Source organism: Spinacia oleracea, chromosome 3 (assembly GCF_020520425.1).
Source record: "Spinacia oleracea cultivar Varoflay chromosome 3, BTI_SOV_V1, whole genome shotgun sequence".
Lineage (NCBI taxonomy): Eukaryota > Viridiplantae > Streptophyta > Magnoliopsida > Caryophyllales > Amaranthaceae > Spinacia > Spinacia oleracea.
Window position 1 is genome coordinate 97,888,608 of NC_079489.1, and position 72,089 is coordinate 97,960,696.

The 72,089-nt window shown below is 38.1% G+C and overlaps 3 protein-coding genes across 3 annotated transcripts; all 3 read left to right on the top strand.

Annotated features, from left to right (window-relative positions):
* Window positions 1-14,314: 14,314 nt before the first annotated feature.
* On the top strand, window positions 14,315-19,175 carry LOC110798726 (uncharacterized). Its single transcript, XM_056839430.1, has 4 exons — window positions 14,315-14,345; window positions 16,178-16,300; window positions 16,537-16,595; window positions 17,713-19,175. Exons 1-4 carry the CDS (start codon window positions 14,315-14,317, stop codon window positions 17,929-17,931), a joined length of 432 nt encoding a protein of 143 aa, XP_056695408.1. The 3' UTR covers window positions 17,932-19,175.
* Window positions 19,176-20,553: 1,378 nt separating this feature from the next.
* Window positions 20,554-22,470, top strand: LOC110798725 (zinc finger protein CONSTANS-LIKE 16). Its single transcript, XM_022003910.2, has 2 exons — window positions 20,554-21,867; window positions 21,962-22,470. The coding sequence occupies exons 1-2, from the start codon at window positions 20,824-20,826 to the stop codon at window positions 22,208-22,210; spliced, it is 1,293 nt and encodes a 430-aa protein (XP_021859602.1). The 5' UTR covers window positions 20,554-20,823; the 3' UTR covers window positions 22,211-22,470.
* Window positions 22,471-61,297: 38,827 nt separating this feature from the next.
* Window positions 61,298-68,126, top strand: LOC110783450 (protein FLX-like 3). Its single transcript, XM_021987790.2, has 4 exons — window positions 61,298-61,550; window positions 64,612-65,136; window positions 66,392-66,537; window positions 67,699-68,126. Exons 2-4 carry the CDS (start codon window positions 64,613-64,615, stop codon window positions 67,818-67,820), a joined length of 792 nt encoding a protein of 263 aa, XP_021843482.1. The 5' UTR covers window positions 61,298-61,550; window position 64,612; the 3' UTR covers window positions 67,821-68,126.
* The last annotated feature ends 3,963 nt before the right edge of the window (window positions 68,127-72,089 follow it).

Consider the following 72,089-nt stretch of genomic DNA (forward strand, 5'->3'; position numbering starts at 1 on the left):
GTTCGTTTGTTGGTAGTTGGCATCAAAAATGCCATTTTTTTGCCATAAATGATCTATATCGACCCAAATGACCCATATGCGTGCATAACGAACTTGAAATGAGTCTTATAATCATATAACTAATCATAAGAATCATGAAAAAGGCTTAGAATGTGGATATACGTTCGTTTGTTGGTAGTTGAGATCGAAAATGCTATTTTTGGCCATAAATGACCTATATCAACCCAAATGAATTTGTAGGCTTCTGGCTTTCGGACTAGTAGCTAAGTTGCTATAAACGATCTGAAGATCTAACCTGCTATTTATACCATATAAAGTATTATTGAGAGGAAAACATATTGTCCTGTTTTACGGTTTCTGGGCACATGTCTCTATTTACATTACAATGTAGATATCATACACTTTATAGCTTTCCAACGTCATATAGATTTCTATCTGTATAATATAACTCGTATATAACATAACTCTACCACACATAATATTATATTCTTTTAGATAACTACATTATCATTAATAGCTTAACATCATTCTTTAGTTGTAAAGTTCTATATGTGAAAAATGATCGAACAAAAGGTCTTGCGTGCACAAGTTGTACAATAAATTTATTGTGCACCAACATAACTTTAATCCAGTTTTCTCTAACTTTTACTCAGTTTTCTCTAACTTTTATACTTTAAAAAAAAAATTAATAGATAAATATTTTAAAGTGTTAAATGATTAATTTTATACATTATTAGTGATTTTGAATAAATATTTTTCATTAAAATGAAAAATTTTATTACTAAAAAGTAGATAACTTTTACATATATAATGGTGACTTTTAAGCATTTTACGTCAACTTTAACTTCGATGTACAATATTTATCGTACACCTCATGTAAATAAGAATTTGTGATGACCGAATATCTTAATTGGTAATAATAAAAAAAGACATGCATGAATAAGAAAAAATAATTAAATTAATGAAAACCAAAAGTAGCAAGTGAGAATGGCGAGTCCACGTAAACAAATTCATCGATCGACAACTTGACTTTTAACATTTGGTAGTTGATAAACATGAAGTTGGACATTGACCCGGTTAATTGGCTACATCCGTAACTCGTCTTTTCTGAATCAGATCCTTAAAGATTTATTTTTAATCAACTTACGGTCCTATGCGTCTACAAGGACAATTATGTCTTAATGTCTTATGGAAAAGAAAAACAAAAATTTTTGTATGCCCCCGATCTACGGTATTTTACTGTACATTCAAATATAAAAGTGAACCAGATCAAAGATATAAGTGACCTTATTCGAGGACTAAAGTTACCTGACTCAAGGATAAATGTGACCCTAACCATTGAAAAATGCGACCCTAACAATAAACAATGAAGTGACCATGATAAAAAGTGATATACTTGTTACAAGTTATAATTATGCCCAATACAACACCAACAATGGAAATATACATCAATACACAAGTGTAATATAGCTAGTAGGTTACGTGGAGCTTGACCCCACACCGTGTACAATATTGTACATTGCTCTACCATTTGAGCTAATAGCCTTGAAAATAAGATAACTTATAACTACAATAAAGAAAACTTATAACATCAATAAGGGTAACTAAAAGAATAGAATATGTGCCGATAACCTTCCTCTTTTAGGCCGCTACACAATATATTATCGTAGATCGATCTTTCTGAAAAGTTTGTGAAAGAAAAATATAGAAGCACGGTTATACTCCATTTGTTTGACAATCATATTTTAATTCAGAATTATTACACAATTAAAAGTTGAAGATAATATTATAAATTACTTCCAATATAAAGGAAAACACATATTCTTATTTACACGGGGGTGTACGATAAATATTGTACACCGAATTTAAACTTGGCGTAAAATGTTTAAAGTTATCTTTATATATGTGAAAGTTATCTACTCCCCCCGTCCCTTAATACTCGCATCGCTTTCCTTTTCGGGCCGTCTCTTAATACTTGCACCGCTTCTATAAATGGATATTTTATCAATATTATAATATTTCTCACACTTACCTATTACCCCACCTACACCCCTATTCTTTACAAAATATTATTTAAAAATTCACATCATCCACTCACCACTCCCCACCTCTTACACATTTCCCACTAACAATATTAAAAAATACCCCCTATCAACTAACACCATTAAATTAATAAGTCAATTCAAATGTCTTAAACTCCGCACCGGTCAAACCGGTGCGAGTATTAAGGGACGGAGGGAGTACTTTTTAGTGATAAATTTTTTTATTTTAATAAAAAATATTTCTTCAAAATCACTAATAATGTACAAAATTAATCACTTAACACTTTAATATGTTTATCTATCAACTTTTTTTTAATAATATAAAAGTTAGAGAAAAGTGGGTAAAATTTATGTTGGTGCATGTACAATACATTTATTGTACACCTTGTTGCAAGACCTTTTGAAAAGAAAAACTAATTCATGTGGGTTTTGTTTTATTCGTCTCAAAAAGCTTTTTAACAATATCAAAATTTTGTAATTTATACTAATGCATAATTCAAGATAGTAATGATACAAAATTTGCATTGAAAAACATGGGACATAGAAATTGGAACATTGTTATGGAACATAGGAAGTATGATAGTACAATTTAAAAAAAAACTTGAAGTGAAATGGGAATTTACGAAGAAATTAAACAAAAGCATATACCTTATCAGTGCTTTGTTCTTAAGAAAATATATCTATTATATTAGCAGTCTAAGTTGCACGGATACGGGTACGGGGACGGATACGGGGACGGGTACGAGAACGGAAAACGGCAAAATCAAAAATGTAAAAAACGGGTACGGCATGGATTCGGCAAAAAAAAAACAAAAAAACAAAAAATTAGCTAAATTAAACATCCATACAAAAATAGTTATTAATTATAAAAATAAAAACGTCCAAAAAAAAAAAGAATAATAATAATCAAACAAATAAACAAAACAAATAGAGAAACAAAAACAAAAATCAGTCATTCATTCTCATTCAATTATTCAAACACAAAACAGAGAAACAAAAAGGAAAAAAGAAAAGAAAAAGAGAAGTGTCTCATCGAGTCACCGGCGGCGAGGGAGACAAGGAGAGACGGCGGCGGTGGATGGTCCCTCGTCGTCGTCGCTGTTCGAATTCGCAGTGTTCGAGTGCTCAAGTGTTCGAAGCAGCTGCAAGAAGAAGACTCGCAGCTTCGCAGTTCGCACCACTGCACCAGCACTCCAGCAGGAAGCAGTGGCCGGCGCCGCCTGGCCGGTGGGAAGGAAGAACACCGGCGGCGAGGGAAAGACTCGAAGATTCGAAGAAGAGTCGAAGACTCAAACAGGTGAGAGAGAAATTAGGGATTTGGAAAAAAAAACCCTAAAATTCGAATTTGGGTATTAATGGTTGATGGGTACTTGGGTTTTGTCAAAATACGTACCCACCCGCGTACCCACCCCGTACCCACCCGTACCCATTTTCAGCCCACGTACCCAGATCCAGGATTCGTTTTGGGGACGTATCCGGGGCGTACCCGTCCCGTACCCGTACCCGGTACGGGAAACGGGTGTACCCAGCCGTCCCCTTGCTTCATAGTTAGAAGTAACCATCATACACTACACACAATTTAAATATTAAAAAACATAAAATTAAAGTTCATCCCAAAAATCATAAATATTTATATCACAATCAAATACCTACAAAATTATTAGCACAATAAATCTCTACAAATTTTCATTTTTTGATATCGATCTATAAAATCACATCCGAATTGGACTAAATTAAATACAAATTTACATCCACATATACTGAACAGTAAGACTCAAAGGGGAAGCATCAAATTTTCTTTCTTGTATGTTATATAGAGAAGGAGAGATGAGTGGGAAAGCTTGATAATTTACCATTAAACGTAATGAGTATATATACAGCCTATTATGAGTAGTTGCTAAGTATACAACAACTGAAAGGATAAGTACGTAGGTTGTTAACAAAAGATAACTATGCTAAGAGATAATGCACATAATAATATACAAGATAAATATTGTTAACTACTCTTGACTGAGTCTTCTCCAACATGTCCCCGCAAGACGGACGACCGTTGGGAAAGTCCGATCTTGGTAATTAGCATGTGGAGGCGCGTACGAGCCAATGGCTTAGTGAGAGAGTCGGCCAGTTGGTCATCATTGGCCACGGTAGTGACTCGCAAAACTCCAGCTTGAACTTTTTCACGAATAAAGTGGTAGTCAACTCCAAGATGTTTCATCCGTGATTGAAAGACTGGATTAACACTAAGTCGAGTTGCTCCAATATTGTCACAGTAGATAACTGGTTTATCACAATGGGACACACCAAGTTCATGCATGAGGTGACTTACGTAGGTTATTTCTGCTGCAGTTTGAGCAATGGAGCGATACTCGGCTTCGGTAGAGGATCTTGCTACTGATTTTTGCTTCTTGGAGCTCCAGGAGATTGGATTGCGACCCAAAAAGACAATGTAAGCTCCAGTTGAAACAAAGTCATCACGATCACCCGCCCAATCCACGTCGGAAAATGCATGGAGGTTGAGAGGGGAATCACGATAGAGGTTTAAACCAAGGTCAATTGTACCCTTTAGATACTTGAGGAGTCGTTTTAGAGCTTGCCAATGGACGGTGGTTGGATGATGCATAAATTGTGAGAGCTTATTAACAGCAAATGCAATGTCCAGACGAGTGAGAGACAGATATTGCAAGCCTCCGACTAGTGTACGGTAATCTGTAGGGTTATGAAGAGTCGTTCCAGCTCCCAAGGTGAGCTTGACATTGAGATCTAAGGGGAAGTTTACTGGTTTGCAGTCAGTCATAGATGCTCGTTCAAGTAAGTCAGTTATATACTTGGTTTGACTAAGAAACAAGCCTTGGGAGGAGGGTTGTACTTCGACACCCAAAAAATAATCCAACTCACCAAGGTCCTTAAGGGAGAACCTGTTGGCAAGGTGGGTGATAAACCTTGAAACGGTAGTTGGGCATGGTCCTGTAATAATAATGTCATCAACATATACAAGGACATAAATAGGGGCATGATTACCTTTAGTGAAGAAGAGAGAGGTGTCCATGACTGAGTTTGTAAAACCAGAGGCAAGTAAATAATTATGGAGTTCGGTATACCATGCACGGGGGGCTTGCTTGAGGCCATAAATGGCTTTACGCAGGCGACATACATGGTGTGGAAAATTCTGATCAACAAAGCCATGAGGTTGGGCCATGTAAACGTCTTCAGTAAGAGTACCTTGAAGGAATGCATCATTTATGTCTAATTGTCGGAGGTTCCACCCATTAGTGACAGCAAGGCTGAGAATAAGGCGCACCGTTGAGGGCTTAATGACCGGACTAAAAGTTTCAGTATAGTCAAGTCCGGGTCTTTGATGAAACCCTTTAGCTACCAAGCGTGCCTTAAGCCGTTCAATTGTACGATTTTTCTTGTACTTGATTCGAAACACCCACTTACACCCAACCAAATTTTGAGAGGGAGATGGAGGTACAAGTTCCCAAGTACCGTTATCAATGAGAGACTTGTATTGAGTTTCCATGGCTTGATGCCAATTTGGGTCAGCAAGTGCTTGCTTCACAGTAGTGGGTACAGTTGTGGTAAGTTGGGCAGAAAGGTTTTGTTGAGTAATATAGTGTTTTGATGATTATGAACAAATGATGATTATCTAACTAATGTGTGTATTGTTTAGATGTGCATGAACAAGTAATGAAGGTTAATAAAGATCATTTAGTTGGAAATTTCTGAAGATATATACAAGAAGAAGTGAAGTTCCTGAAAGGAACTCAAGAAGTGAAGGGAACTTCAGAAGAGAAGTCTAATTATATAAGTATACCATTAGACTTAGAGTTTGTGTCCTTAACTACTGCATACTTGTTTATTAGTTTGGTTTTCTTCATCTTGCTTGTATTGGTTGTCATCACTGACTTTATGGTTTTGATGACAACTAGCAAACGACTAACCTATGTTTGAGTTTCAATATGTATACGAAACAAATATAGGTTTGATGAAGAAACAAACATGAAGAGTTCAAGTCAATAAATCAAGTATCCAAGCTGCAACAAAGTTCTTCAAAGGAACACAAACAGATCAGTTCCTCAGCAGATCCTACGAGGAACAACGAGTATAAAGTTCCTGAGTAGGAACAAGCATGGAGAAGTTCCAGAGGCGGAACTATCAACATGAGGCTCTTGAGTTGGAGCATCATGAAGCATGAAGAAGAAAATAAGAGTTTATTTTCTAGGATTCATGTAAGTATGTAGAAACTTGAATAATTGAGGAACACGGTGCCAAAAGGAACTTGTCGGAACTTATGAGAAATAACGTCAGTTTATCTTCCTAGAATACTCCTAGTTTTAAGGTAATTTTAAGTGTCAATAACGTGGCTTTTAACACTCCTAGTTGTTAGGGATTTACCTTTGACTTTGAGTATTTATCTCCTAGTAAAACTCTATTTATTTATGTTTTTAAAATAAAAGATAATTTTTATAAAATCTTATTTTAGTTAGGATTCTGATTTTTATATCATATATTTATTTATTTATTATTTAAAATTCGTTTTTAATAATGTCCTATTCATTCTAGGATTTGTTTTGAATATCTTTTGTAGTTTAATGTGTTTAAAATTTTATTTTTAATAAATAAAAAATAATTAATCTTTTTGTAAAATAAAATCTGATTGTTAGTTATTTTATTTTAATAAAATTTATTTTTCTATTTTATTAAAATCAGATTTAAAAGGTTTTGTTTTAGAAAATTAAAATCATTGTTTTACGTTGTTTTGGAAAAACTACATTAGTGGAGAAATAATAGGAGATCATGGAAAACCTGATTATGCTTAGCCCTAACTCCATGATTTTCTCTACTGACTAAAGTCATGGGATCATGCCTAAATTGAAGGGCTTAGTGGTTGTTAGTGGAGAAGATTATGGAGAAAGTGGTTGAGGTTTCTTCCTCTATAAAAGGAGAGCTTTCTCATTCATTCAAGAGTGTCTGACTTCTCGGTCATTCCACAGAGTCTGGTTTACGTGGAAGGTAATTAAAGAAGATATATTTGTTCCACGTTTTTTAGTCAGTTCCTGCAGTTCCGAGTTCCTTTACAGTTATTCACTCTCTACATATTAGAGTTTAATCAATTATCAAATGTCTATATTTTAAGAGTTGTTCAAGGGTTGAGTGAGCTCTTGTAATGGGTAATTTGTCAAGGGTTTGAGTGAATTCTTGTATAAGTTTTGGGCAGGAACTTGAGTGAGTTCCTGATGTGTATGGGGTAGGAACTTGAGTGAGTTCCTGTTGTATTTGGGGAGGCTTTGAGTGAAGTCTATGAGAGAGAAGCTGATAGGCTTTGAGTGAAGCAAAAGAGTCAAGAGAGACTTCTAGGGAAGTCAGTGAGAGCGTAGTTGTTTGAGGAACAACTATTGGAACTTGAGTTCGTAGAGGAACTCAAGTAATGCCCGAGTTCCTTATAGGTTTGTAACTGAGTTGTTGCCCTATAGTGAAAAGAGTTTAAGTTGAAATCCCTAGTGGGTCGAGGTTTTCTTTCTAGTTGGGCGTAGAAAGTTTCCTCGTAAAATCTCTCTTGCATTGTTTCTCTACTTGCTTAAAGTTTCTTTATAATTCCGCAAAATTGGCTAGAAAGTTCCATACTACAATTCACCCCCCCTCTTGTAGTGTTCCATCCGAATAACAGGTTTAGTTCATTTATGGGTTTGAATATGTTATTCTTGGCTCATGTAGTGAAGGAGTGAGATGGGGCAGGTGGGGGAGGAGGGGGAGATGGTGGCGTCTGGATTATGGTGGGGGACAATGGTGGTGGTGTAGTGAGTTAAGGTTGCATTGTATCTGGTTGGTCCAATTGAGGAATATGAGGAGAGGGTATAGTAACAGGTAGAGAAAGTGAGCACCATTTATCAAGGATAGTTTGGGGCGTAGGGGCGGAAGCGTTGGGATAGTTAGAAAATGGATAAGTGTCTTCAACAAACCTTACATGTCGAGAAGAGTAAAGTCGATTGGATGCGGGATCAAGACATAAGTAGGCATGTTGAGTGGGTGAGTAACCAACAAATACACAAGCAAGAGAGCGAGGAGCTAGTTTGTGTTTAGCATATGGTCGTAGCCAAGGATAACAGAGACAACCAAAGTTATGGAGATTGTCGTACTTAGGTGTGTCACCAAAGAGTTTGTGAAATGGAGTTTGATTGTTGAGTGTAGAAGTTGGCATACGGTTTATGAGATAAACCGCTGTGAGAACAGCATGAGGCCAATAAGTGAGAGGCATTGAAGCATGGGTGAGTAAGGCTAGACTTGTTTCGACAATATGCTTATGCCGACGCTCCGCATACCCGTTATGTTCGGGTGTGTGGGGCGGCGAAGTGAAGTGAGCAATGCCAGATTGGGCAAGGAATGGGTCTAGTTTCTCATACTCACCCCCATTATCTGAATAAAGAGTAAGGATAGGTCGTTTAAAGTGTTTTTCCACAAGAGCTTTGAAACGAGGGAAGATTGTGGCTGTGTCAGACTTATTTTTGATTGGATAAAGCCAAATATATTTTGTATAATGATCCACAAATACTACATAATATTTGAAGTTATTATAAGAATACACAGGGGAGGACCACACATCACTATAAATAACTTCAAGGGGAGAATAAGTAGTAAGCGTAGATAATCCAAATGGGAGTTTATGGCTTTTATTAACTAAACAAGAGTTACAGTGAGAATCATGAGAATGAGAAACTGCTAAACTAGATAATAATTGCTTCAAAATAGTGGTGGAAGGATGTCCTAAACGGTGATGCCAATCAACCTTCTTGGCAGTGGTGAATACTCTAGGTGGAAGAGAAGAAAACTTGGGCCATTCATAAACTCCGTCCTTAGTTGGTCCTTTGAGAAGGGTTTTCCCCGAGCTAAGATCCTTGACATAGAAAGAAGATGATGAGAATTCAATTGTTACGTCATTGTCAAGACAAAATTGATGGATAGAAATAATATTTTTATGCATAGAAGGAACACACAAGACATTTGATAATTTAAAGGATTTATGAGAGGAGGAAGAGAGTAGAGTAGAACCAGTATGGGAAATAGGCAGCCCAGTTCCATCACCAATGACTATCTCGTCGGTACCGTCATACGGTGAATGGAAAGATAAGTTCTCAAGATCAGAGGTCACATGGTGGCTAGCCCCACTATCTAGGAGCCAAGCAGGGGTGCGAGGTTGAGCGGTGGCTTGAGCAGTAAGAGCTTGTGGTGTAGCATCGGTGCGGTTGTTACGAGATGGGATGCGAATAGAAGGGTGAAGTTCCCTAAAGGTTGGGCAATATGATATCACATGACCTTGAACATTACACCACTGACATTTACCTTGAAAAGGTTTGAAATGCTTTGGGGGAGTAAGGGAGGGAGACTGAGAGTCAGTATGCTTGGGATTATTGTAGGTACGGTTATTTGATTTATAGTAACGGGTGTTGGTAGGGTGAGCGGTAGCCGGAAATGATAAAGTGGTGGTGACAGTGGTTTCTTGGGTTTGGTTTTGCAACTCCTTATTTATGAGCTTTTCATGAAGTTCCTCAAATGAGATTGGAGTGTCACGAGCATGTACGCCATCAATGACGGATTGATAGGTTGAGTCAAGTCCTTCAAGAATTCTATCAGTCACATCTTCATGGTTTTGAGGTTCACCCAAGAGAGCCAATTCATCAACAATTCTTTTGACTTTCTGCATAAATTCAGAAATAGAGAGGTTGCCCTTAGAGACATACCGAAGTTGGGCTTTGAGTTGCTTGACATGACCACGAGACGGTGATGCATAAGTCTTAGAAAGAATGTCCCATGCCATCTTAGAGGTTGTTGCACGGGTGATAAGAGGGCCAAGATTTGGTGAAAGAGTTCCGGCAAGAGCTCCAAAGAGTAATTTGTCTTGACGGATCCAAGTGGTGTACTCCGGGTTTGGTACAAGTTTGTCCTCCTTGGTAATGGTAGGAGGTGGAGGAGGGTGAGTTCCGTCAATATATTGGTACAGGTCATACCCAATGAGTAGAGCTTCAACTTGACATTTCCATGTGAGATAGTTTGAGGGGGTGAGTTGTTGGACAGAATGAACATTTACCACAATGAGTGGCTTGGTTGGTTCATTGGAGTTGGGGATGGTGCTACTGCCTGCATGAGACATGGTAGGGGAGTTTGGAAGAGATTGAGTTTTAAAAAAAAAATTCGTGGCTCAGATACCATATAGAGAAGGAGAGATGAGTGGGAAAGCTTGATAATTTACCATTAAACATAATGAGTATATATACAGCCTATTATGAGTAGTTGCTAAGTATACAACAACTGAAAGGATAAGTACGTAGGTTGTTAACAAAAGATAACTATGCTAAGAGATAATACACATAATAATATACAAGATAAATATTGTTAACTACTCTTGACTGAGTCTTCTCCAACATGTTAATCTTACATCCAAATTCACAAACGTTTGTGCATTTTAGATGATTGACGTACTTTTTTTTGACGGGAAGACAATATTTGATTCTTGTATAATCCGACAAATTGAAACAACTGGACTGCATATTTTTTGCCAACTAAATTAGTTATTCATTGACACTACTTTCTATTTTCTAATCTTACAATGTGTATTCATTCTCAAACAACAATTTATATTTGTAAGCTAAAAATAACAATAATACTAATAATCATTTAATTGATGGTTACAATTTTTATTAAATTGTTAACTAGTACTCCCTCCATTTCTTTTTTATCTTCCTGTTTCTATAAATGTCGTTCCTATTTGATCTTCCTGTTTCTATTTTTGGACATGACTTTTTACCATAAATTTCCCCACCATCCCTTATTTAATTCATTCACATTTCCCCATTCACCCATTCACCCACTCAACCCCACTTTTATGATTTTTTATTACCTTAATAAAAATATCATCTATCTCTTTCATTTCTTTATTACTTTTCTTCATTTATTTATTATTTTCTCTTACACCCAATCATTACTCTTACACCCAATCATTACAAGATTCCATTTTCTTATTTTCCACCCCAAACACCAAATAGGAAGATCATTTAGGAATGGAGGGAGTAGTACAACTATATTTTTATTTAAGTTACTACGACAATGTATATGTTAAAACATACACGTATGATTTAACTTATTGAAAATACGAATAAATGATAAAGGTCGCAATATGAGATATTTAAGTCGTGTCACAACGATTAAATGACATGTTTATGTGTCATTATTTAAATTGGAAACTAATTTATTTAACTTATATAACATATTATACATGTTACAAAAACCTCAAGTCTTATATGAGACCAGACACACCAGCAACTTGATGGTGTGACATGTTCACACTTATAAATAAACGTACCCAACGCGTTTAAAGACAAAAAACAAAGTAACATCGGCATAGAAAATAAAGTAACATGATAGAAAATAAAGTAACATCAACATAGAAAATAAAATAACATCAATATATACAAAGAAACTCTAACATGAAATTGAAAAAAACGCAATAAAACAAAAAAAAAGTAACCGCGAATACAAGGTATAAGTAACATCATCATAGAAATTCAAGTAACACCAATTTATACAAAAAACCTCTAACATGAAATTGAAGAAAATGCAATAACTAAAAGTAACATCAGCATAAAAGGTCAAGTAACACCAGTCTATACAAGGAACCTCGAACATGAAATTCAAGAAAATGTAGTAAACACAAGAAAATAACAGCGAATACAACGTACAAGTAACATCATCATAGAAACTCAAGTAACACCGGCCTATACAAGGAACCTCTTACATGAAACTGCAATAAAACAAAAAAAGTAACCGTGAATACAAGGTATAACATCAGCATAGTAATTCAAATAACACTAGTTTATAAGGAACCTCTAACATGAAATTGAAGAAAATGCAATAACTAAAAAGTAACATCGGCATAAAAGATCAAGTAACATCAGTCTATACAAGGAACCTCGAACGTGAAATTCAAGAAAATGTAGTAAATACAAGAAAATAACAGCGAATACAACGTACAAGTAACATCATCATAGAAAGTCAAGTAACACTAGTCTATACAAGGAACCTCTTACATGAAACTGCAATAAAATAAGAAAAATAACGACGAATACAATGTATAAGTAACACCAACATAGAGTATCAAGTAACACACGTCTATACAAGCAACCTCTAACATGAAATTCAAGAAACTGCAGTAAAACAAAAAAAAGTAACGGCGAATACAATGTATAAGTAACATCAGCATAAAAGTCAAGTAACACTCGTCTATAACTTTCTCCATATTAGTTGCGCGCGTCACACCATCAAGTTGATGGTGTGACTGGTCACACGTGAGACGCACTGTTACAAAAAAAGTAGAAAATTCTTAATATTCTAATTTGTTTCTTTTTTCATATCGACTACCTTATTTACATATTTTCATAGTAAAAATATTACATTGATGGTAAAAATATTCTAATGACGCATAACTTACGCGACGCCTATATATACCAACTAAACACTGACAAGTAAGATTGCAACAAATAAATGTTGTGGCAACTTGTGACCTTTATCATCACCTTAAAAATAATCACACTCATGTAACAAATTGCAATACGTTATTATATTCAGAATAGGAATTTTTTTAAAATTACCTATCTTGCAATATGTGAACGGAATTAATACACAATTTAAGAGACTAAGGCCCTGTTTAGTTCACCTTATTTCAGGACCTTATTACTTATTTCAGATCTAATCAGATCAGATCAGACCAGACCAGATCAGATCATATCAGAAAAAATAAGATCAGATCAGATCAAATCAGAAAAAATAAGTTCAGATCAGATCAGATCAGACTTTTATTATTATTATTATTATTATTATTATTATTATTATTATTATTATTATTATTGGTATATGTTTATATAATCGTTATTATATTTAATATTTTATTACTATTATTGCTTTAATAAAAAATAATTTTGTTGTCGGTGCAATTAAAATCTATTATTTAAGGCATAAAAAAACATTAACAAAACATTTAAATTAATCATGTCCAAATTAAAATCATTAAATCCAGATCAGAAACGATATGATTAGGTCATGTCCATATCAGAACTCATTTTTATTAGACCAGAACCATTATATATCCAGACTAGAACTGATAGTATCAGATAATATCCAGATCATTACTGATCTGTACAGATCATGTCCAGATCATGTTCAAATCTGCAAAGATCTTGTCTACATCAGAACCGATCCTTACAGAACCAATATGTTCTGATCAAAACCGATTTGTACAGATCATGTCCAGATCATAATCGATATGTCCAAATTATAACTGGTCTATATATCGACTCTGTACAGATTATGTTCAGATCAGAATTGATCTGCAAAGATCATGTCCAGATCAGAACTGGTATGTACAGATCATGACCAGATCAGAACTGATCTGTATAGATCATGTCTAGATCAGAACTGATCTATACAGATCATGTCCAGATCATGTCTAGATCAGAACTGAACTTTACGTATCATGTCCAGATCAGAACTGATCTGTACAGATCATGTCCAGATCATAACTGATCTGTACAGATCATGTCCAGATCATAACTGATATGTACAGATCATGTTCAGATCATGTCTAGATCAGAACTGAACTGTACATATCATGTCCAAATCAAAACTGATATGCACAGATCATGTCCAGATCAAATCTGATATGTACAGATCATGTCCAGATCATGTCTAGATCATAACTGAACTGTACATATCATGTCCAGATTAGAACTAATCTGTACAGATCATGTCCAGATTAGAACCGATCATGTCCCGATCATAATTGATCTGTACAAATCATGTCTAGATTAAAACCGATCTGTACATATCATATCCAAATCAGAACTTATATGTCTAGATCATAACCGATCTATCTAGATCATGTGTAGGTATATCTAATATAAGGGATAGTTAAATCATGATTAATGAGCAAAGTCAAATAAATAATAACAATATTATAAATTTGTGTCACGTTTATTTTACACGTAAGTCGTTTAATATTAATAAATGTAGATTTTTGTTTAAACTTAATTCTGAAGAATCAAATCAGATCAGACCAGATCAGATCAGATCAGATCAGAAAAAATAAGTTCAGATCAGATCAGACCAGATCAGATCAGATCAGGAGAAATAAGGTGAACTAAACAGGGCCTAAGTGTTCAAATAAATGGTCTCTTAATTAGTTTTAAAATTGAATTCCATAAGTGATGACTTGGCTCTTGTTAATCATGACTTTAAGAGATGTGTTTCAAATTACTGGTCTCTTAGTTTTATTAAAGAATTTGATAGTTATATCCGCTCCCTTATGTGTCATATTGGTTACTTGTATTAAATAAGAGATATGTTCTTGGTTATATCAGCTCTCTTAACTTTTAAAAAAATGTTATAAATATATTGTATTGTGGATGTCCATTATAACCCTGACATATTTATCCCATAATGTATGTATGTGTACATATTATATTAATTGGAATAAGATCATAACCGTCGGTTTCTCTCTTCCTATCTCTCCCTTTTTCCCTACTTTTATAACACGTTATCAGCACCATCGCTAATGGACGAAAGACAACGGGAATAATCAACGAGAGACAAAGAAAACTACCATGCATTATTTGATGTGAGTATTATGTGCGACTAATTATCATTTTTTGGTATTTACTACCTTAAAAATACACCACTTTTGTATTTACTATCTTATGAAAATTTTATTTTAAATTACTACCTTAGACATCCAAAAAAAAAAATATTTGCTACCACTTTACAATTTTCTCATTTTAAAATTAAAATATCTCTTTCTTTTCTTAATCGTTTAAAGTGATTCAAAGTTCATTATTTTTCTTTTTCTATATCGATTTCATTCAGAACGACATTTCAAAGCAATTCGATATATAATTAATAAATATTTTAAAATTGTACAAATAATATTTAATTCGTTTTACCTTTTGCAAAATGTTAAAAGCAAGATCCCTATGAAATTCTTACACATAAATGAGAAGAATGGGTTTGAAATCATATAAAATGATTAAGAAATGAAAGAGATATCTCAATTTAAAAATGAGAAAACTGTAAAGTGGTAGTAAATACAAAAAAAATTGAAACTTTAAGTTAGTAATTTAAAATAAATTTTTCATAAGGTAGTAAATACAAAAGTGGTGTATTTTTAAGGTAGTAAATACCAAAAAATCTTAAATAAAATAAAAATGTTAACAAGTTAAACTTGCCTATCTGAAACCAATAAACATTTAAATCTCTAAAGAACACAAAAGAGATAGCTTTAAGCCCTCAACAAAAGGAAGGAAATAGTCCATCTGTCCTTTTCTATTCTTTAAGTATTACGTTTTGACGCCCCATTTAATCTTTAGGTTTGAAATATTTCCTTACTATTGTGTTATAACATAAATGTCTTAATATTCTGTAAAAAAATCATGTCAAGTGATTATTTTAATCAATCAAATTTATTGAGACATTGAATCTTTCACACTTTTCCATTAAAGCTTTAAATCTTCCCTGGTTTCCCCATATCAGAATTTGGATAGAAGTAAAAAGAAAATATTAAAAATAACATAATTTTCATTGCTTAAATAAATATAAGAAAAAAAATATCTACAGTAATCTATCTCTATTATATAAGTCAAGAGGGGAGGGGCGATTCGGTAACAACACTTTTCGTGTCCACCCACAAAAATACGAAAATACCCTAACCTACATCGTTCTGCCGTTTATTTCATTGAAGCTGGCATTTATTCCAAAACTTTCAAACCATTTTCTCTCCCATCCTCTATCATCAGATTAGGGTTTCGTTAAAAAGCTCTCCCTCTCTCCTCTCTTTCTTCTTGCTCGAATTCTTCGAATCTGGACTAATTGATTTCGATCTCAATCCTAGCTATGGCCGATCGCATTGTTCTGCATGATATCAATTTATAAACTCACAAGGTAAATCATAGCATTTTTCTCTTTCATCGTCCTCAATCTTCATTTGCCTCCATTTTTATTTCCAAAATCGTAATTGTTGATTCTTATCAACTCATTTTATCAACTCACGAGGTTTCGGAGGTGGTTTCCGTCGGAGAGATTAATCTGATGGTGATTAGGCTTTCCTCTCCTCGAAATCGTCGCCGCCGTCACGAATGAAGGAAAAAGTCTGCAGTTTGACGGAGTTGTGAATGAAGGAAATCGAGGGAAGAGTATATGGGATACTTTCTCCAGACTCCCAGGTATTATTATTTTTAATTATTAGTACGAATACTAATTAATTTGTTAATTTTATAGCGATTAGGATATTATGTATATAATTGCTTAATTAATTTGTTGATTCTAATTAAATTGAAGCATTATGTAGTATTTTATTTTGTTTTCGTTTGAGGGGTAGTATTTTAATTTCTTAATTTTGATTAATTAGAATTATTATATAGCACAATTGATTAATTTGTTATTTTTTATTAAATTGAAGGGAGGATATTGGATTTTAGCGATGCGGATGTAGCTGTTGATCAATACCATAGATTCAAGGTAAAATTTGTCAAATTTGGGATTGTTTCGTTTGTTTAGGTTTAAATTTAGTTTCTTTTTGTTAAAGACAGAGTACCCCATCGTAATTGTTGAATTGGTTAAGACATAGATGTTTATTGTGTTTTGTTTAAGAATGATCTGGGTAGGGGAGGCTAAGGGATTTAACACAAAAAGTATCATCATTGTGAACTAAATTATTTGTTACTATTTTTTTTCTTGAGAATTACTATTTTTTTTGTTTCTTTTGAATTAGAACCCCCAAAAAGATTGAATCTTTGTTCTGCTGAAAACCCCCAACAACAAAATTAAATTGAAAAACTTTCTGGAGGGTACAATAATTCTTTGTGCGCAAAAAATCAGAAAAAGAAGCAAGAAGTACCAACAGTTGAAACACTAGGGTTTTTTGTTGTAATTTGTGTAAGGTAAGTTAATCTTTCATACACAAGAGGGTTTTCCCCCTGTTGCTTTCTAATCTTTGTGTGCAAAAAATCAGAAAAAAGAAGAGATTTTGCATGTTGCTGGGTGATTTTTGAGCTTGATTTGGTTCTGATTTTATTAGGTTCAAGTGTTAATTTGGATTGTAATTTTGATTTGAATTTGGAAGTTTTGATCTGGGTTTGTTTGATTGGTTCTGATTTTGATGAACAAATTTTCTTTTGAAAAGAAAAGCGAACTGATATATGTATGATTTGTGTGAAAGATTAATAATTTCCATGACTAAACTCATTCTTATTAGCCCATTGAAGTTATTGATGCCATCATCAATTCATCACTGGTCACAATCATGTATTTATGTGTCTCTAAGCTTTCTTATGTATAAAGAGCTTAATTCCTTGCTGATATTTTCTGCATGTTAAAGTGTTTACTTATTGAAAGTAATTGATTCCGTAGTTGATCACATTTATGGAGTGGCGTAATGTACCAAAATACAGCCTAATCCTAGGATATACATGATCAATTAAGTTTGACTAATTGATCCTAATTGATGCTAATTGATTCTAATTAATGCTAGCCTAATCTTAGGATATTTACAGAATATTAAATTGATTTAAAAAATATTCTTTGACTTAATATTGCCATATTCTATCACTTATCACTAGATTTCTTGGGTTGCCAGATTAGAAGGGAGAGTGCTCATGGAGAAAGTGTATGTTGCAACAATGTCAGAGCGCTCTTTGATGAGCTCCCAATGCCACATATCATTGTTGAATCACACTCTTTCCTGCTGGACCTCTGGACCTCTGGACCTCTTACAGAATGGGATTATGCCAAAGCTGAGAAAGTACAGAAGGTGCTCAGATATAACTTTGTAAATAATTGGCAACTAACTTTGTAAATAATCAAGAGTTTGCATTTTCATCTTGAACTTTGTAAATATTCGGAACTGGATCATAAGACTGTTGACTCTTTAATATTTCCAACATATAATTTTAGTTTATACATAATCTCGCACGCATCGCGTGCATATAAGACTAGTATTATTAAAGCGGAGTGGTGGGTAACGAGAGGTTACCAAACCCTCAATACTCCCCTCTTAGCTATGTCACGTTATACTCACTCAAAAGGCAATTAATTAAATCACATCTTCAATCACGCATCAATCAAGCAAGAAAAAAAGGAGAAAAAAAATTAAAAAGGGAAATTTAAAACAATTTTAATAATTAATCAAATTTAAATATCTTAAATAATTATAATCTAACTTAATAAAAATCAAAGTTTTCGAAATAAGAATAAAAAATATAAATAGGAAGAAATAATATAATTTCAGAAATAAACCTAAAATAAGTAATACGTATATAGCAAACTTAAAAAGTAAAAAGAACAAGTACGTAGGAAATGATACACACTATATAGAGTAGGGAAGAAATTAAATAATATAATTTCAATCTCCATTATACATACTACAATCTTAATAAATAAAGATTTTAAATGAGAAAATTGGTTTAGTGAGAAACTTAAAAATACCCTATAAAGTTATTTTCTAAAATCTCCGGTTCAATCTCCAACAAATGACAATGTCCATCAAAACCACACAATTAAACAAACATAATATAGATTGAATTTTAAAATTTGACAATTAAATTTAGGGTAAACCATTCCCGTAATATGGAATAAAAATATACATAGTATAAGGAGCCTTTGGTAAAAATAATGATTTTTAGATTTAATAAGTTTGGAGGATTATAAAAACTCAAGTTTATAAAGACTAAAAATTATGAAGCATATCAACAAAATATTTACGTAAGCATCATACGAATTCATTTACTTTTGTTCTACGTGTTTTAGAAGAAGAAAATGAAGAAATGTGGGTAGCGACTCACGACAATCCTTTGAATTAGATTAGAAGAATAACTTGAATGAGATAAGAAAAATAAGTTTATTATTACAATAGGGCATACACAAATTAAAATTTACCACATAATAATTTTCGAAATTTTTATTTGCAAAAGCCATCATGATTTTCTACTAATGTTCCTTATTGTTGTTAATTAATTTTTTAATTTGGTTTTTATGTTTATCTAAACATTATGCGGAGTATTCATGTCCATTGTGATGTTGATTCTCTATAAATATTGTTAGTTATTATACAGAATATTGATTTAGCAAGATTATAAATTTAGTTATTGCACGGAAACATACTAGTTCGTCTTTAAATCGCGTGCATGATATCAAACGTAAAGATTAAAATGGGGACGAAGAGGGTAATAATTATATCATTTTTAGCTATGTAATTTACATTTATTAATTTATATTTATTAACAATGATTTTATAATTAATTATTATAAATTTTCCAATGGTTTCAAAATTATCTAATACTAATAAGTTCAATAAGTAGCAACCAACTCTAATAAAGTCCTATACATAATTAAGTTAGATAAGTTTGGGTGTTATAAGGTGTATAGAACACACCCTTAGTAGGTAGCATTTTCGCATGTTAAATGCAAAATAAGGTTGAGCCTTTAATATTATTTTTAAAAAAGTCCATTTTACAAGACCAAAGGAGACTCGACTTTAAAACCATATAGCGACTCGGAAAATAGTCCCTTAGCCATAAAGTGAAAGCTTCTCTTTTCTTTAATTTTTTTTAATGTATCTCTCTTTATTTTATTTTTTAAGGTAATGTATCTCTTTTCTTTAGTTAAAGATATCTTGTTTTCCTTATTATTTTTGAACATAATTATTTCTTTACTATTTATTAAGAATATACTTACTTCATAGTTATTTATAGAAAATTGATAGCTAGGCATCATTAAGTGATACAAATGATGGATCATTTTCAAGGCAACAACGTCGCTAATCATAGCTATATTCCTCAATCAAACTCAACTTGCCTAGCTAACGTCTTCATCTAATGAACGAAACAACCCCTCTCTAAAAATCTACGATTAATCTTGCACCGTATAAGAACAACGTCCTAACATGAGAGTCGGTAAAAATTCGAATAAATAAATAAATAAAGAGCTAAACGACCCAACAAATTGACCATATTGTCACATTAGAGGCAAGTAACTATAGATGTTTCCAAACAGTGAAAACCAATGTGATGTGGGGAGGAAAAACAGTGAAGCAGCTAGTAGCAGTGGATAAATTTGGGACCATAATGCAAGGGAGTCCATACTTAAGAAAATTACAGGTTTACTTGAATTTGACCATACCAACAAAATAGTCCCTCTCAAAATTAATCACAAAAATGTAATATATGCCCCCTTTTCGACCCATTATATTGAAAAGGAGAGATTTTTTGGTTGAAATATCATAAAATCATATGCTCATCCTAATCAAAAGGAAAACACAATTTGGGCTCCACTAGAAAATCCATCTAATAGAATTGTAACCAATGAGGTGCCTTGTTTTAGGATCAACTTTTAAAGCTTAGCCAATAAGGTTGGAGATAAGACCATTTTGGCTTATAGGTTTGGGTTTGGTCCCCAAAAGTGTTATTTTCTCTTTCATCCCACCCTCCACCTCACCCTTTTTTGCAATCTACCTCTAACAAACTGCGCTTTTCAAACTGTAAAAGCGCATCGTTTTGGTCCCTACGTACTCGGTACTAGTAGTATAATACTACAATAGCCCCTTAAACCCTCCCAAAAGTGTTGTAATAATTGTAAGCAACATTACCTTCCGCTCCTACTCACGCATATTACTACTACTTGTATTTCTTACTCAAAAACACACACAAAAATAGGCATCTATCTCACCAATTGAAATTGCGAGATCAGTACCATGATATCCGAAAAGAAAATAGCAAACGCGATGAGCGGAAAGACTGCGAGAGCGTGCGACTGTTGCATACGGAAGCGAGCGCGATGGTACTGCCCCGCCGATGATGCTTTCTTGTGCCAAACATGTGATGGTACTGTCCACTCTGCCAACTCCTTAGCTCGAAGGCACGAGCGAGTACGTCTAAAGACAGCTTCACTCAAGCGAGCAGTTGAGGATCTTCAACGTCTCGATTTGCCCTCTTGGCATCGTGGGTTGACTCGGAAACCACGAACACCACGCCAAGGAAAGCATCAATCAAAATCCCAAGAGCGAAACCCGCTCCATGTAATTGTTCCGGAGCTAGGGATGGAGGATACAACTTCGTCCCAAGACGATGAGTCGGAGGAGCACCTTCTTTACCGGGTCCCCATTTACGACCCGTTTCTAACTCATCATTTTGGTTCTTCACCGACGATAGACGATATTAGACCGTTGGAGCTCGAAGAGGTAAACAACATGTTTAGCAATTCGAAACCATCCCCAGATGATTACATGCCTTCTGATATGGATCTTGAGGATTTTGCTGCTGATGTTGAGACTTTATTGGGGAAAGGCCTAGATGATGAGTTGTACGGGATTCAAGATCTTGGACTATTGGATTCTAGTCCTAGCATTATTAATATCAATGACAATGATATTTGCCTAAATGTAAAAGAAGAAGATGAATTGTGTGACGAAGGAGGAATGATTCAGGCAGATAGCAATAATGTAGTGATCAGAGAGTCATTCGAGCTGAATTTCGACTACGACGATCACGATTTTGGGACCACATGGGAAGATGAACAAGAGCACAAAAGAATCATAATGATGGAGCCTTGTTCAATAATGGTAAATGAATCATGTAAAATAGAAGAAAATGATGAAACAGAGAAAAGTAAGAGAAGAAATATATTATTGAGGCTAGATTATGAGGCAATAAGTGCCTCATGGGCTAGTCAAGGTTCCCCATGGTTGAACGGCCAACGCCCCGTGATTAATCCCGACGATTGCTGGCCTCAATGCATGGTAATTTTTCACTCTAATCATTAAGTAACATATATAGAATGTACGATATTAGTGTAATTGCATCTCTAACAGTGAATTTGTCATATTACAACAGGGAACGTGTGCACTACAAGGAAGACACCATCAACAACTATATGGAGATCATCAAATGGGGGGAAATGGAAGAATGATTGGAGATGGAGGACGGGAAGCACGAGTAACGAGGTACAGAGAGAAGAGGAGGACAAGATTATTCTCCAAGAAAATAAGGTATGAAGTCAGGAAATTGAATGCAGAGAAGAGGCCAAGAATGAAAGGGAGGTTTGTTAAGAGGTCTTCCTTTGCTGCGGCATTTCCTAACTAGTACTAGTACACTGTCATGTTTGGCTTTTTTTTTTAGGACTTTTGCACAAATGCAAATCTTGTAATTTTGTTTACCTTAAATTATTTGCCCATCTTTTTGTATACTATAGTAGTCGTTAGCTACTGTAACTCTGTAATTATGAGAGACACTCTTTGTATTTTATGAGTCTCATAACAACTCAATTAAATTTGTGTTCGACCTCGAATTCAAGTTCGAGGAGTATCATATACGAAGTACGAATTAAGTACATTGTTGTTCTAGCCTTTGTATCCATTGTAGAGGTTAATCTCCGTCAGCTATAACACAAAGTACATACTCCGTAGCAGTGGCGGAGCCATGATTTCACGGATGGTGGGTCACCATTCTACGCCGCTCACCATAAATCAATGTTTAAATTAAAAGAAAAATATTAATACTAAAAAAAAAAAATTCCAAAAGTAACAAGTATTAATTATTACAACCGAACTTCAAAATTACAATTGCTCTCTACGGCTTTTCATGTTTTGATATCTATTTATTATATCATCCATATCATATCATTCAAAAACAAATCTTTCTCTACGTAAGTAATCAAACAGTCATTCAACATTTGATCTCCCACTTGAGGCGAGGGAGGATTTTGTGGAGGAGGAGGGGGATTTTGTAGAGGAGGATGATCTTGATGAGGAGGTGTTTTTTTAAGAAAAAAACTAGAAATATCCCGTGTTTTCTTCCTTTTTATTATGAAAATTAAGTCACAAATACAATCAAGTACTACCTCCGTTCCTAAATGATCTTTACGGTTACTATTTGCACGGTAATTAAGGAATTTTGGTGAATATGTGATGGTGGGGTAACAAATGGAAAATGAGTGGCTATAAATTGTCCAACAATGTGAGTGGGTGAAAACTAATATTAAAGTATTGTGAGTGAGTAAGTTATGGTGGGCCAAATAAGAGTAAAAATGGAATAAAGTAGGAGTGTAAAGAACTTTCAGGAACGGACTAAAACGGAAAGCGTAAAGAACTTTTAGGAACGGAGGTAGTACTTAATATTGAAATAATATATAATTCCTAAATCAACAAATTTCTAATTAAACTATTTAAATATCAAAATCAACAAATTCCTAATTCCTCAACAATTCAATTCAACTCAACAATTGCTCAACAATTCAATTCAACTCAACAATTGCTCAACAATTCAATTCAATTCAACTCAATTCAACTCCTCACAAATTCAATTCAATTCAATTCCTAATTCCTCAACAATTCAATTCAATTCAACGATTCAATTCCTTACAAATTCTCAAATATCACAATTCACAAATTCATAAATACCACAATTCACAAACAATATATAAATATCACAAATTCACAAATTATCAACATATTACAATTCACAAATCATAATTCAATTATTATCAATATGTTTAATAATTAAAATTTTAATGTTTAATAATTAAATTTACCCAATTATACAATTAACAATTTATACCTCAAGACCTCAAGTTTAGTGAGTCACGAGTTTCACACTTGCACAGCACTTGCCGACTGCCGTCTTGCTGAATGGGGTTTTGGCTCGACGGGCGACGGCGGCTCCTCCTCGCCTCCTCGGTGCTCGGAAATGATGAAAATGCTGCGTCGGAAAACGCTGCGTCGGCTGCTCCTCCTCTTCCTCGGTGCTCGACAACCGACACTGCCTCGAGGCCCTCGAGTCCTCGACTGCTCGCTGCTCTTCCTCTTCCCCGCGACCACGGTGACTCGATCAGTTGAGTCGGTTCTGCTGCGGATTTGAGTCGGTGCCACTGGTGGGCCGGTGGGTGCGACTGCGACCTACGTCGAAGAGAGAGGGAGAAGCTTTTTAGGTTTTGTCTTTTGGTTTCTTCACTTGCTGTTGCGTTCCAGGCTTCCAGAGAGAGAGAGAGCGTGCGTTTCTGGGTTTTCAATTTTTTTTTTTTTTTTTTTTTTTAATATTAGTGGGTCACGTGACCTAGGATGCCAAAGGCTAGGTCCGCCACTGCTCCGTAGTAGGTAGGGGTGTGCAAAGATATCATAATTGTTTGATCCGATCCGTAAATTCGACAGTCCGATCTGATCCGATTTTATAGTTTCGTGTATTTCAAATTGGCCGATCGGATATTCGGAAAATAAAACTCACAATAGGAACAAACATGGAGAAGTTTCACCGGCGGAATAATTAATCAATATGAGACTCTTGAGTTGGAGCTTCATGGGGCATAAAGAAGAAAATAAGAATTTATTTTCTAGGATTCTGTAAGTATGTAGAAACTTGAATAATTCAGTAACACGGTACCAAAAGGAATCTAGAGGAACTTACGAGTTATGACGTCGGTTTATTTTCCTAGTATACTCCTAGTATTATGGTTATTTTAAATGTAAAATATGTGGCTTTTAACTTACACTCGTAGTTGATGGGAATGTACCTTTTATTTTGAATATGTATCTCCTACTTAAACTCTATTAAGTTAGGTTTTCAAAATAAAATATATTCTTCATAAAATCTTATTTAGTTTAGGATTGTGTGTTGAGTTCACCTTGTTAATAAAATATTAATTAACGTAAAGTGCAACCAGAATAGCTTCAAAACTCTAGGAAATAATGAGGCAGAGTCTTGCTGGAAAACTTGTACTCCTACAATGATACAAGAGTTTCATTCTTTCATTTATGTGTTGTAGTTCCGTCGGTATGGTCCGACATTTATTTTATATAATATTATTTTGGTGTTTGGTGGGCTCCCAACACCCTTCCTTTTATGGATAATTTCTTTTGGCCCGCTCGAAGCTTATTCTTAAATAATCTATGAGTCAAGAGTCGTGTTAAGTGTCGAGTCTTGTCTTCATGGTGAATTATTTATTAAATGGCTTTTGCATGTGGACTATTATATTGTTTGAGTGAAGCATGTTAGACTAGGATTTCATTCTAACTTGTTCGTAATCAGCTTTCGGTTACTTTGTACTTCATGTTTCCTTTGGTCATGGCATTTGCCTTAATAACCCTATGATGATCCATCATTGCATTTGCGTTGTTGGGGAGTAGATTTTGAATAACAGGTTTGTAGAGATAACTTGCGGGAGAAGTTATCGAGCATGGGAATGAATTTGAGAGATGTTTTCTTCCGCAATTATAAACTCTATTATTTTCTAGTCATTGACTACTTAAACTATTTAATTTGCCAGTTAATGGATTTTAAATGTTTTGGTTTGGGCCGTAATGGTTCCGATTTGTATGGAGGCCATTAACTATTATTAATGTTTTGAATGTTAGTTATTTCCGCTACGTAATTCTGGTATAGCCTTAACCGTTATCACGGTGGCGGTAATATCTTAGTAATTACTTTATTTTAAGTTGAAAAATGGTGTAATAAATGCAAGAAATTATTAGGTTGTTACAAAGTGGTATTTGCAGAGCTCTAGTTTAAGAGCTACTTTGCATTAAATAATAGTGCAAAGTGGTAATTCATTAACCTACGGTTTAGAAAGCTACTCAATAGTAATTCATACTACTTGAGTACTTTTGCAGAACTTTAGGATTTTTGAAATTTTATTTTTCCTAAAGTTAAAATGTTATTTTTGAGTACTCAATATTTAGAAAAGTCAAATACCAATTGTTTAAGTTATTTGGAATTAAGTAAAATTTTGAATTTTTATTTATTTTATTTTATTTTTAATTTTGTCGAAATTTTTAATTAAATTCGAATTAAATTCGAGTTGATTTTCCGAATTTATTTTACTGAAAATTCACTGTCCGAATTGGCGGCAAGGAGGCAAGCCTTGTGCAGAATGAGTGTCTTGTGACTCGTAGGGGCACGAGTAAGCGTCTGATTCTGAAGTGGAACTCTTGCCTATTGGCGACAAGAGCGAGGGTCGAGGGTCAAACGGGGCGCTTGTGTGCGTACATCAGGCACAAGCGGGACCGTCGACGAGAGTGTATATGTTTTGAGGGAGACTTTGTTGGTCTTAGAAAGCTTAAAGCATGCGACAGCACAATATCTATAAAGGCTAGCAACAACACATGAATTAAGCAAATGCAACTTCTGATGAGATTATTTTTTATTTTTTTTTATTAATCATCCGAAATTAATTATTTATTTACTTAATTATTTTTCGGAAAACTCTAATTTGGTCGTATTTTAAATTTTTAATTTTCGATTTTAATTTTAATAATTTTGTTTAAATTTAAAGTTATTTATTAATTAATTTCGAAAATTATTAATTATTTCTAAGTGAGAAATGGTTATGCATCCAATTCAATGCTATGTGTTAAGTATTGATTATGTGATTATGTATTTAGAATTTGATCATGTTTTATATTACATCTTAATTCATGATTTAGCATATACTTGTGCATTGAATTTGTTAAAGCTTATTTATATTATTTGGGGGATTAAATTCTTTTGTTGGGAAGGCGTTAGTAAGACTTTTAAGTTGTGTATTTCAGAATTTAAAATGTTGCCTTCAAAGTTCTCTAACCTGGGACAACTAGAGAAGTTGGACTGTGAAACTCCACACATTTATGCGAAGAAAATTGAGTTTGCTTGTAACTACTATGCTACAGTCAATGATTTCCCTCATCTAAGGAATAAGGATGTTATGTCTGAGATGGTTATTCATTGCTTGCCTCATAGGACACCATACATTGCCCTTAAGAACCAATTTCATGATATGCATTACGAAGATGGTACTCCTAATTACTTTAAGCATGGTACTCATGATGGTAGATGGAGGTATGACATGGAAGTCATGACCATTATTTTAGAGCTTGCGTAAAAGAGTTATGAGGATGGTAGGTTTGTAGAAAGCCTAAACTTAGATCGTATAGAAGGTGATGGTGATGTTGAGAATTCTATGAATGAAGATGATGATGAGATTGTGAATGAGTATAGTGATGATGATGTTGTTGAAATTGAGAATCCTAATCCTGTAGAGCGTGAACCAACTATTGAGATATCTAGTGATTCTGAGGCGAACTTGAAGCTAATGATGAAGTTAATAGTACGCCACAACAAAATGATGAGAATATGGAGAATGATTCTGATCCTGAAGAAGACATGGATGACCCTGAAGATCAAGAATTCACTCCAGAGCACTACAACGAAAGGAATGATCGTCGAGATGCCTTTAGCATTTGAGTATTTGTAATAGTTTAGTACTCATTTATTTTCGTTGGATAATAAAGTAGCAAAGCTACTATTTATGGTTTAAGTAATTTATTCTTTATGGTCTTAGTAGAATAAAGTATTATCCAAAGGATGTAGAACTCTTTATTGAAGTAATAAAGTACTTAGATTCTTTTCGCTACCCTTAAATTCTAAGTTCCATTTTAAGTTGAGTGATTATCGCAAAGGGATTTATTGATATTTCTTCAATGAAACTCTACATGTATCGTGGTTGAATTTTCTACCACTCGAATTTGTGTTACGAACAAAGGTGGGGTTTAGCCCAAAGTGGCGCCACTTCCCCATAGGGTCCAAAATTTTTGTTGCCTTATATGCTACTGATTTGGCTTGTTTAAGTGGATTTATACTTTAGTAATGTCGTGTCCAACCCAGTCATTAAAGTCAGTCTTTTATTTTATTCAGGAGAAGGAATATGGCTAACCAAGGAATTGCTGATGTGGTTAGACAATTAGCTGAGGTAGTGCAGAACTTAGCACAAGCTAGGAACAATCCAGGGCTTGATCTAGATGGGGAAATGTTAAAAAAGGTGGCCCAAAGTAAGCATCCATTGTACTAAGGGGAGATTAACCCAAGCGTACTAGAAAACCGCGCGGCTAAGGGAGTTTGATAAGATGATTGTAGCTGTGAATTACCCAAAGAACCTTAGGGTTAATAGTGTTGTTTATTACCTTAGGGGAGAAGCTGATTTATGGTGGCAAAGATGTGAGAACACCTTCAGAGCTACACCTATCTTTGGATGGGAATCATTTAAGGCTTCCTTAAGGAATAAGTTCTACCCACCATATCTGAAAAAACAGAAAGACCAAGAATTCATTGAGGTGATAATGGAAGGAATGTGTTGTGGGAACTTTTACGGTGCTGACGTGGCACGCGCTCCTCGGAGGTATCAAGTATGACCTGGCACGAACTTCTGGCAACCTGCAAAACAAGAATATTCCCGTAGGAATATTCCCTCCGATGCTTAAGTAAGTATAAGCTAGAGAGATAAGTAATTTGTAGAGAGAAGGCAGAGCAAAGATAGGTTTTCTGTTGTTGAGCAAGAATTCATTGCCCTTTTACCTAGGGATCTGCACTATTTATAGTGCTAGGGTTTCTCGGGAACTGGTCCTGCATGATTGAGTGTTTACGCAAGATTGGGACACGTGTCCTGCATTGGTTCTGGAGGCTTGTTTAGGCCCAATGTGGACCTCTTAATCATTTGGGCCTGGGCCCTGTGAAGTTTGAAAAATGCTCGTAGGCAAGCTTTTGGGCTCTTTCTTCTGGGCTTTGATAGTGCAGTCAGGTGGCATTCTTTTAGGCCACATCATTTGCCTCTCAAGGAGGATGCCCCTTGTCACTGTGGGGTAGGCTGCTTGATCGGAAGGAACGCCACATGTGAGGGCTTTTCAGATCTTAGATTTTCCTTTAAAAGCTTCAATTCCTCTTTCATTTTTCTTTTGTTACTTCAGAGCGATTTTTCTTTTAGAGAGAGAAAGTAAATTTCGTCCTTCCAAAGATCTGCTAGTGCGTGCGCTTAAGTGTTCTTGGATTTGCTGTCCAGTGTTCTTGAGGGTTTAGAGGATTTTCCAAGACTTCTCATCAGTTTGATCATTTTCTGGTAAGTTTTCTATCAACACCTTGTTGTTTGTATGCTTGTGGGACCTCTCTCGTTTATTGTTTATAGTATTATGTGGAGGCGTCTTGGGGGTTATGACACCTATCCCTTTAATTCTTTTCTAAAGTCAGACGTCCTGTCCCTTATGCAGGACGGTATGGCTCGAATTAGACAGACAGCTAATGTGCGTGCATGGGCTGCACCGCGAGAGGGGGACGATAGGGTTCCTTTTTCGAACCCGTCCCAAGGAAGTAGGAGTGGAGTCTATTCTTCCCATGATACAGGAGACGGGGCCATTAGAACAGCACATTCTCCTAGGAGAAGGAAGAATGTGGCTTCCCGTCCCCGCGTTCCACGCGAGGATTTTGAAGATGACTCCTCTAGCTCCTCAGACGAGGAGTTTGCAAAAAATCTTCCTCCTATGGTCCGGGGGAAGGAAGACGTCAATCTGTTTCCGTCGGATATCTTTCCCAGCATGAAATGGCTGCGGTACCTGAGGGAGCAGGGTCGTGACTTTGAGCGTTTTCTGCTCTTGCCTCCAGGTTTTAGCCTTAGGAGCCCTCGACCTCATGACTCCGTGGACCAACTCTCCCAAGGAGAGGTAGCCGTTTATACTGCTGCCTTTAGGTTGGGCTTAGATTTCCATTGCACCCCTTTGTGATGGACGTTTTAGAGGGGTATGACATTGGCCTTGCTCAATTGACGCCCAACTCATGGGCAAATGTTTTTGGTTTTATTGCCAAGTGTGCTTTGAGCGGCGTCACCCCTTCCTTTCCTGCTTTCCTTCGTCTCGTAGTTATTGCCCCTTCTTCTCGTTCTACCCAGGGGTGGTTCACCCTTTACAGCCATCGGGGATATAAGACGGTGGTGGGTAAGACCTCTAGTTGGGTTTGGTGGAGGAAGAAGTGGTCTGTTGTCCGAATGGAAGACCTCTCTCTTTCCAGACGTCTTTCTCGTTGGAACCGTCGGCCCCGTTATTTGTCTAGAGCTGACGCCTACCCTCGCCTCTCGTCCAGGGAGTGGGTGAAGGAAATAATGCCCTTGGTCCAAGTATGCATTCTATGTTAAGTCTAATAAATGAGGTTCAGTATTAATTAACAAGTTAATAATTCAGTGAGATCAAGTGAGCTGAATGCCTAGCTAGAGGCCGCTTCAGTTCAAGTGGAATTAATGATATTAATCCACAGCTTACTCTTGACTGAACCCGTAGGGTCACACAAATAGTACGTAAACGGATCAAGTATTTAATGGCATTAAATACTCCATCTATGAATATTCGGAACCGACGGATCTTGGTTTCAGTGGGAGCTAAGATCGTCACAGGCAAGAAATGAATACTCCGAAAACGATGATATTGCCGGAAACGGAAATATGGATCGTATCGGAAATATAAATATTATCCAAGTCGTAGATGTTGCCGGAAACGGAAACATGGTACGTATCGGAAAATATTATCGGAAATGGAAATATTGCCAGAATCGGAAATATTGCCGGAAACGGAAATATTGTCAGAATCGGAAATATTACCGGAATCGGAAAATAATTCCGGAAACGGAAATATTAAATATTTGTTCGAAACGGAAATTAATTCCGGAATCGGAAATATTAAATATTGTTCGTATCGGAAATGAATTCCGGAATCGGAAAATTTAATCGGAAGCGCATCGTACGAATAAGAATCGGACGAGGCCTGCCGGACGAGGCCCAGCACGAAGCCAGGCCATCGCCCAGCAAGCCAAGCGCGCCGCACAAACAGCCTCGCCAGGCCCAGCGCAAGGCCAGGCCCAGCAGGCTGCGCAGCGCGCACAGCGCGCACAGCACGCGCAGCGCGCAGCGCGCGCGGGCGCTGCGTGGGCTGCTGCTCGCGCGCACGCATGGGGGCCCATCGTGGCTGCCGTGCGTGTGTGTGCAAGTGTTTGTGTTCGTGCACGTTTCCTAAAACATGCAGAGTTCGGTTAATGATTAAATTCCTAATTCTATTTGATAAATTAATTAAATTAGAGTTCTTGTAGGATTCTAGGTTTAATTAATTTGTATCTGAGTAGGATTTCGATTCCCTTTCCATACCCCTATAAATATGAGGCTAGGGCTCACAATTTATAACGAGTTTTAAAAGTATTCAAAGTGAGTTTTTGAGAGAAAAATTCAGCCACACATCTTGCTCAAAAGTGCCGAAAATTCTAGTACCTTAAGGGCGATTCTAGTTGGTCAATCTTAAGGCGGATCCGGACGTGCTGTGGACTATCTACGGAGGGACGACACTTGGAGTCCTAAAGACTTGTTCTTGTTCGGTTCGGGCGCAGCTAGGGAGGGCACGCAACAAAGAGTATGCATCTAAATTATGCTATATGATTATGTGTAAATAATATGTATTCCTGGGTTAATGGTTGTTTCCGCATGATTTATGTAATATCATATGTATCATAACCTAACAGTGGTATCACGAGCCCCTTATTATTTTCATAATCTAAATTGCATAAACATGGTTAAATATTACAAATTTGCAAGAATTAAAAGGGGTGATTAATTTTCGTAATTGTTAATTAATTGCAAATTGCGTTTATTTAATTATACGTACGCAGTTTTTCGGCAGTTTCTTCGTTACTCATCCAAATCGAGTGATTTTTGTGTCAATTCCGCATGTAAAAGGCATTCTAAAATTTTGACAAAAATGGTGTTTTTCTGCCGAACCCAGAATTCTCAAATTCGAAGCCTAACTATGACTTTTCGAAGGTTTTAGTTTTTCGAATGCAAAATTTCGTAAATTTAAGATGTTAAATTAAATATTTGCGATTCTTGTTGATAAATCTTGAATTTTTGATTGACCTACTGCATATGTTTAACAAGTTTGAATGCCTAGTCTTGTTAATTATGCAATCTAATTTGTAATTATGATTAATTTGTTGAAAATTAGAATAATTTAGAATTAATTTGATTTTCATAATTAATTGTAATTTAATTAGAAACCTATGATTAAAAACCACCATAAAAATTGTAAATTTATGATAAATTTTAAATTTTTATGACCTAGACTTGAATCCATAACAATCGGAAATCAATTGGATAATAAATTTTCGATTTTTCGCCCTAAAATTATGAAATTAATAATATTTATTAATTTGTCATTAATTTTATAAATTTTAAATTTTTTTTATGCGATTCGTTCATATAACTTGCACGCACAAAGCAATGGACGCTTCGTGTTACCCTTAAGGGGTGTTGTATAATGCGGGCATGCGACGACGAGTAAGGGAGCTCGTCGCCCGTGCGGCACGAATGCAATGAGCAAGGGCGTAGTGCACGAGCACAAGGCAGCAGCCCTGCCTTGTGTCGTGGGCCACAAGCAATGGACGAATGGGCATGGGCGAAGGGCGAGCCAAGGCAGTCGCGTGTGTGCAGCAAGCGAGCTGCGCCACAACGCGCACTGCCTCGCGCAAGAGCGCGCAGCCTCGCGCGCAGCGAGCGCAAGCTCGCGTGCCACGAGCGCTGCGCCCAGCGTTGCTCGCGCGCACAGCGAGCGATGGCTCGCGCGCACAGCGAGCGATGGCTCGCGCGCACATCGAGCGATGTCGCGCGCCCAGCGAGCGATGGCTCGCGCGCACTGCGAGCGATGTCTCGCGTGCGACGAGCGCTGGCGCGCGCGCAGCAAGCACCACAGCGTGCGATGGCTTGCGATGGAGATGCAGCAGCTATGCGACGAGCGCATGGGCTGCGCGCACATGGCCAGCGATGGCTGTGTGCGTGCGGCCCATGGGCGTGCGATGCGTAGGGTGTTTGCGTTACGATTAGATCGTTTTGAATGTTTAATTTGAAAATTTTCAGTTTACGTAATTTTAATTAATTTTAAAATTAATAATTTAAATTATTTTCTAGTATTTTAATTTTGAATATTGTAATTATAATAAATTTTATTTATTCTAATTATTTTACTAAAATTAAAATCATGAATTAATTTAAATACAACTGAAATTAAATTAAACTTTTTGGATTCAATTATAAATTTATATGAGCTTTAAATTTTAATTAAATTTGTATGTTTCCGGTTAGACTTGAAATACATTTTTATGTTTAAAAATTAGTAAAGCATATGAATTTATTGGTTTAAGTGGGAGCCCTTTTAGTCATAAAACTCTTGATTAGGTCTACAAATCCTTAAGGTTAAAACAACTTGATTAGAATTAATAAGGACTGAATAATTGGTAGATTATTGGTGCCCTTGATTAATTGCTGCAAATGTTTACGTGATGCATAATGTGTTTTACTAACCAGCTATGTGGGCCATTCATGATAATGAATGGGTGAATGGTATATATTGTATATGTACTGTTTTGCAGGTTATGAAGTGACTAGTATGACCCAAATAGGATAGAAAATATGGTTTGCGTACCATTAATTTGAATGTAATTGGTCTAAAGTACCAAAGTTGTTTTTCAATTCAAATATGGTCTGCGTACCATCAAATAGTTGTAATTAGTTTTAATTATAGCTTATCCTATTTGAAGAAAATGGTGCCTCCCACGGAGATTTTCAAGACGGACTTTGAAGTCAAAGCTTCAAGATGAAGTCGGGCCATACTAGATCACCTTTATCTTATGCATGCTTTAAGTTATTTATTGCTTTAAATATGTCTTAATTATGCATAAGATTATGGCTTGATTATGTTGCATGATTAAGGATTTTAGTTCACTTAAAATCTAACCAACATAGTAAGAGCCTTAAGTTCCAAACTTAAAAATTGAGTTATAAGGTGCCATGCCAAAATATACACTTGCTTGGATATCCTTTACATCAATCTAGTAATAGTTTTCGCTCAGCGAGGTGTTACTTATTGGTCCTAAAGGGGCAAGGTACACAAATAATTGTGAGTACATGTTAGTTTTGGTGAAACTCAACGATATAAGTAAGGAGTCCTTTTATGTCGTGGCAAAATCGATAGGTTTACCTAATAAGTTCTTAGACGTACCTATCAACCAAGAATAGTTTCTAGACTATTAGCAAAAGGCTTTTGCTTACCTAAGATGTTTTAGGATTAAGTCGACAAACTGTGCTTAGTTCTTCAATGATTTTAGGATCTTGGAATCATTTTATTCACACCTGCCGGAACAATAAACTCGAATAAAATGCTAATGACTTGTTTAAATTGCATGATTGCTTTAATTTTCAAGTCATTATTCATGATAAATGTTTAGACTTTGCATGCTTCAATGTATGTTTTAATTATTGTTTATAATTAAATATCTTGCACTGCAGTAAATCCTTTTAGAAAGGTAACAGTAAATTTCCTCGATTGGTAGTGAATCCAAGAACGATTCACGGAAATGAGAGAAAATGAGCAATTTAAAATGTACGTTTCTTATAGCGACTTTTATGGTTGTTTTCGAGTATCAAAATCGAATGGCAAACCAATTGGTGCTTGTGAATTCAAAATACACTGTAGTTTTGAGATCATAAAGCATTGAGTTTAATACGCTCAGCTTTACCAATGGTTAACAACCTAATATCTTTGTCCATTTAATTCTCGAATGAGTCTAGTCCCTAGACATTCGAATAGATCGATGCTTAGAGAACTTTAGAAGCTTCTGGTAAGATCATCAAGTTGAAACAGAATATTCAACATAAATTAAATGGAAAGAACCTTGTTGGAGTGACATTGGACATGTCTAACAAAATATAAAAGTCAACACTAGAGAATTCAATTCTTAAGGCTATAAGAAAGGGTACAAGAAATAGGAAAACAAAGGAACACATGAAAGGAATTTACGATTCCGTTTCTACCTATAAGTTTATGTTTAAAGAGAAGTAACCTAGCAATCAAACTTCCTTGGTATCATATACCGCTTGAGGTTCTTACTTCGATAATAACTCAAACAATGGAAGCTAGGATACACTAATGACCTACAAGTGGGAAATGAAGCATGGCAATGCTACATTAGTTGTAGGGTCATCTAGTTTGTTTTAAGTCCTTTCAAAGGCTGGAACTTAATGGCTATTTTGTTCCATAATCAGCATACCTAAATTTCTGCTTCAAACACAGAAAGACTCACATTCAGAAGAACAAAAACAATGCTTGATTGTTTGTTCATTTGAATGAAATGGTCATTTACAGAATGAGTCAATATGCTTGATTAAAACAAACAACTCTTTAAAGAACTTTACTAGGTTCAAATCAACCCCTTGATTTGAGTTCCACTAATCTTTGGCATTGTTGCTTAGACCATATCAACAAGTTAACATTCAAAAGCTCTATTTTAACGGACTTTTGAAAGTTGGTTGATTTCTAGATCAACTTAAGACAAGCAAGTTTTACTTGTTGAAAGTAACAAAAGATATGAACTATTGTTAGAACGCCTAGACGATAGAGTTCAAAGCTAAAGAAAGATTTTATGACTTTATTATTTCACATGGATTTGAGTGAATATAGGTTTATTTACTCAAATGTGATATAAGTTGAATCTGTTTGGCTAGTTCAAAGATTCAGAAGTATAAAATCCACTTGGCAAGAAATCATAAAGATCTAGGTTAGATCATGTTGATGATTACTTGAGACCAAATATGATCATCAATGATTGTGTGTTGTAATTTCACAATCTAGCTCCATAAGATATGGCATATCTAAGTTGGAATGATCGAAGTCGATTAGTACTTGATTCAATCAATGATGGATCATAAAGACTTTTCCTATAATTTCTAAAACAAAATGCTCAACTACCACCAAACTAAACCAAATTCGTCAAAGCTATTGAAAAGTAATTTCAGAATATCTTTTCATAATATATCTAAAGAGTTCTTAAACTCAGTGGGAGCTTAGTGTTTGTTATTCAACAAACTAAGGTCCAAGTATAGATATATGTTTCATTGTGATTTATTCAAATGAGACACAAGGGTATTGTTTCTACCACGAATTTTTGAGAACATAATGTTTGTTTGCTCGAAATAATGTCCTTTTGGAGGTTCGTTTCCAAAATGACAAGTGGGAGAAAATAGACCTCGAAAGTTTTCGAGGCGAACAACAAACATAAACGGACATTCCGGAGGCTTTTCGAAGTGCTTCAGAAAATCCGAACTTATTCTTTAAGGACTTTAGAAGTGGCTTTAAAGAATAGATATCTCTTAGAAGACTTTACAAGTGCTTCAAGGAGAACATAATATTCAAAGGACTTTCAAGTGGCTATTGATATTCTATTGTTTGATGTTCTATACCCAAGTAGGCATAGAATTCAAGTCACTGAAACTATGAGATTCTTCTATTAGATAGTGAAGAAACATAGAGATCAGGTCAATGAAACTATGAGATTCTTCTATTAAATAGTGAAGAAACCTACAACTTGCAGTCAAACTATTATCATGTAGATTAATGAGTTTGTGACTTGTAAGAAAGCTATGACGAAACCCAGATTCCCTAAAATGGTTAGAGGCCATATATAGACTCAAATGTTTTAGATGGTTAAAGGCCATAAAACATACTCAATGTTTTGATGACAAAATTAAAATTTTGTTGATTTGCAAGAATAGTTTCACACCTATTGGTTGCAAGTTTGTTTTAAGGATAAAAACCATCAAACATGGAATTGTGTTCACACACAAAGCTAGATTAGTTGCTAAAGGTTACAAGCAAATTCATGGCATGGATTGTGTTGAAACCTCATGCAAAATCGTAATGCTTAAGTCTATAATTCAAGAAATGATTGCATATTGGTACATATGGCAATTGGATGACAAAACGTATTCCTCAATCAAATGATGGAATACAATATGTACATGTTATGTCATAGAGTTTGTGGATCCAAATAAATGCTTGAAAAGGAAAGCTAGCTTATAAAATCTAAGTACAGATTTAAGCAAGCAATTGGGAATTGGAACTGTATTTTAGTGAAACTAATAAGTATTTTAGTTTCATAAAATATACATGATTCTTATAGATATATAAGAAGTTTAGTGGGAGTACTTAAAACTTAATTGGTCCTATGTGTATCACACACATATCTCTCTATTGTGAAATAACATTCAAATGCTAATGACTTAGATTTGAAATTATTCATCAATAATGGACCATGGCGAAACTTAGTACATACTGGGTATTAAGATCTATTTACAAAGATCTTATGATATTATTTTGGATTAAGTAATGGCATTTACTAAATCAAACACGAAAGTCTCCATTGGAGATATTCGACCCATGTGAATAAATCTAAGTAAAGGATGTTTGAACTATGTATAAGCATTTACTAAGTTAAACATCAAAGAATCTAAGTAAGATTCTTAAACCTATATTATATGTCAAAGAATTTAGCTGGATTTAGTATCTACTGAAACTAGATGAGCTGAAGTTACATGAATAGAATTCAATTGGGAATTATTCTGCAAAAGAATTTATCATGTATGATATAATATGAGGATCGCCAAAAACGTATCGTATGACTTTAGGCATGACGAACATATACCAATCTCTATTGATCTAAGTGAAGATCAACTAGATTGAGATCAAGAATACTTATGGTACTTGAAAAGGTACATAGGAATAGTTCTTGATTCAAGGAAATAAAGATATGCTAAATATTGATGCTACACGCATAAACACTGACAAAGGATCAAGCAAGACCCTTTGGAGTTAACCATTGATAAGGACGAGCTATAGAGCATCGTGTTTTGAAATGGCAACATGGATTGGAGACCATGAGTTGTTGCGTGGGAAATTAAATATTAATTTCTATGTTCTAAGATACAACTGGAAAGTCTTCCACATATCTGTGAACTGCTTGGATAAGTAAATCCAAACAAAGCATCACTAGCAACCTATACAGTTGAAGTAAAAGTGATTATTGCCTAAGAAGCAATAAAACAGGGTTGTTTAAAGTTCTTCACTGAACTTGGGTAGATCACCTATCTGCTGGCTTAATGTTTCTTCATTGAAAAATGCGTAGAACCACTCTTGAAGCAAGAAAAACGTCTGCTAACTTGATGGTTCTTCATTGCAAAATGAGTAAAACCACCATCGAAGTAAGAAAGACTAGATCACATAATAAACAAACTCGAAAAGATCTTATCATCATATCTCGAAGAACATTCGATGAAAAGGATATTAAGATTGGCAAAGCATGATAACTAAACCTATGCAACAAGTGAGAAGCAACACTCACGTTGTAGCACTGGAAATCAAGCATAGCTTTGAATTCCATGAATTGTTTTAAAGATGGGTTTGAGGCCCATGGTTATAAAACATTGGGGTTGAACATTTATCATATATGAAATGTGTTTTCATATTCCATTTAATCTTGGTTTAGTATTAAATGATGAGTCCCTTCAATTTGACAGTATATTCAAGATAGACTGTCAGGACCAGTCCTGTGACTAAGAAATGTCTATCAAGTGAACTTGAATGTCAAAGGTTGAAAATGGTCCCTAATCGGAGTTTTCTATAAAATTGGACGCATAGAAAACGTTAGACGATTAGAATGCAAGATGACTAGTAGTTATGTTTCTTGAACTATGTGGACATGGCAATGTCATAATCATTTGCATAGATACTTACTTTGGGAAGACTAGTATCGGACAAGACCTATGAAACTTTACTGTAAGAGATGAAAGTCTGTCATAAGTAAATTTCATTAAATTATTAGACACTAAATCCTCAATACCTGAGTGATTTGAGATTACTTGTTTGAGAACTGGTTGCTTTGACGTTGACCAACCGTCGCACCGTAAAAGGAGGCTATAAAGGCAACGCTCAGGTAATCACCTATCAAACGAAGTCTAATCTCAAGATCGCAAGATTGGGATTGTCCTCCCATAAATCGGGATGAGATGCTTAAAAGTTGTACAAGGCCACTCGGAGAGCTAGAAACTGTGAAATGCATGGTCGTGCTCGGATGAATCATAGGCTATGATTATCTGTTTATTTGATCAGTTGAACTCTGAAACCGAGGAACACCTCTGGACATAATAAGGATGACAACTCTTACCTTATGTTCAAGAGCAAGCATCGAGCGACAAAGGAATTAGGAAATGCACACTTGTCCCTAAGGACAAGTGGGAGACTGAAGGAAATAATGCCCTTGGTCCAAGTATGCATTCTATGTTAAGTCTAATAAATGCGGTTCAGTATTAATTAACAAGTTAATAATTCAGTGAGATCAAGTGAGCTGAATGCCTAGCTAGAGGCCGCTTCAGTTCAAGTGGAATTAATGATATTAATCCACAGCTTACTCTTGACTGAACCCGTAGGGTCACACAAATAGTACGTAAACGGATCAAGTATTTAATGGCATTAAATACTCCATCTATGAATATTCGGAACCGACGGATCTTGGTTTCAGTGGGAGCTAAGATCGTCACAGGCAAGAAATGAATACTCCGAAAACGATGATATTGCCGGAAACGGAAATATGGATCGTATCGGAAATATAAATATTATCCAAGTCGTAGATGTTGCCGGAAACGGAAACATGGTACGTATCGGAAAATATTATCGGAAATGGAAATATTGCCAGAATCGGAAATATTGCCGGAAACGGAAATATTGTCAGAATCGGAAATATTACCGGAATCGGAAAATAATTCCGGAAACGGAAATATTAAATATTTGTTCGAAACGGAAATTAATTCCGGAATCGGAAATATTAAATATTGTTCGTATCGGAAATGAATTCCGGAATCGGAAAATTTAATCGGAAGCGCATCGTACGAATAAGAATCGGACGAGGCCTGCCGGACGAGGCCCAGCACGAAGCCAGGCCATCGCCCAGCAAGCCAAGCGCGCCGCACAAACAGCCTCGCCAGGCCCAGCGCAAGGCCAGGCCCAGCAGGCTGCGCAGCGCGCACAGCGCGCACAGCACGCGCAGCGCGCAGCGCGCGCGGGCGCTGCGTGGGCTGCTGCTCGCGCGCACGCATGGGGGCCCATCGTGGCTGCCGTGCGTGTGTGTGCAAGTGTTTGTGTTCGTGCACGTTTCCTAAAACATGCAGAGTTCGGTTAATGATTAAATTCCTAATTCTATTTGATAAATTAATTAAATTAGAGTTCTTGTAGGATTCTAGGTTTAATTAATTTGTATCTGAGTAGGATTTCGATTCCCTTTCCATACCCCTATAAATATGAGGCTAGGGCTCACAATTTATAACGAGTTTTAAAAGTATTCAAAGTGAGTTTTTGAGAGAAAAATTCAGCCACACATCTTGCTCAAAAGTGCCGAAAATTCTAGTACCTTAAGGGCGATTCTAGTTGGTCAATCTTAAGGCGGATCCGGACGTGCTGTGGACTATCTACGGAGGGACGACACTTGGAGTCCTAAAGACTTGTTCTTGTTCGGTTCGGGCGCAGCTAGGGAGGGCACGCAACAAAGAGTATGCATCTAAATTATGCTATATGATTATGTGTAAATAATATGTATTCCTGGGTTAATGGTTGTTTCCGCATGATTTATGTAATATCATATGTATCATAACCTAACAGTGGGGACTAGTGAAGCCCTTGTTCCAGGCTGAGATGTATCGGCTGTCGACAAAAAGCCATGCCTGGGTGCCTAATGCTTGGCTTCCCCATGTCGGCCAGTTCACCAATATAGTCTTTCTTTCGGCCGTTGGTCTTTGTTCTTATTTGAGTAGAGGTAGTTCCCCAGTAGATTTTCAGACATTTTTCTTCCATCTCTTTTTTTTTTATTTTTTTTTACTAACCCTTGGCTTTGTAAGTTCTGCCATGGATCGGTTATCTCCCGAAGACAAGGGTGTAGTGGAAGTACCCGCTTGGCTGTCCGAAGTATATACCGAGGACATTCTCAAGGCCGTGGAGGCCAAGAAGAAGGACTCTTCCAAGAAGTCCAGTGAGGGTGCCTCTGGCAACGTTGCCAAGGTAATATATTTATATATATTTATATATATATATATATATATTTTTTTTCTCATTTCTGGTCATGATTTGGTCGCTGATTTCTTTTTCTTTTAGGAACCCACCTTGCCGGCTACTAAGAAGCGTCCGGCATCTTCGACGGAGGCTCCTAAGCCAAAACGGCCCTTCTTTAAGAAGATGGGTCCGGCCGACGCTGTCACCAAGCCGTCGGTACAAAAATCGTCCGCTCCCCCGGCTGAGGGGGAGGTTCCTCCTATCCAGACGCCCATTCCTCCTCCTGAGCAAAAGGAGGTTCCTTCCCAGGTGGACGCCGAAATGGATGGTACTGCCGGAGCAGCTGCTGACGAGGCATCAGTCGATCAGACTACGGCGACTGACGCCACCGCCTTGTCCAGAGAGGACAAGGGTAAAGGCAAGGAGACTGAGGCTCCTTCTACTGATAATGCCTCTACTCCTCCTGCAGCTTCGCCAATTGGTTAGCGTCTCTGTACTTTAAATTTGTGATATCAGGTTGGGATTTGCACGATATTTATTAATCTTGGTGTTTGGTTCAGTTGAGATGTTCAAGCGGATGCGTCGGGCCGAGGTGGCGAGCATCCCTCCTTCTGCCGGTTTTAGCTCAGAGGCGAAGGATAAAATCCTTGTCGATGTGTATGCGGCCATCCCTGAGGAGTACGTGAGGTCACTCCCCGGGATTGACTTGGGATTCTTTGGGTCCATTCAGTCTCTCGTCCTTGATGTGAGATACTTACCCCTATATTTCCGTGGTTATGATTATATGTGTACGCTATTTTTAATTCTATATTGTATTTTGACAGCTTTTCATTCGCTGTGCTGAGAGTAGAAACTACCGCTTTGATATGCACAATGAGATGCTCAAGCACAAGGACCAGATCGAGAATCATGAGCAATATGCCGAGAAGACGGCCAGGTTGATCAACTTGGACGCGGATAAGAAGATTGCTCTGAAGCCGGAAGAGCTGAAGAAGGCCGAGATGGACGCTGAGAAATATGAAGAGAAGCTGTTGGAACATGAGGGGCGGCTTACCGTGCTGAGAAAGGAGTACTCTTCCGTCTTAGAGCGGGTGACTGATTTCTCTTCCAAGGTGAACGTTCTGGAAGGTCAGCTCAAGGCCATGCAGGGGAAGATCGAGGCCGTGAGCAAGGAGGCTGCAAGCTCTTTTAAGTTGGGCGAGGAGTCCATCTCGGAGAGTGCCCAAAAGGCGTGGGATCAGTCTATGGACGGGAAGGATTTTTCCTGGTTCAAACGCCGTATCTCCCACCAGATAGCTGTTTCGACGGCTAGGCGCTTGGGCTTAGATCCTCCCGAGTTCGTTAGTGACGGGGAGGAAAACATAGAAGAAGACGAGGTGAACTCCCCTGAAGGCCAAGACGTCCAGGACGGGAGTTCCATTGCCCCTCATCCTTGAGCAGGTTTTGTTGCAGTTGGTTTAGATGACGCCGTGGACGTTTGTAATAACTTTGGTGCCTTCGGGCATTTATTTGATTTGGTGTGTTTGCGCTTTGGGCGCTATGTATAAACAGTCTGTGCCGTTGTGCACTGTATTTTAATTCTATCAGTTCGGTACTGATTTCTTAAAAAAATTTCTTTGGGTCCAATTGTTGGACAGAAACCTCAGTGTTTTAGGTGATCAGCCTAATTTGAGGCGCTAATCTAGGCCACTTCTCAGGCCGTCAAATGATTAGTCTTTTTAGACGGCATCCAAGGAGGAGGTCTTATGTCTGAATGTTTCGCGAGCCTATTTTGAGGCGCTAATCTAGGCCACTTCTCAGGCCGTCAAACGATTAGTCTGTTTAGACGCCATCCAAGGAGGAGGTCTTAGGTTTGATTGTTTTGCTCTTTGTTTGAGTCTTTTTGGGCGCTTTTCAAAGAAAAGGCGTCATGCTGGATGTCTAAACCCTTCGTGTTTATTAGCACGGGGTACATCCAAACCCTTCGTGTTTATTAGCACTGGGTATTGTTTATTTAGCGGATAGGGACGCCAGTTTAGGAACTGTTTTCTGGTGAGTTTCTTTCAAAAGAGACGGGTGTTTATTCGTCAGATAAGTGTTAATTTACTAAATTGCTTGCTACATTCACCGCGTCTTAGACGGGTATTTACAGGCCGTTTTGTGGGCTCTGAGTACAATAGCTAGGCCGTTTTGTAGGCTCTGAGTACAATGGTTACCCTAATGATGTTCTACTCTTAGCCACCTTCTTCAATTTTGACCGCTTCTATTTGGACGGGTCCAATTTCTTTGGTGACCTGGGGTTCATCTTCATGCTTTCGTTTTCCTCTGACTTCAGCAGAATCTTGATTCCATGCTGACGGGTTGAGGGTCGTCACGTAACAATCCCTAGCCTGTTGTTGATCTCCATGTATGGTGCCTATAACTCCATCATCGCACACGAACTTCAGAAGCATCAGATGGGTGACGACTACAGCCTTGATCTTGTTTAAGGTGGGTCGTCCCAGGATGACATTGTATGCCGTCAGGTCTTTGACGATTAAGAAGTCCACCTCCATTTTCCGCCCATTCTGCCTATCTCCAATTTGAACTGGCAGAGTGATAACACCAACAGGATGAATGATACTCCCTCCAAAACCAATGATGGGATAGTGAATTCTTTCGATGGCTTTGGGATCGTGTGCTAGGCGATTGAGGCATTCTAGACTCATTATGTCGGACGAGCTTCCCGTGTCTATTAGTATGCGCTTAACTCTCATGTTAGCTATCTTGAATTCAACCACAAGTGGATCATCGTGCGGCGTGGCTATCCGTCCACCGTCTGACTCACATATTTTAATCTTTGGGAATGGATCCATGGGCGCTTTGGCTGACAGCAACACTTGCCCTAAGCGACGAGCATAATCCTTCTGTCCTCTCATGGTAGATCCTCCAGCGGCTGGTCCTCCAGATATGACGGCTATAAATCCTCCGTCGCTGTGTTGTCCCTTAGTCGGCGAGGCGGGGGACTTGTTCCTTTTGTATTGGTTTTTTCCAAAGCCCTGAGCATTCTTCCGTAAGTAGTTCTTGAGATGTCCTTTGGAGGCTAGACCATCTAAGGCCCTCTTCAAGCTTCTACAATTCTTGGTTTCATGTCCTATATCTTCATGGAACTGGCAATATAATTTGGGATCTCGAGTCTCAGCCGGGGACTTCATGGGGAAGGGTCGATCAAGGTCGTACTTTGCCCCCACGTCTTTTAGTATGGTGAGAAGGTCTGTGTAGTACTCGAAATATTCCTGTTCTTGCGGTCGTTCTTTCTTGTGCCCCGGAAAGTTGGTATCATGCTCTTTAGAGAGAGCCCATGTGCAATTTACCCGCGGAGGTTTTCGGTCCACCTTATCCTTCTTCCCGGAGGAGTCTGTTGTTTCTCCAATCCTCCCTTCCTTTGACGCGCTGCATATTTCCGTTGCATGGATGAATGCTTCAGCCTCGTCTACGACCTCTGCCATAGTCCTTACACTCTTCTTAACTAGGTCAAACTTGAAGGAGCCCTTCTTCAATCCCCTGATAAAATTATCAAAAGAGACACCATCGGGCAAGTCTGGGATCTATCCCGCCTCCAGATTGAAACGCTTCACGTAGCTTCTTAGGGACTCGTCCTTCCCTTGCTGGATCCGTCCTAAATGCATGCTAGTTTTCCTTTCTTCCTTGTGTTCCATGAACCTTCTAGATGTTAGGTTATGATACATATGACAATTCATAAATCATGCGGAAAAACCATAAAGCCAGGAAAGCATATTATTTACACATAATCATTTAGCATAGAATGGATGCATACATGTTGTAGCGTGCCTTCCCTAGCTGCGCCCGAACCGAACAAGAACAAGTCTTTAGGACTCCAAATGTCGTCCCTCCGTAGATAGTCCACAACACGTCCGGATCCGCCCCAAGTTAGACCAACTAGAATCGCCCTTAAGGTGCTTAGGAATTTCGGCTAGTGTTTGCAAGTGTATGGCTGATTTTTCTTTCAAAAACTTACCCTTTGAATACTTCAATCGTACCCATAAATTGTGACCCTAGGCACCTATTTATAGGAGTATGGAAAAGGAATTGTAATCCTACTAGGATGTGGATTTGCTAGTTAGAACTTTATTAGGACTCTAAATAACAAAACAAATCTAATAGGATTAGGATTTTAATCTTTGCACAAATCCTAATAGGATTAGGATTTCCCGCACAAGCATTGCATAAGCCGTGCACCCGCGCAAGCCTTGCGGCCCACGACAGGCGCACAACCCACACTGCTGTGCTCTCGCGCGTGCGCGCCCTTGGCTGGGCCTGGCCTTGCGTTGGGCCTGGTCGAGGCGTGCGTTGGTGCGTGCGGCTCGCTGGGCGATGGCCTGGCTTCGTGCTGGGCCTTCGTCTAGCGGGCCTCGTCCGATGCTAATTCGTACGATACGCTTCCGATTAAATTCCCGATTCCGGAATTCATTTCCGATACGAACAATATTTAATATTTCCGATTCCGGAATTAATTTCCGTTTCGAAAAAATATTTAATATTTCCGTTTCCGGAATTATTTTCCGATTCCGATAATATTTCTGATTCTGACAAGCAATCAAGTGTATATTTTGGCATGGCACCTTTTAACTCAATTTTTATGTTTGGAACTTAAGGCTCTTACTATGTTGGTTAGATTTTAAGTGAACTAAAATCCTTAATCATGCAACATAATCAAGCTTTGATCTCATGCATATTTAAGACATATTTAAAAGCAATAAATAACTTAAAACATGCATAAGATAAATGTGATCTAGTATGGCCCGACTTCATCTTGATGCTTCAACTTAAAAGTCCATCTTGAAAATCTCCGTGGGAGACACCATTTTCTTCAAATAGGATAAGCTATAATTAAAACTAATTACAACTATTTGATGGTACGCAGACTATATTTGAATTGAAAAACAATTTTGGTACTTTAGACCAATTACATTCAAATTAATGGTACGCAGACCATATTTTCTATCCTATTTGGGCCATACTAGTCACTTCATAACCTGCAAAACAGTACATATACAATATATACCATTCACCCACTCATTATCATGAATGGCCCACATAGCTGGTTAGTAAAACACATTATGCATCATATAAACATTTGCAGCAATTAATCAAGGGCACCAATAATCTACAAATTATTCAGTCCTTATTAATTCTAATCAAGTTGTTTTAACCTTAAGGATTTGTAGACCTAATCAAGAGTTTATGACTAAAAGGGCTCCCACTTAAACCAATAAATTCATATGCTTTACTAATTTTAAACATAAAAATGTATTTCTAGTCTAACCGGAAACATACAAATTTAATTAAAATTTAAAGCTCATATAAATTTAGGAAAATTTGGTAATATTAATCCAACCTTTGACCGATTTTCTTTTATTAAGCCCACCTACGACATATTTTTTAATAATCCCACCTTTATTACCCAACAACTTTTATTGGGCCCAACAGGTCATAAAACTGTTGTAAGCGGCATTATTTCTCTACATGGCAGTACTCTCTCTCGATATATTCAGTCATCATCATCAATTCATCACCATCTCGTTGACTTTTTCACCGATTACCGGCCACTTAAGCCCAATAAAAGTCGTCGGGTAGTAAAGGTGGGATTATTAAAAAATATGTCGTAGGTGGGATTAATAAAAGAAAATCGGCCAAAGGTTGGATTAATATTACCAAATTTTCCATAAATTTATAATTGAATCCGCTTATTTAATTTATTTTTCAGTCGTATTTAAATTAATTCATGATTTTAATTTTAGTAAAATAATTAGAATAAATAAAATTTATTATAATTATAATATTCAAAATTAAAATCCAAGAAAACAATTTAAATTATTAATTTTAAAATTAATTAAAATTACGTAAACTGAAAATTTCAAATTAAAATTTTAAAACGATCTAATCGTGACGCAACATCACCACGCAACGCACAGCCATAGGCCACACGCACACAACCATCGCTGGCCATGTGCGCGCAGCCCATGCGCTGCGTCGCATCGCTGCTGCTCACCATCGCAAGGCGCGCGCCAGCGCTAGTCGCAACAAGCACGCTGCTCACCATCGCTGGGCGCAGCGCTCGTCGCACGCGCATGCTGCTCACCATCGCTGGGCGCAACGCTCGTCGCACGCGTTCGCGAGGCAGTGCGCGCTGTGGCGCAGCTCGCTTGCTGCCCACACGCGACTGCTCGTGCCTTGCTCTCGCCCTTGCCCATGCGCCCATCGCACACAGCCCACGACACAAGGCAGGGCTGCTGCCTTGTGCTCGTGCACCATGCCCTTGCTCGCTGCACTCGTACCGCATGGGCGATGAGCTCCCTTGCTCGTCGTCGCATGCCCGCACTATACAACACCCCTTAAGGGTAACACGTAGCGTCCATTGCTTTGTGCGTGCAAGTTATATGAGCGAATCGCATAAAAATAAAAAATTTATTTTCAAAATTAATGACAAATTAATAAATCGTATTAATTTCATAATTTTAGGGCGAAAAATCGAAAATTTATTAATTTATTGATTTCCGATTAACATGGATTCAAGTCTAGGTCATAAAAATTTAAAATTTAACATAAATTTACAATTTTTTATGGTGGTTTTTAATCATAGGTATCTAATTAAATTATAACTAATTATGAAAATCAAATTAATTCTAAATTATTCCAATTTTCAACAAATTAATCATAATTACAAATTAGATTGCATAATTAACAAGGCTAGGCATTCAAACTTGTTAAACATATACAGTAGGTCAATCAAAAATTCAAGATTTAACAACAAGAATCGCAAATATTTAATTTAACATCTTAAATTTACGAAATTTTGCGTTCGAAAAACTAAAACCTCCGAAAAGTCATAGTTAGGCTTCGAATTTGAGAATTCTGGGTTCGGCCGAAAAATAATTATTTTTGTCAAAATTTTAGAATGCCTTTTACATGCGGAATTGACACAAAAATCACTCGATTTGGATGAGTAACGAAGAAACTGCCGAAAAACTGCGTACGTATAATTAAATAAACGCAATTTGCAATTAATTAACAATTACGAAAATTAATCACCCCTTTTAATTCTTGCAAATTTGTAATATTTAACCATGTTTATGCAATTTAGATTATGAAAAGAATAAGAGGCTCGTGATACCACTGTTAGGTTATGATACATATGACAATTCATAAATCATGTGGAAAAACCATAAAGCTAGGAAAGCATATTATTTACACATAATCATTTAGCATAGAATGGATGCATACATGTTGTAGCGTGCCTTCCCTAGCTGCGCCCGAACCGAACAAGAACAAGTCTTTAGGACTCCAAATTTCGTCCCTCCGTAGATAGTCCACAGCACGTCCGGATCCGCCTCAAGTTAGACCAACTAGAATCGCCCTTAAGGTGCTTAGGAATTTCGGCTAGTGTTTGCAAGTGTATGGCTGATTTTTATTTCAAAAACTTACCCTTTGAATACTTCAATCGTACCCATAAATTGTGACCCTAGGCACCTATTTATAGGAGTATGGAAAAGAAATTGTAATCCTACTAGGATGTGGATTTGCTAGTTAGAACTTTATTAGGACTATAAATAACAAAACAAATCTAATAGGATTAGGATTTTAATCTTTGCACAAATCCTAATAGGATTAGCATTTCCCGCACAAGCATTGCACAAGCCGTGCACCCGCGCAAGCCTTGCGGCCCACGACAGGCGCACAACCCACGCTGCTGTGCTCTCGCGCGCGCGCGCCCTTGGCTGGGCCTGGCCTTGCGCTGGGCCTGGTCGAGGCGTGCGTTGGTGCGTGCGGCTCGCTGGGCGATGGCCTGGCTTCGTGCTGGGCCTTCGTCTAGCAGGCCTTGTCCGATGCTAATTCGTACGATACGCTTCCGATTAAATTCCCGATTTCGGAATTCATTTCCGATACGAACAATATTTAATATTTCCGATTCCGGAATTAATTTCCGTTTCGAACAAATATTTAATATTTCCGTTTCCGGAATTATTCTCCGATTCCGATAATATTTCCGATTCTGACAATATTTTCGTTTCCGGCAATATTTCCGATTTCGGCAATATTTCCATTTCCGATAATATTTTCCGATACGTACCATGTTTCCGTTTCCAGCAACATCTACGACTTGGATAATATTTATATTTCCGATACGATCCATATTTCCGTTTCCGGCAATATCATCGTTTCCGGAGTATTCATTTCTTGCTTGTGACGATCTCAGCTCCCACTGAAACCAATATCCGTCGATTCCGAATATCCATAGATAGAGTATTTAATGCCATTAAATACTTGATCCGTTTACGTACTATTTGTGTGACCCTAAGGGTTCAGTCAAGAGTAAGTTGTGGATTAATATCATTAATTCCACTTGAACTGAAGCGGCCTCTAGCTAGGCATTCAGCTCACTTGATCTCACTGAATTATTAACTTGTTAATTAATACTGAACCGCATTTATTAGACTTAACATAGAATGCATACTTGGACCAAGGGCATTATTTCCTTCAGTCTCCCACTTGTCCTTAGGGACAAGTGTACATTTCCTAATTCCTTTGTCGCTCGATGCTTGCTCTTGAACATAAGGTAAGAGTTGTCATCCTTATTATGTCCAGAGGTGTTTCTCGGTTTCAGAGTTCAACTGATCAAATAAACGGATAATCATAGCCTATGATTCATCCGAGCACGGCCATGCATTTCACAGTTTCTAGCTCTCCGAGTGGCCTTGTACAACTTTTAAGCATCTCATCCCGATTTATGGGAGGACAATCCCAATCTTGCGATCTTGAGATTAGACTTCGTTTGATAGGTGATTACCTGAGTGTTGCCTTTATAGCCTCCTTTTACGGTGCGATGGTTGGTCAACGTCAAAGTAACCAGTTCTCAAACAAGTAATCTCAAATCACTCAGGTATTGAGGATTTAGTGTCTAATAATTTTAATGAAATTTACTTATGACAGATTTTCATCTCTTACAGTAAAGTTTCATAGGTCTGTCCGATACTAGTCTTCCCAAAGTAAGTATCTACGCAAATGATTATGACATTGCCATGTCCACATAGTTCAAGAAATAGAACTACTAGTCATCTTGCATTCTAGTCGTCTAACGTTTTCTATGCGTCCAATTTTATAGAAAACTCCGACTAGGGACCATTTTCAACCTTTGACATTCAAGTTCACTTGATAGACATTTCTTAGTCACAGGACTGGTCCTGACAGTCTATCTTGAATATATCGTCAAATTGAAGGGACTCATCATTTAATAAACCACAAATTAAATGGAAAAATGAATTCTATTCTTTTATTGTGAATGATTAACCAATAATGTTTTACAAAGATTTAAACTCTAAAACTTTAAAACATTAAACAAGGATATCAAAGCCATTCTCCAATATGCTTGATTCCCATAGCTGTAGTGTGCGAGTTGTGCTTCGCCTGCGGCAGAGGTTTAGTCAATGGATCTGATATGTTGTCATCAGTTCCAATCTTGCTTATCTCGACTTCTTTTCTTTCAACGAACTCTCGTAGAAGGTGAAATCTACGAAGTACATGCTTGACTCTCTGGTGGTGTCTAGGCTCCTTTGCCTGTGCAATAGCTCCGTTATTATCACAATACAGGGCTATTGGTTCTTTAATGGAGGGGACTACACCAAGTTCGCCTATGAACTTCCTTAGCCATATAGCTTCCTTTGCTGCTTCATGTGCAGCAATGTACTCCGCTTCAGTTGTAGAATCCGCAATGGTGCTTTGCTTAGCACTTTTCCAACTTACTGCACCTCCGTTGAGGCAGAAGACAAACCCAGACTGTGATCTGAAATCATCTTTGTCGGTTTGGAAACTTGCGTCCGTATAGCCTTTAACAATTAATTCATCATCTCCACCATAGACCAGGAAGTCATCTTTGTGCCTTTTCAGGTACTTCAGAATATTCTTGGCAGCAGTCCAATGCGCCTCTCCTGGGTCTGATTGGTATCTGCTCGTAGCACTGAGTGCGTACGCAACATCCGGGCGTGTACATATCATAGCATACATTATTGAACCAATCAATGATGCATATGGAATCCCATTCATTCGTCTACGCTCATCAAGTGTTTTTGGGCACTGAGTCTTGCTTAGAGTTATTCCATGAGACATGGGTAGGTAGCCTCGCTTGGAGTCTGCCATCTTGAACCTATCAAGCACCTTATTGATATAAGTGCTTTGACTAAGTCCAATCATCTTTTTAGATCTATCTCTGTAAATCTTGATGCCCAATATGTACTGTGCTTCTCCTAGATCCTTCATCGAAAAACATTTCCCAAGCCAAATCTTGACAGAGTTCAACATAGGAATGTCATTTCCGATAAGTAATATGTCGTCGACATATAATACTAGGAAAGCAATTTTGCTCCCACTGACCTTCTTGTATACACAAGATTCGTCTGCGTTTTTGATGAAACCAAAGTCACTGACTGCTTCATCAAAACGTATATTCCAGCTCCTTGATGCCTGCTTCAATCCATAGATTGATTTCTTTAGCTTGCATACCTTTTTAGCATTCTTTGGATCCTCAAAACCTTCAGGCTGTGTCATAAACACAGTTTCTGTTAAAACGCCGTTTAAGAAAGCAGTTTTGACATCCATCTGCCATATTTCGTAATCGTAATATGCAGCGATTGCTAACATTATCCGAATAGACTTTAGCATTGCAACTGGTGAAAAGGTTTCATCGTAATCCACGCCGTGGACTTGCCTGTAACCTTTTGCAACCAATCTAGCTTTGAAAACTTCAAGTTTCCCATCCTTGTCCTTTTTCAGTTTGAAAACCCATTTGCTTCCAATGGCTTGGTAGCCATCTGGCAAATCGACCAAATCCCATACTTGGTTTTCAGACATGGAGTCTAATTCAGATTGCATGGCTTCTTGCCATTGCTTGGAGCTAGGGCTCGTCATAGCTTGTTTGTCAGTCGCAGGTTCATCACTTTCAAGTAATAGAACGTCATAGCTCTCGTTCGTCAAAATACCTAAGTACCTTTCCGGTTGAGATCTATATCTTTGCGATCTACGCGGGGTAACATTTCTAGATTGGCCATGATTCTCACCAGATACTTCTAAAGATCTATGAGTTTCATCCTGAATGTCATTTTGAGCATTCTCTAGAGTTTGTTGTTCGACTCGAATTTCTTCGAGGTCTACTTTTTCCCACTTGTCATTTTGGAAATGTGATCTTTCTCCAAAAAGACACCATCTCGAGCAACAAACACCTTGTTCTCAGATGTATTGTAGAAGTAATACCCCTTTGTTTCCTTTGGATAGCCCACAAGGATACATTTGTCGGATTTCGGATGAAGTTTGTCTGAAATTAATCGTTTGACGTATACTTCACATCCCCAAATCTTGAGAAAAGACACATTTGGAGGCTTTCCAAACCATAACTCATATGGAGTCTTTTCGACAGCTTTAGACGGAGCTCTATTTATAGTGAGTGCAGCTGTATTTAGTGCATGTCCCCAAAATTCTAATGGAAGTTCGGCCTGACCCATCATTGACCTGACCATGTCTAGCAAGGTTCTGTTCCTCCGTTTTGACACACCGTTCCATTGTGGTGTTCCAGGAGGAGTCAATTCTGATAGAATTCCACATTCTTTCAGATGGTCATCAAATTCATAGCTCAGATATTCACCGCCTCTATCAGACCGCAGTGCCTTAATCTTCTTGCCTAATTGATTCTCTACTTCACTCTGAAATTCCTTGAATTTGTCAAAGGATTCAGACTTATGCTTCATTAGGTAGACATAACCATATCTACTGAAGTCATCAGTGAAAGTGATAAAGTAGCTGAAACCACCTCTAGCATTTGTACTCATTGGTCCACATACATCTGTATGGATTAAACCCAATAATTCATTTGCTCTTTCTCCAACTTTAGAGAAAGGTTTCTTTGTCATTTTGCCAAGTAAACATGATTCGCATTTACCATAATCCTCTAAGTCAAATGATTCTAGAATTCCTTCTTTTTGAAGTCTTTCTAAGCGTTTCAAGTTAATATGGCCTAATCGACAATGCCACAGATAGGTGAGATCTGAATCATCCTTTTTGGCCTTTTTGGTATTTATGTTATAAACTTGTTTGTCGTGATCTAATAAATAAAGTCCATTGACTAATCTAGCAGATCCATAAAACATCTCTTTAAAATAAAACGAACAACTATTGTCTTTTATTAAAAAGGAAAATCCCTTAGCATCTAAGCAAGAAACTGAAATGATGTTTTTAGTAAGACTTGGAACATGGAAACACTCTTCCAGTTCCAAAACTAGCCCAGAGGGCAACGACAAATAATAAGTTCCTACAGCTAATGCAGCAATCCGTGCTCCATTTCCCACTCGTAGGTCGACTTCACCCTTGCTTAACTTTATACTTCTTCTTAGTCCCTGTGGATTGGAACATAAGTGTGAGCCACAACCTGTATCTAATACCCAAGAAGTTGAATTAGCAAGTATACAATCTATAACGAAAATACCTGAAGATGGAACGACTGTTCCGTTCTTCTGATCTTCCTTTAGCTTCAAGCAATCTCTCTTCCAATGCCCCTTCTTCTTGCAGTAGAAGCATTCGGATTCAGAAGTGGGTTGACTGACCTTCCTCTTTTCAGACTTGGCGCCAGTTTGCTTAGTTGGGCTGGCCTTGTTGCCACCTTTCTTAGCATTCCTCTTCTTTCCAGATTTCTTGAACTTGCCCCCACGCACCATAAGCACATCTTGCTTATCACTTTTGAGCGTCTTTTCAGCGGTTTTCAGCATACCGTGAAGCTCAGTGAGCGTTTTGTCCAGACTATTCATGCTGTAGTTCAGTTTAAACTGATCATATCCGTTATGAAGAGAATGGAGGATGGTGTCTACAACCATTTCCTGAGAGAATTGCTGATCCAGCCGACTCATATTCTCAATGAGTCCAATCATTTTGAGAACATGTGGACTTACGGGCTCGCCTTTCTTAAGCTTGGTCTCAAGAATTTGCCTATGAGTCTCGAATCTTTCTACTCGAGCCAGATCTTGGAACATGTTCTTCAACTCACTGATGATTGTGAAAGCATCTGAGTTGATGAACGTTTTCTGCAGATCTGCACTCATGGTGGCGAGCATTAGACATTTCACATCCTTGTTGGCATCAATCCAACGATTGAGGGCTGCCTGAGTGACCCCGTCGCCTGCGGCTTCGGGCATCGCCTCTTCCAGGACATACTCCTTTTCTTCTTGCATAAGAACTATTTGCAAGTTCCTTTGCCAGTGAAGGAAGTTTTTCCCGCTCAACTTCTCCTTTTCGAAAATTGATCGAATGTTGAATGAATTGTTGTTTGCCATAGTTAAAACTACAATTGAAAAGAATAAACAAATAAATAACCATTCACAGTTTCTCTTAATAAACTTAAATTCTAGCATACATGCATAATTCAATGTTCATTAAGCATTTTATTCAGGTTATGTGTTCCGGCAGGTGTGAATAAAATGATTCCAAGATCCTAAAATCATTGAAGAATTAAGCACAGTTTGTCGACTTAATTCTAAAACATTTTAGGTAAGCAAAAGCCTTTTGCTAATAGTCTAGAAACTATTCTTGGTTGATAGGTACGTCTAAGAACTTATTAGGTAAACCTATCGATTTTGCCACGACATAAAAGGACTCCTTACTTATATCGTTGAGTTTCACCAAAACTAACATGTACTCAAAATTATTTGTGTACCTTGCCCCTTTAGGACCAATAAGTAACACCTCGCTGAGCGAAAACTATTACTAGATTGATGTAAAGGATATCCAAGCAAGTGTATATTTTGGCATGGCACCTTATAACTCAATTTTTAAGTTTGGAACTTAAGGCTCTTACTATGTTGGTTAGATTTTAAGTGAACTAAAATCCTTAATCATGCAACATAATCAAGCTTTGATCTCATGCATTTTAAGACATATTTAAAAGCAATAAATAACTTAAAACATGCATAAGATAAATGTGATCTAGTATGGCCCGACTTCATCTTGAAGCTTTAACTTCAAAGTCCGTCTTGAAAATCTCCGTGGGAGGCACCATTTTCTTCAAATAGGATAAGCTATAATTAAAACTAATTACAACTATTTGATGGTACGCAGACCATATTTGAATTGAAAAACAACTTTGGTATTTTAGACCAATTACATTCAAATTAATGGTACGCAGACCATATTTTCTATCCTATTTGGGCCATACTAGTCACTTCATAACCTGCAAAATAGTACATATACAATATATACCATTCACCCATTCATTATCATGAATGGCCCACATAGCTGGTTAGTAAAACACATTATGCATCACGTAAACATTTGCAGCAATTAATCAAGGGCACCAATAATCTACCAATTATTCAGTCCTTATTAATTCTAATCAAGTTGTTTTAACCTTAAGGATTTGTAGACCTAATCAAGAGTTTATGACTAAAAGGGATCCCACTTAAACCAATAAATTCATATGCTTTACTAATTTTAAACATAAAAATGTATTTCTAGTCTAACCGGAAACATACAAATTTAATTAAAATTTAAAGCTCATATAAATTTATAATTGAATCCGCTTATTTAATTTATTTTTCAGTCGTATTTAAATTAATTCATGATTTTAATTTTAGTAAAATAATTAGAATAAATAAAATTTATTATAATTATAATATTCAAAATTAAAATCCAAGAAAACAATTTAAATTATTAATTTTAAAATTAATTAAAATTACGTAAACTGAAAATTTCAAATTAAAATTTTAAAACGATCTAATCGTGACGCAACATCACCACGCAACGCACAACCATAGGCCACACGCACACAGCCATCGCTGGCCATGTGCGCGCAGCCCATGCGCTGCGTCGCATCGCTGCTGCTCACCATCGCAAGGCGCGCGCCAGCGCTAGTCGCAACAAGCACGCTGCTCACCATCGCTGGGCGCAACGCTCGTCGCACGCGCATGCTGCTCACCATCGCTGGGCGCACGCTCGTCGCACGCGTTCGCGAGGCAGTGCGCGCTGTGGCGCAGCTCGCTTGCTGCCCACACGCGACTGCTCGTGCCTTGCTCTCGCCCTTGCCCATGCGCCCATCGCACACAGCCCACGACACAAGGCAGGGCTGCTGCCTTGTGCTCGTGCACCATGCCCTTGCTCGCTGCACTCGTACCGCATGGGCGACGAGCTCCCTTGCTCGTCGTCGCATGCCCGCACTATAGTACAACACCCCTTAAGGGTAACACGTAGCGTCCATTGCTTTGTGCGTGCAAGTTATATGAGCGAATCGCATAAAAATAAAAAATTTATTTTCAAAATTAATGACAAATTAATAAATCGTATTAATTTCATAATTTTAGGGCGAAAAATCGAAAATTTATTAATTTATTGATTTCCGATTAACATGGATTCAAGTCTAGGTCATAAAAATTTAAAATTTAACATAAATTTACAATTTTTTTATGGTGGTTTTTAATCATAGGTATCTAATTAAATTATAACTAATTATGAAAATCAAATTAATTCTAAATTATTCCAATTTTCAACAAATTAATCATAATTACAAATTAGATTGCATAAATAACAAGGCTAGGCATTCAAACTTGTTAAACATCTACAGTAGGTCAATAAAAAATTCAAGATTTAACAACAAGAATCGCAAATATTTAATTTAACATCTTAAATTTACGAAATTTTGCGTTCGAAAAACTAAAACCTCCGAAAAGTCATAGTTAGGCTTCGAATTTGAGAATTCTGGGTTCGGCCGAAAAATAATTATTTTGGTCAAAATTTTGGAATGCCTTTTACATGCGGAATTGACACAAAAATCACTCGATTTGGATGAGTAACGAAGAAACTGCCGAAAAACTGCGTACGTATAATTAAATAAACGCAATTTGCAATTAATTAACAATTACGAAAATTAATCACCCCTTTTAATTCTTGCAAATTTGTAATATTTAACCATGTTTATGAAATTTAGATTATGAAAATAATAAGAGGCTCGTGATACCACTGTTAGGTTATGATACATATGACAATTCATAAATCATGCGGAAAAACCATAAAGCCAGGAAAGCATATTATTTACACATAATCATTTAGCATAGAATGGATGCATACATGTTGTAGCGTGCCTTCCCTAGCTGCGCCCGAACCGAACAAGAACAAGTCTTTAGGACTCCAAATGTCGTCCCTCCGTAGATAGTCCACAGCACGTCCGGATCCGCCTCAAGTTAGACCAACTAGAATCGCCCTTAAGGTGCTTAGGAATTTCGGCTAGTGTTTGCAAGTGTATGGCTGATTTTTATTTCAAAAACTTACCTTTGAATACTTCAATCGTACCCATAAATTGTGACCCTAAGCACCTATTTATAGGAGTATGGAAAAGGAATTGTAATCCTACTAGGATGTGGATTTGCTAGTTAGAACTTTATTAGGACTCTAAATAACAAAACAAATCTAATATGATTAGGATTTTAATCTTTGCACAAATCCTAATAGGATTAGCATTTCCCGCACAAGCATTGCACAAGCCGTGCACCCGCGCAAGCCTTGCGGCCCACGACAGGCGCACAGCCCACGCTGCTATGCTCTCGCGCGCGCGCGCCCGTGGCTGGGCCTGGCCTTGCGCTGGGCCTGGTCGAGGCGTGCGTTGGTGCGTGCGGCTCGCTGGGCGATGGCCTGGCTTCGTGCTGGGCCTTCGTCTAGCGGGCCTCGTCCGATGCTAATTCGTACGATACGCTTCCGATTAAATTCCCGATTCCGGAATTCATTTCCGATACGAACAATATTTAATATTTCCGATTCCGGAATTAATTTCCGTTTCGAACAAATATTTAATATTTCCGTTTTCGGAATTATTTTCCGATTCCGATAATATTTCCGATTCTGACAATATTTCCGTTTCTGGCAATATTTCCGATTTCGGCAATATTTCCATTTCCGATAATATTTTCCGATACGTACTATGTATTCGTTTCCGGCAACATCTACGACTTGGATAATATTTATATTTCCGATACAATCCATATTTCCGTTTCCGGCAATATCATCGTTTCCGGAGTATTCATTTCTTGCTTGTGACGATCTCAGCTCCCACTGAAACCAAGATCCGTCGATTCCGAATATCCATAGATAGAGTATTTAATGCCATTAAATACTTGATCCGTTTACGTACTATTTGTGTGACCCTACGGGTTCAGTCAAGAGTAAGTTGTGGATTAATATCATTAATTCCACTTGAACTGAAGCGGCCTCTAGCTAGGCATTCAGCTCACTTGATCTCACTGAATTATTAACTTGTTAATTAATACTGAACCGCATTTATTAGACTTAACATAGAATGCATACTTGGACCAAGGGCATTATTTCCTTCAGTAGAGAACAAAGTCTGTAATTCGCTAAAAGAGGCAATTGATCCTGGAGGCAGCCGTTCAAACCATTTAGACGCTACTCCCTTAAGCGTGGCTGGGAAGTATTTGCACCAGGTGGCTTCATTGGTTCCCTGTACGCACATGTGGTGGCGGTATGCGACAAGATGCATGTCGGGATCAGTGGTCCCGTCATAAGCTTCAATGGTAGGGGTTTTTACTTTGGGTTCCTTCGGGGCGTTCATAATCTCGTCAGAAAAAGGGGTACTCATGTGCCTTAACGTCAGGTTGTTGAATCCTTGCTGAATATGATAGGTTGGCTCACGGCGACTTGATAGCAGGCGGGGGCGCATGCTTACCCTATGGGGCGTTATCTGGGTTGGTCCACGTGTAGTGGGATAAAATGGCGGGTCTTCCATCACAGGGGTGGACCCGGTGTCTGATAGTTCAGATTCAGCCTCATAGTGCTCTTGACGCCTTGCAGCTGGTCGCAAGACGACTGGGGGACTTCCCCTAGATGATGGTCGTATGACCGGGTCCCTTCGAGGTAAGAAGGTGGGTGGGTCACGGCCATATTCTGAGTGCTCAGGCACAGGGCTAACTCCCCTGATTGCTTGTGGACGAGAACCTTCTCCAGCTCTCCAGACGTTGGACCTGAGCGGCATTCTGCTTATCCGATTGACGCCTAGACTGAGGGGCCTCTGCGGAGCCGTCCTCTCAGCGCAGTAGATCAACATGTTCTTCCGAATTTCATCTTGCAGTGTAGTGCTCATCTGTTGTCGGAAGGTCTGATTCATTTGCTGTTGGAATCCTGTTAAAATCTCGCGTAGGGAGCCCACTGATACTGGCAAATCTAGATTCTCATCCAACACGACGTCTCGGACGCTAGGGCTTAGATGGCCGCCTGGCGGTGACGCCTCGGTTATTGGTTCTTCTTCCACCACCAACTCAGCTTGCATTCGTCCTGGTGTGTTCCCTGCATTTGTAATTCGATTAGCCTCTTCAATGTGTCGTCTCTCTTCTTCACCAGCATGCTCTCTGTCAGGGTGTAGTTCGGCCATGACACTGTACCTCCCCACAGACGGCGCCAAATGTTGTGGGAACTTTTACGGTGCTGACGTGGCACGCGCTCCTCGGAGGTATCAAGTATGACCTGGCACGAACTTCTGGCAACCTGCAAAACAAGAATATTCCCGTAGGAATATTCCCTCGATGCTTAAGTAAGTATAAGCTAGAGAGATAAGTAATTTGTAGAGAGAAGGCAGAGCAAAGATAGGTTTTCTGTTGTTGAGCAAGAATTCATTGCCCTTTTACCTAGGGATCTGCACTATTTATAGTGCTAGGGTTTCTCGGGAACTAGTCCTGCATGATTGAGTGTTTACGCAAGATTGGGACACGTGTCCTGCATTGGTTCTGGAGGCTTGTTTAGGCCCAATGTGGACCTCTTAATCATTTGGGCCTGGGCCCTGTGAAGTTTGAAAAATGCCCGTAGGCAAGCTTTTGGGCTCTTTCTTCTGGGATTTGATAGTGCAGTCAGGTGGCATTCTTTTAGGCCACATCAGAATGTCTGTGACCGAGTACTACTCGAAGTTCATAGAGCTGTCTAGGTTTGCACCTGAAGTGGTGGTAACGGAAGAGCTTAGGGCTCAAATATTCGAGAGTGCATTGACTATGGATTTACAGATGATGCTAGCTGGGGAGACCTTCACCTCTTTAGACACCTTCTACGGAAAAGCTGCCCATTTATATGGACTGCAGCTAAGGAAGAATGGAGTTGGTGAAAAGAGAAAGGATGTTGGAAACCAGAATTAGGGAGGTAACCAACAGAATCAGGGTAGCTTTAAGAAAAACAAGGGGAACAACCATTTCCAGTTCAAGGGAAACAATGGTGGAAATCGCAGCAACAACTTCCACAACAATAATGGTAATAGAAACCAGTCGGGAGGAAATGTAACAAGGACTTATGATTGCAGACGTTGCAATAATAATCACCCTGGAAAGGATTGTGATGGTAATCTAGTGATTTGTAGGTTCTGCGAAAAGTTACACCATAGGGAATTTGAGTGTTTTGCTAAAAATGGAAAGCCTAACCAAAACAACTCTCAAAACAACCGCCAGAACAACAATCGGAATAACCAGAGCTGAAATGGAGGAAATAATGGTAACAATGGTGGATACCAGAGAGGTTACCAAGGTGGTAACAACAACAATAATGGCTAGAACAATGAAAAGTCCGGGGGAAACTATCAGCAAAATGGGAACCGAGACACCAATGGAAATGCCAATGGAGGTGGCTATAACAAAGGAGTTTCCCAAGGAAAGCTGATGTGATCACTAGGCACGAAGAAGAAACTTCGTCCGACGTCATATCCGGTACTTTTTCTATTAACTCCATTTCAGTTGAAGTACTATTTGATTCTGGTGCAACTTATTCGTTTATATCGATGGGTATTTTGGAGAAATTACGCTTGAAAGAACCTGAAGCAATTGAGGTAACTATAGTTATACCAACTCGTAGGATAGTAAAGTGTACCAAGATCTATAGAGATGTGCCTTTGACCATAGCCAAAACCGTATTCTTATCTAGCTAATTAAGTTTGAATTAGGGGTACTAGACGTGATTCTAGGAATGGATCGGTTGGCAGTGTTCAACGCCAATATCGATTGTGAGAAGCACGAAATTCATTTGAGGTCTAGCTTAGGAAAAGTAGTGTCCCAAAGGGTGAAAAAAAAGGTACAGGTCCCAAAGGGTGAAAAGCTCAAAAGTTGAGTCCCCAAACATTAGCTTAACTCACCCTTTCCCTTACCTTGCATCTTGGCAATGTACATGACGAAGTGTGAACCCATTGCTGGTGTTATCAAATGTGCTCCCAAAGTATTCCAGATTTTTTACTACTCGATGTATTATATTTATTGTTGGATGATGTATTATTAATTTGAACTATTACCCAATCGAACAGATCGAAAAAAACCCGATATCCGAAAAAGCGGGTACCCGTAATTATTAATACGATTTAGGTTCGGCATTCTCGTAACCCGGACCTAACGGTTACTCGAAATAAATTTATAACGGGTAACCGAACTCGATTTTGCGCACCCCTTACTATCTGATACTTTACGTAGTACGGAGTAGTTGGCAGCAGGGCACCAGGTGGAGGTGCTGAATGCTCCGATTTCTGGCAAAAGTATGGAAGTAAGATCAAAAGAACCAACAATCCCCCCTTGTCGTTCGGTTATTTAACGCCGTTACCTTCAGTCACCTATTTTTTTTCTCTCTCTCCTCATTTGCTCTCCAATTCTAGTTCCCGTTTTGAAGACCTAAACATTTGGGGATTCTCTGTACTTTTCCATTTCTTTGTAAGTTCGCACCATTTCGTCCTTTCAATTCTCCGTTTTTCTGCGTCTTTGTAAAATCTAGATGTTTTTTTTTGGTAATCGTAATAATTGTTGATTGCTCCTGCTTATTTTGCTGAAAATTTCTTAATTAGGTTTTCTTTGATGTTTGTGAGATTTCTGTTAAGGTTTAATTTTGGGCTTTTTTGCAATTTAGTGTTTCATACTTTTATACCTTTATACTTCATGTATTCATGTGTTTGGATTCTGCATAAATTGCGATTTTGAGCTTCACACTTGCATAAATTTGAGCTTGTAGAATACACTAGCCATAATTTGGCGCATCGTTTTGCATTTGTCTTGTTAAAGGATCACAGTTTCCAGCGGCTTGTTTAGAATTATTAGGGTTTGCACCTTTCAGGCATTCGAACGCTTGTTTTATACTCCTTGTGTTTTTGCGTGTTGTTGTAATGATTAATCGCCATGATAGTGTAGCATTCACTTGAATGACCGTCCCAATGAAATTAACCCTCATATGATCATAACACAATCATTTAATGTAGTATTTCTGTGAAACTCATTTTGCACTCAGTTTTATATGTTTGTGTCAATCGCAAAAGCAATGCAACTTCATGGAGAATAAATGATCGTTTGTCGGAGGTTGAGGTTACGTAATTGGATATGCCGAATTAAGATTATTAGGCATACTTGTTTGTTTCTACTCAGCTTAATGTAATAGCATTTGCCACCTTGATTGATCAACTGTAGAAGAAACCACGTTTTTATTCTTTGTAGCTCTTATTTGGCAATTGACATCTTGTTTACGACTGATGAATCTCGTGGAGAAATCTCGGTTTTTCGCTTGGTTTAAACCAATTCAGCATAAGGACTATTTTCGCTAAGAGAATCTTATGTTGGACGTCTTTAAGGCTTAGAGCACTTCACTGCTGAAGGAATTCGAGCTCATTTTCTCTCAGATGCTGCTGTTCTGTTTACAGCATTCTCTGGCTAGGTTTTGATGAATATAGTACCCTTTGGATGTTATAGGTTTCTCTTCGTGTTCTTAAGTGCCTTTCTATTTTCTAATTGTCTCAGCTACAGTTGTCTAGCAGGTTTGATCATCTTTAGTTTGTAGATTGGTTTCATTCGACTTTTGCGTGCAAGGGCATAACTGGCTTACTAGACATCTATCTATTTATAGTATGCCTTAGGTTTGAAAGTCAGCAGGTTTTAGTAGTTCATATAGCTCACTTGGCTCATTTAGAATGCAAATGCTTGGTGGTACTTTCTGTAGAAACTAATTGATTTCTCCCCCAGTAGGCTATGCAGGTGATCATTTCATCATGTTGATGCACCAGTGGAAATATAACTTTTGACTTTTTAATTATAAGAAAATACTTCGACCAAGCTCTCTTTGTAAGAATAAGTTAGGAACAACTTTTGTTGTTGGATGGGTTCGTTATGACAATTTTTGGTTAATCCTAGGTTGGGTTGGTTACTGCCAAATTTGAAGTGTGCAGTGCGTGTTTCATCAGCGAACATGAGATTCTTATTTGTCCTAAATTTTAGAAGGGATAGATGTGCCTACATCTCTGTTTAGTTCAACCCCTCAATTCACCTTGTTGTAATCCTGTACCCATATTAGACCTGTGCAACTCCAACTTGTCATTCATCTTAAGGTCTAGGTTACTCGGTTCTTCGATATGGGTATGAAAATTTGCATCTTATACACTCAGTTGGACATGCCATTACTTGCTGGTATAATTGCATATCTACAAATTACCATGAAAAGCTCAAGCAAAGGTCTTCTAGACGTGGAATGTATTTTATGAACAGTGTGTCCTTTCACTTGTGCCTTATGTAAGCAAAAATCTTAATGCTTATCTGTTGCAATTTTTTTCAGGGAAACTGTAGTTTATGTAACTGTTATGGTTAGAGGTATTATTCCCCGTCCCCTCCCCATTTTTGTGGTACTAACAACTGCAAATTGAATTATTTGAGGAAGTTCATGTGCTCTGCTGCAAATTGTAGAATAGCTGCAATAAATTTCCCGTTGTAAGGTGGACAATGCACGAAAACAGCACTTTGTTTAAACAGGAAAGTTTTTTAAATAGTTGGTAGTGGTTATAGAAGCTCTTTAGATCTGTTTTCAGGAAAGGTGTACAATTTGGCTGCTTTGATATTCTAGTGAACTTTGTTTAAGGGGATTTCTGTTAGTAATTCTAGGGGATTTTAAACCGGAGGTTTTTGGGTGACCAACTATTTTTTTGATGTTTCTACCTGGAGTCATATAGGGTGAATTAGGTGGTATCTCCTAATTTGTGTTAGTCTTCCACATTTTCCGCGAGTTGAAAGACTTGGAAGAGGATATAGACCATTCTGGTCAAGAAGACAAGAACACTGTTCCAAAATAGAATATTTAGTTATGAGTACTAGAGATATGGCCTCTGGGATCTGATAAAGAAAATTGTGCCAAATGAAATGTGAAACTGTCATTCGAGGACTGAGGTGCAGATTTTCTGGTAAAGTATTGGTGTCCTCTGGAAGCAATGATTGATAAATCATCCTTACTCTTGAGTACTTAATTAGGAATATTTATAATGATTCAGGAGATAATTTGACTTTAAGGTTTAACACTTCAACATATCTGGTGCAGCACAGGTGTTCGGTGGCTAGCGGTTGCTCAATTTCGGTGAATGAGCTCTCTCAAGGTTTTTTTTTGGGATAAGAAGAAAAATGTTGTTAATATTGCTAAATCGAAATTATAAGTACACCAAGAGGACAAGGTGTCCTCGGAAGTGACCAAAAATCAGAATTACAAGTTACCCAAATTCCTTTGTATATCTCGAATGGAGTAAAGTGGGAAAGCCTCTGCCGCCTTAGCCCATAAATAACCTAATAAAGTTATCCCACAATAAAGAAGCTATTAAAGTTAACCCCAATTTAGTTTTTGAGTAATAGGATTAGAGGATTGTTGTTATTATTGCTTATATCTTTTTTCGTAGTTAATGCCACACTTTATGTTTCCCTTTACCTTTTGCTCTTACCTGAGTGTCATTCGTTTTTGGTTCTGCGTTATGTTTAGCATGGCAGGGAGAAACCGTATGCCTCGCTATCCTGTTAACCCACATGGTTTTAGAGGCGCCCCTAGGCCATTTTTTAACAGAGGACCAGGGCCTCTACCTATTCCTGTGGCTGTGGAGGAAGAAATTGAAATTCAGCACAGAGAAAACCAGAAGATTGCTGCTGAAAATCGGCACTTGCTTGATGAAAATGCGATTCTTGAAAGAGACCTGAATGGTGCTAAAAACGAAATTCACAGATTGGATCAGCTCATTAATAATCTTCGAGCTGACCATGATGTTACGTCTAGGGGTTTGATTGAGAGGGGTTTGAAGATGGAAGCTGATCTACGTGCCGCTGAACCTCGTAGAGAAGAACTCATGCGTCTTAGAGCTGAAGTCCAAAAGCTGACTGTTCAAAAACAAGATTTTACTGGTCAAATACACGGTCTCACTCAAGACATATCTCGTCTCCGTTCTGAAAATAAGCAACTGAGTGCTTTGAGAGCGGATGTTGATGGAATACGCAAAGAATTAGCTGAAGCCAGGTGGACTTTATCTCATCATTCTTCTTTCCTTATTGCATGTAAATTGCTCCTTCCGTCCTCCATTAAACTTCCCATTTGGGTAGGGCACAAGTATTTTGGAGATAAATTATAGTGCAGTTTTGTTGATTAAAGGTGAAGAAAATAAATAAGGTAGTGGATATAGTTTTATGTTTTTTAGGTAGGTGAGACCAAGTGGGGTGGTTAGAGGATTAAAAACAATATTTATTATATAGACCCAACCAAATGACAAATGAGAAGTTCATTGGGGGACAAGTGTTTTCAGAGAAATGGGAAGTTTAATGGGAGATGGAGGGAGTGGTAAGTTTGTTTAGCACAAACCTAGGAATCAATACGCCTATTTAGGGGGACAGGTTGGACACCAAGCCATTGCAATTGGTTTATCCAATAGGCTATGAAAAAACTTGGTACTACTTATGTTATGGCTGACAACTACTGTCATAAGCCAGTGTATCTGAGTTAGTGCGACGTTTCTCATTTAGGCTTAACTTTCCATTATTTTCCACAGTTGAACATTTTTAGGGGAAAACACAATTGTAAACTAATTTTCATTTGTTTCTGTCCCTGCAAGAAAAGTGAGGGAGAAATGGAAGGGAGAGGATGGATGGGAGGAATGAAATAGGAAGATAAGAAATAGGGTGGAAATTGCGGCTTCCTTCCACCCTTAACAAACCAAACAAAGGAAAATGGTCAAATGACTTTCTCTGGAAAATATGCGTATACCTACCAAACACTCTGTTACAAATCCCAATATGCAAACGTTAAGATATAAGAAGCTGATGCTACATTGATGTTGAGGTAGTCATCTGTTTTTTCTAAGTTATTTCTTGAGTTTGACGCTACTTTAGATAGATATGTAACCCTAATAAAATAAAAGTAAGAGTTTAGAAGGGTTTGATTGTGGCTTATAGCTGGTAGGGTTATGATTCAGATCCAGTGAAGTTGAGTTAATAATATATAGTGCAGAAGTCTCAGCCTCTAGTCTAGGACTCTAGGCTGTGGCACTTAATATATACTTCATAGTTGATGTCTTGATGATGTTGGCTCAACTTCTGATATACTTCAAATGTCCATACGTTTATCCTTTTTGTAAGGGTGGATTTCTTTTGGATCTTCCGTCTTCATATGTTGACAATGTCATATCTATGAAACGATTAGTGTTCATATTTTTTGGGCATGAAGTGGGTCATATGAAGTGCTTTTCCCCCCCTTAAGTTCATCCTTGTGCTATATTCAGGAGAGCTTTGGAATACGAAAAGAAATCAAATGTAGAACAGGTGCAGCAGAAGGAAAATATGGAGAGGAATCTCATGTCAATGGCTCGTGAGATTGAGAAGCTTCGAGCAGAGCAGCTGAGCATGGATAGGAGAGGGCATCAACTTGGTAACCTTCAAAACTTCTTGCATAGTATTTTTTTACAGTTGTTAGTACTAGCGATGGACCTTTTGTTATCTGGAATCTTTTTGAAGTTCCCTTTGCTGATAAGCTAGAGTTTTCCCTCTGTGATATCCTGAATACATTTAGGGCTTGTTTGGTTGACATGGGAATTTAATAGGAAGTTGTGATTTAAAGGAAATTAGTTCCCATTGTTAAATTCATGGGAATTTCTTAAAGTTGTTTGGTTGAAAACATGGGAATTAGAATTTCCCATGAACTTTATTGACCAAGGGGGACTAGGTAATTTACTTCCCATATTTGTAGGAATTCAAACTTTCCATGAATTTCAACTTCCTCCATTTTTACTTTTTTATGTCAACTAAACAACTAGCCAATCTTTAAATTCCCATGAATTTCTACTTCCCCCATTTTTAGATGTCAACCAAACAACCCCTTAGTGTTTTTCATTTTTAGGTTAGACCAGAAAATCTCACTATAGTTGCATTGATTCAACTTGATGCTTGTTCAGTTTTGTTCAGTGGTAGGAGATGGATATAATGACTATTTGGATCTGTGCTGATTTTTGGTGAAGGAATCTAATTTATTTATTTCCCTTGTTTCTGTTCCAAACCTTTCTCCCCTCACCCAAATTTCTTTCACCTAACCATTCAGAACTAAGATTTTCTATTGAGACGGCTGTGGTGTTTTGCCAGATTAGCACATACGAGCAAAGATCTGAATGATACCACCATATAATTGGTGCTAAGAACTACGAGTACTTGTAGTTGTAAATTACATCAGTGGTGTCCAAGAGAGGAGCATTAGCTACAGTGTCCTTGGCTTTGCTTATGTGGTTAGTAGCAGTGTTCATGGGAGCGAACAATTAGAGGCTTTGAGGACACGATTGAGAGGGTAGTGGGGTTTCGAATGGGGGAGGATGGTATTTTGTAGAGAGATAGAGGGCTTAATTTGATTTATTTTCTTTTTATTTTTCTCGTATTCTCTTTTCCTTGTGCATCCACAAAACTTTTACATGTTGGCTTAAATAACATGGAAAATTTCAGTATCTTGCTTAATTGTGTGAAAGTTTGTAATCTAGAGAACTCACATCCGTTCAGTCCTATACACCTGTTTTTCTTTTCTTAGACTTCCTTTGGTTTTGTTCAGGTGGTGGCAGCAGCTATAGTATGTACAATGGGGTCCCAGATATGAGGTATTCAGGTGGAGGGCCGTCTACAGATGAGCATGGTGGAGCTTGGGGACCTTATAATAAGCGTCCTAGACATTGACCTCCGATACCTCTGACTGGCGTCTGCAGAAGATGTGCTTACTGATTTTGGCACAGCTATTCGGGAAAAGGAAAGGAAAGGAGGTGGTATTGATTATAGTTATGGAATGTATTTACCCTCTGCTCTGTATTCCTCCCTTTATTTCTCAGTAAACAAGTATAGTTGGCTTAATTAACGTGGGTGTGGTGTTAAAGTTGTTAACTGTTTATTATGCCTTGAATTGGCCTTGTATCCTCCTGGCAGTGGGTTAAAACTTAAAACTGTAAGATTGGTCTTTATTAATCGCACAAGTATAGGTTCTCTTGATACTTGCGCAGTTGGGTAATTGGTGGCTGTTTAGTTGGGTAATTGGTGGCTGTTTCTTATGTATTTTGTGAATGGTTATCAATTACTCTGTGATACCTAGTAATGCTGGGGTAATTAGGATGATTTCCATCATTCTTTATTATAATACGGAGTAGTATGTATTCATATAAGTCGTCATGGCTCATGTCATTCAGTAGCTCAACACCACCAAAAGTCACACAAAAGCATAGCCTTGACCTTGGGCACCAAGTATTCACGACTATTAGTTGACTGACATTCTCAAATGTTATTACGGAATATCTTTTATTGTGGTCCCATCTTGTCTCTCCCCCCCTCCCCCTCTACAAATAGAAGTTTCCATTTGCTATTTGACATATTCTTCCTCCTCTCCTTAAAAACGCCCACAATTTGGTGCGGAGTATTTGAGTATCCTTCCTCCTCTCCTTAAAATGGCACAAATTGCTGAAATTTACGTGTTGCGGAAGCTGGAAAAGCAGAAAACGGAAGAACGGAGGAAGAGGGAGATGCCAAAGGAGAGTACTATGTCTACTGGTACCAAGAGTGAAAATGATACTAGTAAGTTGCAAAGTGGTTGTTTCTCATGCTTCCAAAAGAAGATACATCCGTCTTCTTTGCCTCCTCCTAAAACCTAGCAAATGCTCGTAGCAACTCTCAAACTTATGACGCTTTATTCAGCCTTATTACGCAGTAGACTTGGATGCCTATAGAGCACGCTATCACAAGAAAATCAACCACTCCTGTCTTTTTTTTTTTAATTCGTTTATGTGATTACAGTTTTTAGTTCCAAATATAAAATAATCAGGGAAATGTGATATTGATGTTTCATTATATATCTCTATTCTATTTGAATCAAAAAATATATATCTCTATTCTATATGTGAACCTCCGATATATTTGTCTTTTTGCCGTCTCTCTTATGAAATATAGTAATGCTCATACTTATTGTTCCGGTGTTGAAGTGGATAGAACAATGGGTTTCGAATGAAGGCCCTTTCGAGTGTGTTGAAGATCTTGCTAGCTTGAATGAGTAGAGTCCGAATTCACCTGCACAAAGACAAAGTCACTAGCCTCGGGGTGTTTCCGAGGAAAGCCCCTCCGATGCCTAAGTAAGAACAATGCTCGGATTCTAGAGAGAGAAGTTCTCTAGAGAGTAGTCTTAAGGCAATAAATTGGACGTACCTTGAGGTGTGAGCCTTGGCGGCTTATTTATAGTGTTTGCATAATAAATGCCTATAGGTCATTTATTGCTATTGGGCCTTGGGCCTTGGTTGATGCTTGAATAGCCTTTTGGTTGTGGCGGGTTTGATGTTGTTGTTTTGAGCCATTGTGCTTTGGACTTAGTGGCCCAATTGATATTCAATTGGGAGCCCAAACAACATGCCCCCCAGACCCGGTCCATTTAGAATTAAATGGGTGGGTTTCCAGCTGTGAGAAGTCCAAAGGTTCCCTCTCTTTTTTCGAAAAGAAGGTGGTTTGAATTCGCGAATGGATGACAAGTGTTGAGGAGCAGAAGTTGGGCGGTTTTCAGAACGTGGCCTATAAATACCGCACTTCTTTCCTCATTTTGAACTTTATTCACTCAAACGCTTTCCATATTTCTTAAGAATTCCGGCGATTTCTTCGGGTGTTTTCTTCAGATCTTTGCAAATTCGTTGTGAATCTGCTTCGGGACCTTACTTCATTCGTTTCATCGGCGTTTTCCGCTTCCGGAGAGGTAATTTGCTTTCCGTTTTCGCTTCCTTTTATTTCTACTCTTTTTTGTGTTTCTTCGGCGTTTCCCATTTCGCCATGGCTGGGGGAAGATGGAAGAAGAAATCCGGTGTGGTGTCCTCCTCTAGTGGTGAGGAAGAGAATAGGGTTGCTTCCGAAGGGCCGAGGTCAGCGTCTCCCGAGGTTAATGCTGAAGAGGATTCGGGGAATGAGACTCGTGCTGAGTCAAGCCAAGGGGCTGGTGTGACGGGCCGCTTTCCTATTCGCCCATTCTTTCCGAGGCGGTGGGAGGAGGCTGACCCCTTGGGGAGGCTTGCTAGCCTTTTTGAGGATAAAACCGAGATAGCTGGTCCGGATGGTGTGGCAGTTGATGGGAAGTGGTTAGTGAAAGCCAAGAAGGGGAGGTATCATCGGCTTGCCGAAGATTTGTATGGCATTCAGCACGCATTGGGTTACTGGTGCGAGCTTCCGACGTAGAATAATGCGAGGGTGACTCGTACTCCTCCGGAGTACATTGCTGTGTATCTCCATCATTTCGACTACGGGCTTCGGTTCCCTTTGGATCCGTTCATCGCTCGTGTGCTGGAGGAATATAGCGTCTCTTTGGGCCAACTGACCCCGAAGTCCATGCGCCAGGGTATCGCTGGATGTGTGACTACCTCGGCTATGAGCCGTCGATCGAGGTTTTCAAATAGATGCACGAGCTTGTTAGGAATGCGAACGCTGAGGCTGGCTGGTGGGCCATCAACAATAAGAACAAGCGGAAAGGCGAGGACCTTTATATTACTGCCTTTCCGTACGTCTCTTCGATCCATGGGTGGAAGGAGCAATGGTTGCTAGTCCGTGTTCCTGTGGATCCGAAGCACCCTCACTATTTTTCGCCTCCGAAGTGGTTCATGAAGCCGGATCCTTCGATGTCGCGGGTTGGCTCTGTTGACAAAGAGAATTATGATCACGCCATGCAGCTGGAGTGGTTCAAAGCCAAGTCTGCTCGGGAGCCGTTGCATTGGCTTCCGAACCTGCACTACATTACCCGGGAGGTCATCCTCGTTGCTGCCAGTCTCAGTAGGATCTATGACAGGGGTGAGGTTTTCTATGCTGAGATCGTGCTTCAGTTGAGGTGTTAAACTCCCTTTTTTATTTGTTTGAATCTCATCCTCTTTATCTTCTTTGTGCAGATCAAGGCGAGAAAGCTATCGTTCCCGAGGTGCTTGGTTACCAGCTCAACGGTGACGGGGTTCTCACTCGTTGCCCGCCGTACGATTTCAAGAAGCAGAATCCTCGGCAGCCGAAGCTCGAGGATCACGAGTTCTCGGATCACGCTCTCGCGCATTTAGGAGACGTTCGTGTCGACCCGTGGGACTCTCAGAATCCTGGAGAGGCCATTCCGAGGCGGACAGTGCTTCCTGAATTGGTAACTACCTCTGATCCGGTAACGCTGATTTAATTTTTTCATTTTGTTTAGACCTCGGTTCTTTGAACTCTTGTGGTTTCGGTCTTGACATCGCCTCCTATGTTTGTATTTTAGGGACCGGAGGTAACAGCTGCTGCGCCTGTTATTTCCTCTGCTTCGTCTCCTCCCTCTTTTGCTGCTCCCGAAGTAAGCAACATTTCATCCGCGCTCTTTTTGCTATTTTGTGTTGATCGCTTCTCATGTGCTCTTTCTTCCTTTTGTAGGAGTCGAAGAAGCTGAAGAAGAGGAAGACTTTGGGGAGAGAGACTTCTCCAAAGAGGCATAAGAGAGAGAGAGAGAGATCCCCTTCGAAGTTGAAGAAGAAAATTACTTCTTCGTCGAAGGTAACTCCTAGTCCTGAGGTTCTCGAGTTTTTGAGCCGTCGTCCTTATCTGACTGAGGAGAGAATTCGACAGGTTGTTGCTGAAGATCCTAGTCTTGCCGAGGCAGGTGAGCGCTATCTTGCTCGGCAGAGGGGAGAAATGGGTCCACCTAAGAGCCTTCGCAGTAAGCTTCCGCTTCCTGGCCAGAAGCTGAAGAGTGTGGCGGTTCTGGTGCAGGACAAGCCTGTGAACCAGCCTATGGCTGAAGAGGTTGCTATACCTTCGCCTCTGAAGCCTTTGACTCTAGTGGGGGGGACTGTTGCTGATATTACTCCAATGGTGGAGAAATTCGAAGTTGACCCCCCTCTTGGCTCTTCCGAGGTTCCTGGTTCCGAAGATGCTGCTGCGGCTGGAAAGGGATATGATCTACAAACTCCCCCGAAGGTGGTAGTAGAC

Excerpts from the sequence above, each read along its gene's own strand:
- LOC110798726 (XM_056839430.1), top strand. The coding sequence starts at position 14,315 with ATGACTTTAAGAGATGTGTTTCAAATTACTG. Across the intron at positions 14,346-16,177 it reads AGATGTGTTTCAAATTACTG|GCTTTCCTCTCCTCGAAATC; the intron begins GTCTCTTAGTTT and ends GATGGTGATTAG. Across the intron at positions 16,301-16,536 it reads TACTTTCTCCAGACTCCCAG|GGAGGATATTGGATTTTAGC; the intron begins GTATTATTATTT and ends ATTAAATTGAAG.
- LOC110783450 (XM_021987790.2), top strand. The coding sequence starts at position 64,613 with ATGGCAGGGAGAAACCGTATGCCTCGCTATCCTGTTAACCCACATGGT. Across the intron at positions 65,137-66,391 it reads AAAGAATTAGCTGAAGCCAG|GAGAGCTTTGGAATACGAAA; the intron begins GTGGACTTTATC and ends TGCTATATTCAG. Across the intron at positions 66,538-67,698 it reads TAGGAGAGGGCATCAACTTG|GTGGTGGCAGCAGCTATAGT; the intron begins GTAACCTTCAAA and ends GGTTTTGTTCAG.
- LOC110798725 (XM_022003910.2), top strand. The coding sequence starts at position 20,824 with ATGATATCCGAAAAGAAAATAGCAAACGCGATGAGCGGAAAGACTGCG. Across the intron at positions 21,868-21,961 it reads ATTGCTGGCCTCAATGCATG|GGAACGTGTGCACTACAAGG; the intron begins GTAATTTTTCAC and ends ATATTACAACAG.